The sequence below is a fragment of the Perca flavescens genome, chromosome 23 (genome assembly GCF_004354835.1).
Source record: "Perca flavescens isolate YP-PL-M2 chromosome 23, PFLA_1.0, whole genome shotgun sequence".
In the NCBI taxonomy this organism is placed as follows: Eukaryota; Metazoa; Chordata; class Actinopteri; order Perciformes; family Percidae; genus Perca; species Perca flavescens.
In genome coordinates, this window is record NC_041353.1 from 24,153,324 (window position 1) to 24,225,054 (window position 71,731).

Sequence of the window (71,731 nt, forward strand, 5' to 3'; positions counted from 1 at the left end):
GGATTATAAATTATCTATAAAGCTTAGTAAGTGATATATTAAGCATTATTAAAGCCATGAGGGTTGTGACTAACTTAGAAACAAGCAAGCCTTTAGCATTGTCACAGCGCAGGGCCAGGCTAAATCATTCTGCAGACCCAACTGATATCATAAAATGTCTGATTCAGTTAAAAAAAAATAAAGATTGACCAATAAGATTATGAAATAATATTAAAACTCCAAGTAAAAAAAAAATATATAGGCAACTACAGCTGAGGAAACTGAAGGTTAAAACACCACTTACCTCGGTCTGTGTGGACCCATGTCTGCCTGTGTCCGCCGCCTGTCTGTCTCTTTGCGGAGGAGTGTGTAGCAGTGCCCAGAGCGGTGTGGGGCCGCGGGCCGATGACCAGGTGTCCCAGTCCAGGGTGAAGAGGCAGCAGCTCGGCCATACTGGGTGAAACTGGTGTGTGTGAGTATGTGTGTGTGTGTGTGTGTGTGTGTGTGTGTGTGTGTGTGTGTGTGGAGAGAGGCAGGACGAAGACAGGAGGGTGATAAATGACACTGGTTAGTGACTGCGGTTGCTAGTTGACACATGAACATGATCTCTCTCCCTCTCTCCCTCTGTGTGTGTGTGTGTGTGTGTGTGTGTGTGTGTGTGTGATGAATCAGCAGTTGGCACTTCTGAGCACAACCCACTGTATTCAACCATTCAGTCTAGTTTTGTTGCCACAGCTCGCTATTGTCAAATCTGTCACCATGGATGCAACAAAAAAAACAAAGTATTTTTCTTCTAAATGTTAAACGGCAAGACATTCTATGGGCAAGACAGATATTGAATAAAGTTGTGGAAAGAAACTAAAGTACATATACTAAAGCACTAGCCTATACTTACTAGTACTGAGTATTTTCATGTGTATATTACTTAATACTTCTACTCCACTACATTGATTAGACAGCTATAGTTAGCTATCACTTACCTTGTTAAGAGTTACGATTTTGATTATGAGCATATCCAATAAAATCCAAGGCTGTCCAGTGTCACTTTAATGCACCAGTAATGATAATCCATAGTATAATATAATCATATAACACTGACATGGTCTATTCTCCTGCACAACAACTTTTAGTTTAGACAGGCTACTTTGAGTGCATGTTGCTGATAATACTTTTTGTACAACTTAATGTATAATAGCTATATAATAACTTAATCTATAATAGCTACAGTATATATCAGTGTTTAATAGTAACAACGAGCCTGAATGTGAAAGGTGTTGCTCTAGTGACAAACCCAGAGATAGAGTTTAGATTCTCTGCCCGAGCCCGAGCCCAGCCGGACCCTTGATCAAGCATTTGTGTTTCTTTAATCATTACTTTGGCCTAATTGGGTGGGGAGAAAGCTATGCCATAATCAGAACTATTATCTATTTAGGCCAAAGTAACAAACGTGTCCAAAAAGTTACACAAGTTGGACTACATTTACAAAATGTGTCTCCTCCTCTCGCACGCATCACACCGGGGCTGCGGGCTGTATTGTGGAGCTTAAGTGCAACATGGAGCTTGAGGATGTAAAGAAAAAAAGAAAAACGGGAGAATTACCTTTGAGCAAGTTTGGAGGAAAGTCGGAGGTATGGAACCATTTTAAACAGCGCAGTTTACATGTTTCGCTCCTGTTGCATTATTCATTAAGATCATTTTAAACAGATTTTTGCAGTTCAAACAACTCTGAATTGTAGTTGAGAACGTCAGTTATAACGGCCCACGGATTAAAGAAGTGTCGGGTTGAAATCGGGCACAGGCTCATAATTCCAGTTAATGTGTCGGGCCGGGCCGGGCTCGGACACAACGTGCACGGGCTCGGGCTGGGTCGGGCTTGATTTTTTGGGCCCGAACGAAGCTCTACCCAGAGATAATTCTCCCCACCTAGCTAGCTGCAGTTCCGTTCAGCTCTATGGAGATTTTAGCATCTTCCTGTTCATTGTTTTAGTTTTAGAGCCACTACTTTTTTGGTTCCCTTTAACCGCTTATGAACCTCGTTTTCAGCCGGAGCAGGCACCTGATTTCAGAGGGGGAAAAAAGCCTCTAAAGGCCACTACAACCTGCTCAGAAACGGACAGACAGACAGATAGTTTACTCAAAACCAAAAACAGAACTAAGACAGACTGAATATTGGACTTACATTACATTCCTTAGGTAGATACAAACACGACTTCAATGCTAATGTTTCTGCTGGATGTTTAAAAGGGCAGCTGTTAGCTAACAAGTCAGCATAGACAGTATATAAGTAGCCATACCAATTAAAAAGGTGATTGACATATATAAAAGGATAGGCTATGTCAGTGTGTGTGTGTGTGTGTGTGTGTGTGTGTGTGTGTGTGTGTGTGTGTGTGTGTGTGTGTGTGTGTATGCCTTGTTACCGCCGCCAAGTGGCCACATCGGTTATTGCAGGCCGTTTTTTTTTTTTTTGCTATTTTGACTTACAAAATATGTTACTTTTACACAGCTACCACTGTGGCCACATGACAATTACAAGATAATTATAAATGCTTAAACATCAGTAGCACTAGAGAGAGGAGACATAATTTAGCACACTGACTCAGTAGCCTAGTGCCACTTTCACAGTAGCCTACTGTGTCCACGTTTGGACACTTTTTGGCTAACGTTCTATCAAAATATCTATATAAATACGAATATAATTTTTTTTGGGTTAATTTAATGGTGTAAAATTAAAGTGTAACTTCTTACCTTTCTAACGGTATATCGTTTTTACTTTAGCTTTTACTTTACAAGAGCCTGCTAAAGTAGACTTCCAGTGAGTTAGCCGTGCGCTACCCTTAGACCCGCCCTTCAATAGCATTCACAAACTAATTGGCCAGGCCATGCTTACGCATGGTAACGTAACTCGATTTGTACAGGTCCTATCCACTGACTAGAGCTTCGTTCGGGCCCAAAAAAATCAAGCCCGACCCAGCCCGAGCCCGTGCACGTTGTGTCCGAGCCCGGCCCGGCCCGACACATTAACTGGAATTATGAGCCTGAGCCCGATTTCAACCCGACACTTTTTTAATCCGTGGGCCGTTATAACTGACGTTCTCAACTACAATTCAGAGTTGTTTGAACTGCAAAAATCTGTTTAAAATGATCTTAATGAAACAGGAGCGAAGCATGTAAACTGCGCTGTTTGTTTATTCAGAATGGAACGGATCGCAAATGGATCTGAATGAAGAAAAGTAAAAACCTCAACGTATTTCTCTGTGAGGGCTTGCCCGCTTGCCTCGCCCTCAGGGGGAGCCTACGCTTGGAGAAGTAACAAAAGAGGAGGTTGAAGGCTGACTATCATCTTTTCTGCCACGGCGAGCCTGCTTCATGTGTCTGTTCATCATCCACGTCCCCGTTTTATTTGCTGTCATAGGCGAACAGCGGCCGCACTTAATGCACTCAACAAAGCCGACACATGTTGTCTCTTACCACGACTTGTTTAAAATGGTTCCATACCTCCGACTTTCCTCCAAACTTGCTCAAGGGTAATTCTCCCGTTTTTCTTTTTTTCTTTACATCCTCAAGCTCCACGTTGCACTTAAACTCCACAATACATCCCGCAGCCCCGGTGTGATGCTGTGAGAGGAGACTCCGCGCATGACACATGTTGCATTTTGTAACTGTAGTCCAACTTGCTTTCTCCCCACCCAATTAGGCCAAAGTAATGATTAAAAAAACACAAATGCTTGATCAAGGGTCCGGCCCGGCCCGGCCCGACCCGGCCAGAGGATAGTGGCGGAAAATAACGGCCCGGCCGGGCCCGAAGTCCGGCCGGGCTCGGGATTACAAAATAACATTATACATAATGTTATTTAGGGTTTTGACAAACGCTGTCAGCGTTAGACCAATCCCACACACAATATCACAAGAAAAGACATTACAGAAAAAGGCTTTATATCAAATTCTTCATTTAAGCCGTTTGTTGAGGTAATAAATCCAAAAAGTTTCTCTCTGTGGAAGCCTTCTATCATGATCGCCCCCTCTTGGAGGGATCTTAACACATTCCACCCCAACATATCATGTGCTAACATTGCGACCAGCTCGCTTAAAGTGGGCAGCTACTGGACTGAGCTCGTCACCCGTTCTAATGCAGCTCCTATGTTCAGTAGCAGAGTGCGGGCATCTCATTCTTTTAAGTTGGATCAATTCTGCTAAAATTTTTGGTGATGATCGGAAACGTAAAGTACCACAAAAAGAACGGAAAGTGCGTCAGGTCGGAAGTGTCCAAATATGGCCAATAGGCTATTGTTTATACCAGAACAAGGCTGTAGCAGCAAAGCCCCCTGGGTGTATTCAGTATAGAGTGCTTTAGTCCTGTCCATGGGGAATAAACAAAGTTGGAGTTTTTTTGGTCTTAAAGTGTTAATATTATGCTTTGGGGCTTTTCCTCTTTCCTTTATTGTGTTGTATATCTTTTTTGTGCACGTTATAGGTTTACAAAGTGAAAAAGCCCAAAGTCCCCCCCCAAAGGGACTTACCATCTCCAACAGAAAACACTGTTCACCAACTGCTCCAAACAGCTCTATTGTAGTCCAGCCTTTACTTCAGAGACAAACGTGGTCACTTTGGAACACACGTTATAATGCTCACCTAGCTGCTAGCATGGCACGCCCTCATACTCTGCTTCTGACTGGCTAGTAGTCCTTACCTAGGTACTGTCAGGGCACGCCCTCATACTCTGCTTCTGACTGGCTAGTAGTCCTTACCTAGGTACTGTCAGGGCACGCCCTCATACTCTGCTTCTGACTGGCTAGTAGTGCTAACCTAGGTACTGCACATGTGCAACTCCCAACAAAGATGGAACAGAAGTGAGATGTCTCACTCTGTAGCTAAAACAGAGAGCTCAACACACAGGGTGAAAAGAGGAGCTGCAGCAATGTGCAGTACAACAAAAATATGGTGTTTTTTGAAAATGAAACCATGTAAACCTATCCTGATATAAGCTCTAAATACAATTATGAACCTGAAAATGAGCGTAATATGAGCACTTTAATAAATATCATGGATGTTCGTGTGCAACCTGATGATTGCCTATACCCTACATCACAGCCCTGTATGTTCTCAATTTGAACTGTATTTCATGGCAGTAACAATCCTCATTCAATTGACTCTCATTTTCCATTAGCGGAACTTTGAGAGCGCTAGACACATGCAGCTACAGGACAGGACTTTTGGACACTGAAGAGTTCAAAGAAAGAGAACACAGTCATCAAATATTGCCTGAAGACACAACTTTATTAATAAACCAGCAAGCAAAAGCATGTCAAACAAAACGTAAGATGCCCAGGAAACAGAGACAGGCATGTATAAAATACCCAAACAAACCATAAAAGCGGAGATGGGCAGCTGAAGCCTTGCCAACGGCTGTAAACAGAGCGACGGAGACAAAAAAGGAACAATGAAAGGAAAGAATGAGCAGCTGTAAAAGAGGCGGCGTGACGACGTGTGTGCTGAGGTTGTCATTTACATCCGCACAATAAAGACATTCACAAGTGTCTGGTAGAGCGCAGGGACTGGTCTGCTGGACTGGAAACTACTGTGGCAACAGAGGCAAGAGGTGCTGGACTGCTCGTAAGTGATGCCTCAGGTTAATAGTCTGACTTGAGATACTGTTGCTGTTGTGACACTACACTGAGTAGCAGAATACAAAACACTGATAATGCTGGTTATGGTATTACTCTGCTCCCTCAGGCTCTCTTGCAGCCAATAGCTGGCATTTCTGAGAGAACGGAGAGAAAGAGAGAGAAAGGACACTGTTCACCCATCAGCGGTAACATGTAGCATGGTTTCACACAGATATAGTGTTTGGATTATCTGATCCAGTGGTGTAGTCTGTATTGTAGTGGGTATACTGTACTGTATATGTATGGGCCAGGATGGGGGGCCATATCATAGTGGGGGGTCTGGGTGTCCTGGGTGTGAACATTTTGAGTGTCAATGACTTTATTTCCTGCATTCTTACACACTTTTATGAACCAATTTACAGTGGAAATACCTTTAATCAGCCTACGCGAAGAAGAAAAAACAGATGACAATTCAAAATATATCAAAATAATAATGCAAAGTGTGTTGTTACATGTCATTTGGCATTTTTAAGTGGGTATATGGAAATCCTGGAGCTTTCTTAATGGGTATACTGCGTATTCCTGCGTATCACGTAGACTACACCGCTGATCTGATCCACTGCTAAAAAGCATCTCAGAAGCATTAGAGAAGGACTGACGTCCCACTGCCAAACGACCTTGGGACGTTTGAGATGTTTAATAGGTGTGAATACATCCATCTCTCTAATATGCATGCTCAATCTTTATTCTTCCCAAGTGCAACTGTACGTCAGTAAATGGTCTGTTGAAATTGCCTTTACAGGATCTGCCCCCCATGGTAACGACAGCTGACGTGACACTGTTATTACGCTGAAATAACGCTGTTGTTCTAGCAAAGTGACAGGGAGAAAATAGCTTTTTCTTTAAATATTTTTTGGGGGCATTTTAGGCCTTTATTTATACAGGACAGCTGAAGACATGAAAGGGGAGAGAGAGGGGGGAATGACATTCAGCAAATGGCCTCAGGGCAGAGTCGAACCTGTGGCTGCCACGTCGAAGAGTAAATCTCTCTATATATGGGAGCCTGCTCTACCAGGTGAGCTACCCAGGCGCTCCGACTCCATCAATTTCAACACATACAGACAGTAGCATGCTGCTGATTAGTACAACCTCTTAATGATGAGTCAGAGTCAGGGGCCCTGTTTTGGCCCTGGCAATTCCGTTCCTTACCGGCCCAATTTCAGACGGGGACATTATTCACTTCATAATTGCATAAACCAGGCCCACCTGAGATTATGGCACCAGCAGCATGAGGCGCACTTACAGGCTTTCAAAATTACATAATACACACACTGAAGCAATTCGTAACACCGTCAAATAAACTACCATGGCACCATCTGAGAATGGAATGGAGATGAATCCATATTTGAAACGTATTATAACATACTTAAACACCCAAAACACAAAAGTACGAAGATGTAGCGGACCAGACGCAAGCTTTTATTTTGAAAAGTAGAAGCCCGACGGCACCAGACGGGCGGCTCCAGGCTGCAGCCGTACAGTCTTGCATATTTTTGTCAAACTAGCGCGATACGCCAGTGTTGCCGCATTTTTTTCCTTTTTTTCCAAGGGCCCAAATCGGCCCTTCTGGCATTCGCCAGATTTGCCAGATTGCCAGTCCACCTATGGTCAGAGTCAGTCTATGCACACGTTATTAGCTACCTAGTTAAACTGTTGTTGTAACTAAATAAAGAGCACAAGTCATTCTTGTTTCAGTGTTTTTTAGCTGTTACCGTCAGGGTTATTATAACAAAATAAGCAGTGAAAAAATATGTTTAGTAAACTGTAACTAAATAAAAACAAAAAACCTTCAAAAAAACTGAAACTAAAGTGAAACTGTATTGCCAGGTTAAAAATGGAATGCAAATCAAATAAAAATGAGAGCAAATCATTTCAGTAATAGTTTTTTTACAGAAATTAAACCGAGTTGACATTCCAGCAGATGGCGTTTGCAACTGCTTCACATCGGGCACTTATGGCGCTGACACACCAACCCGATAATCGGCCATTGGACAGTCTGGCGAGGTCGGTGACTCGAGTCTGTTCGGTGTGTCCCGTGCCGTCGTCAGTCGGAGGAGCCGTCGGCGTTCATTTTGACCGACCTGACTTGCTGGGTCGCAGGGCGGGCAGTCGGACTCGATGGCCAATCTGATTGGCCGACTTATTGGGACTTTAGCTTATTCACCGTATCCCAAGCAGTTGCTACTTCTGCTACTTGGGCAGAGTGATTTGCTGGGCTTTTCAGGTGCTGCAAGCAAATCACTCCGCCCAACTAGCAGAAGTAGCAGTGCTTCGCCCTTTCTGAGAATATAGTTCCCAGTATGTATACAGTTAGAAGACGGCTGTGTGTCATGTGACCTTGTTATTTGTACGCGCTGTGACTATACAAATCACAACACGTAAATAGGAAAATGTTGGCGTTACTTTGTCACTTATTGGGAGCAGTAGGCTAGATGGAGCCGGTTACCTCCAGCATCTGTGCTAAGCTAGGCTAGATGGAGCCGGTTACCTCCAGGATCTGTGCTAAGCTAGGCTAGATGGAGCCGGTTACCTCCAGCATCTGTGCTAAGCTAGGCTAGATGGAGCCGGTTACCTCCAGGATCTGTGCTAAGCTAGGCTAGATGGAGCCGGTTACCTCCAGGATCTGTGCTAAGCTAGGCTAGATGGTACGGAGATGAGAAGGGTATGTGTGGACTTATCTAACTCTGGGGGATACGGGGAATAAGACAAAGTCCCAAGAAGTTGGGGTGTTCCTTTAAACATCATGGCTATTCCTATACAGCTCTCCAACCATGTGTTTTTTTTTCTGTATATATAGCTACATACTTCTGAGACATTATACCTGCCCCTGACAAACTAAACTCCCTGTATGACTAAAACTAAATATATAAAAAATAAAACAAAGTCATTCTGAAAAACTGAAACTAAACTAAAACTAGCAAACCCACTCTGAAAACTAACTAAAACTAAACTAAAATGAAATTGAAAACCCAAAACTATAATAACCTTGGTTACAATACAGCTTCAGGTGCATTACCACCAACCTGTGGACTATAGTGCCGTCGCTAATTGGCATGTAGCCCGGAAAATGGAGATTGTAATCAGATCTGTGATCTGGCTAACGGAGATTCGTAGCCTAAATGTACAGTAACTAAGTGAAAACAAAAGTGTAATTAATCAGGATAGGACACACTTGAAATGACAGGTGTAAAAAGGGGGAAATCCTGTGTTTGTTTGACCCATACACCGCCCCAGCTTGCCTCCTGATATGGAATTTGGCGCTCATATACTCCCTGCTTTGATCCCGTCATAATTACTACGGCAACTAGAGTGCGGTGCCACCTGCAGTAACAATAAAACGTAAATATGGGGGAGGGTCTCGTCAGATCTTACCACTGTGTTATTGTTGATTTCATCACTGAGGGGCTGCAACGTTACACATTTTTTTATTCTACACTTAGGCTATGTTCACACCGCAAGTCTTAAGGATAAATTCGGATTTTTTTGCTCAGATCCGATTTTTTGTTTGGCTGTTCACATGACCTTTTAAAATGTGGCCTGTTGCACTAAAGTTATGGAGGTTATGGAGGAAGTCAGCATTTTCGCTTTTATTTCAAAATGTTTGTGTAATGGCAGCCGTAACATTAATGTGCAGGTGCTGAGGAGGAGGAGAATGAAGAGAAAGAGAGCCAAATTGAATATTCATTTTACTGTCCGTGTCTATGCCGGCGCATAATTGTGACAAATGTTGACGTAGATTGACGTAAAAGTCGCATTAAATCCGCCTTGGTTGTTCAAACTGCAGCCGCACTAAAAAAAAAAATCAGACCTGGGTCTGATTCAGGACCACATATGGAAGTGGTCTAAATCTGATTTGAAAAAACTCAGATCTGGGCCAAATTTGAGTGTTCACACTACTTCTGAAGAAGTCTGACCTGGTCACAACCCCCCAAAAAAAATCTGATTTGGGCCACTTTTGCCTGCAGTCTGAACGTAGCCATATAGTGGGTGTTAAAGATCATTGATGAATCCCTGAATTTAATGGCTAAGTCGGTCTTCAAACCCTGATGCATTCTGGTTGCATAACTAAGCACTGACAAGCCAAAACTCCCTCTCTCTCGTTCTCTTTCTCTTTTTCTCTCGCTAACACACACTCACCTAAATCCATACACGCACATAAAGCTCATACATAGGTGGCGATCAGTGATGGAGGCTGAAAACCCTGCAGCACTTAGAGCAAAAAAAAAACAATGATCACACACACAACACGGCAATCTCCTGTGTTGTGACACTGAGCTGCTGGATCGGTTGAGGCGTGATTGGCTTCTTCTCTACAGGTTTGGTTTCACCTCTTACAGTTACCTTCCATGCGTCTACCTGGCGTGAAACCACTGCTGCGTCATGACAACAGCTAATGCACTCAGTTTGAGGGTTGGACTGATATACCGGTTTGACAGATTCATGGGCAGATACAGTATTAGTGTTGCGTGGAAACCCTGTGATTCTATTTGAGCAGTTGGTTCAGTTATAATATAATCACCATATATGCTAGGCAAGTCAATTCCTCACTTACAGGCAGTATTCCACTTTAGTTTCCTCACCAATAAATAGGTGTGCGTGTGTGGCCTGACCTATGGAGCTACTGACCTCCGATAAAACATTTTGAGCCCCCCTGCAGAGGTCTAGTGTTTGATGGTGGTGTAAATGTTTCTGAGGGTTTATCCACCCGACAACCACAAACATCGGACTCAATCACTGAGGCTATGTACAGATATGTGTGGCTGATCAACGCTGCAAATAACAAGTCAGAGTGATATGTCTGATGATATGGTGAACTCGAGCAGACTAATGCCGCATTTCCGCTGCATGGTGTGGCACAGCTCTATTCAACTCGACTTGTTCTGTTGTTGTTTTTTTCCATTGGCAAAAGTTGTGGATAGTACCTACTTTTTTTTGGGGGGGGGGGTATGCTAACCATGGCACTGTGTGCTGTGGCACAAATGCTTGCTTGTGGGAAATTGTTAGGTCTTTGTAAATTATGGAGTGTGGTCTAGACCTACTCTATCTGTAAAGTGTCCTGAGATAACTCCTGCTGTGATTTGACACTATTAATACAACTGAATTGAAATGGAACTGTGTACATTAAAATAGACCTGAACTTGTTTTTTTGGTGTTGTCCATGTCTTCATGTTAAACTTGACCCTTTCACTGTGTGTTTTCACTTCCGTCAAAGTTCACTGGGACATTTTGGTTGCCTAAATATGTCTCGTTCAGCGTTCTGCCAGCCAAATTAGCTAGCATTCATTCCTTTCTAGCATACCCTGACCTTAATGGATCAACAAAAGAAATAGAGAGCAATCCTGCCTAGAAGAGGGACAGCCATCAAATAAAAACATTGCATGGCTGAACTGGCTGTTTTTCTCTGTTCACATATATATGTGTGTGATTTTCTCTGTATTTCAGTCACAGATATCTGCACGTAGCTTGAATCCCTGTTATGAACGCGGTCATATTGTGGGAGATTTTGAAAAGAAATGTTGACCTGAATACTTCAGCTCAAAAGTATTGATATCGGCCTTCAAAAAACCCTATATCAGTCGAACCCTGGTTACTATATACACATATACATACACAGCAGTGGGGACATACTGTGGAGGTTAGGGGTTGAGGGAGGTTTGGTTTAACTATCGGCTGAGAAATTTCAAAAAATTCCCAATAAAATCTGGATTGGTTTTAATCAGTCCACAAAGGTGGAATTTTGGATGTCTTGTTGACTTGAGACAGATTGCATTCTGGGAAAAGTCTTGGAGTGAAATCCCACTGTCAGACTGTACCATTGGACTTCAGACATATTGACTGAATGGAAGCGTACAGTAGGAGCGTGGGTTTGGTCAACTGTACTGGAGCCGATCCGTGAGGGTAGAGAGTGGCGTCAGGTGCTCCTCACAGGCAGAAGTCAAAGGTCAGGTCGGACTTGCCCATCTTCTGTCTATAAACAGCGTCAAAGTTTTCATTCATAGACACAGTGAAGACATCCTTCCACAGACCTGCACGACCTGCAGGCAGGATACACAGGGACAGGGAAGAATTTTCGTTAACTTAGAACAGCTCACCGAAAAAGTGTCCATCTGACAAGTGTGATTTCCACTGGATCAGAGTTCTGTCACTTGGCTGCCTGTTCTGCCAATCTTCCCAGCACTTGTCACATAACCAATTCATGTTTCCATGGTGACTACCCAAAATTCTGATACCATGGAACCAGCACTGGAATAGTTTTATTTAAAAAAGTGTGAGCTTATAGAAAATGTGTATTGTATATGGATATACAATTTGTTTAAATTGAAAACAAGTTAAATGAATAATTAATGTGATGTTTTATTTAGCAGAATTACATTATGTTGTTCTATTCTATCCAATATTTCCTATATTTCTTTCAAGATAATCTTTTGGGCATTTTAGGCCTTTATTTATATGAGACAGCTGAAAACATGAAAGGGAAGAGAGTGGGGAATGACATGCAGCAAAGGGCCGCAGGGAGTGGAACCTGCGGCGTCGAGGAGTAAACCTCTATATATACCCAGTTGCCCATGTTTCCTATTTTTTTTATCTATATCTGGTTTCATTTGAATTACACTTCCATGCTGAAATGACTCTGTTTTTAAAAGAAATATACCAGCACGTCTTAATTATTTGTTATGGAAGCCACTAGAACTACCATCCATGCACTAACTACTAAAACTAGTGGTAACTTAACAGACACTTTTTCCCTTTCTTTTATTGTGTTATATATCTTTTTGTGCATGTTATAGGTTTACAAAGCGAAAAAGTGACAAACGTGGTCACTCTGTAACACACGTTATAATGCTCACCTAGCTGCTAGCATGGCACGCCCTCATACTCTGCTTCTGACTGGCTAGTAGTCCTTACCTAGGTACTGTCAGGACACGCCCTCATACTCTGCTTCTGACTGGTTAGTAGTCCTTACCTAGCTACTGAGCATGTGCGACTCCCAACAAAGATGGAACAGAAGTTAGAGGCCTCACGCTGTAGCTAAAACAGAGAGCTCAACACACAGGGTGAAAAGAGGAGCTGCAGCAATGTGCAGTGCAACAAAAATATGGTGTTTTTTGAAAATTAAACCATGTAAACCTATTCTAATATAACCTCTAAATACAATTATGAACCTGAAAAAGAGCAGAATATGAGCACTTTAAGCTTACCTGTATCTGTGGATGGCTACCAAAGTGGCTACCGTACCTACAGGCCAGTAAGCCTATCATCGATGTTGTTGAGGTCGTTGGTTGTTTTTTACGAATAGACCGATTTATCTTTGCTAAATATGTGTATATTTTGAATTCATGTTAATATATGTTTTCAGAAACAACAAAAATGTCGCGGACCCCCTGCAATGACTCTGAGGACCCCTGTTGAAGATCTCTGCTCTAACTGCTGTTTGAACATCTTTGCAGTTGGCCTTAAGGCTTTTCATTTTGCTTCGGTCTTCATGTAGCTCAGGTACTGCTCAGGTGTTACGGCCTTGTTACTTACTATTATTCTGCATGATGAATGGAATGTAAAGCCCATGTGAATTCTGACGATTCATCTGACCGTTTCAGCTGCAAAAGTGAAAGCAGCCTGCCGCGGCTCGGACTCACCTGCTGTGGCGTGTGTAAGACGGATCAGACTGACAGCTGTCAGCTGTGTGTTAAGCCTATAGCACATCAGACACCAGACTTCCATGCACTAAAAGAAAAAGAATTAGATGGGGGAGGGAAAAAATAAAATAACACATGACAGAAACCATAAGTAAACCAAAATCCAAATAGGAATGGAAACATGAAACAAACTGAATAATTACAAAAAATTTGGGAATAAAAATGAAAGAGGTCTACATGAAACTCAAAGAGGGTTATATCATAGTGGGCTGGGCCTGCAGGTGGAAATCAACAAGCAATCTGGGTAGTAGATGCAACATGTAGCCACATGGTGGTGGTAGAATCATCTCAACCTATCCATGTACACAACCTGAAGATCACATGACCTATTTGGATAATGGAAGCTTAAAGTGCTCAATATTAAATACATTTTTTTTTTAAAAAAGGACATTATGAAATAAATGATCATATGTATAAATAGTGTTTGGGGTTTTTATTTTATTATTAATTACTTTTTTAATTTCATTGTGGCATTTTTCACGGACACTTTCATTTTATAACTTCACCCTTCATGACATCGGTGACCTGTGAGCCAATCAAAATGCCCAGTGTCTTTTACAGTAATGTTAGACATGGCTGTCGCTCTAGCTAACAGGAGCTAACTGCCTGAATCTGGTAGCAGTTGATTGTTTTGAGCTTGTTTGCTTACGGCAGGAGGCAGGTGATTGGCTGAAAGGTGAGATTATGAAATGACAGTAACATGTGATAGCATTATCATGAAATGATGAATAAGCAAATATGACTGACTGACTGACTCATTGATTGATTGATTTAATTTAATGATAAAAGCACATATAAGCCTGCACCCCAATCATTACATACACTCTCTGCTACATGGTATACTATTAGAGTAACTGCACCACTTAACCCTTGTGTAGTTTTTTAAAATCAGAAATATGGGTTTCTTTCAACCAAATTACCCACAAATAACATGGATGTATGTCTCTATATTGTAGAGAACCCATAGAATGTTCTTCACAGGTGAAATAAATGATTACTTTCATTGAATTGTGGACTAAACTTTCACATAAACCTGTCTGTGGTCCACTCAACATCCTCTGATCTTAACTCTTAGTCAAAATAAATCATAATTTCTGCTTTTTTAACTAAAAAACCATGAAGAAAGAAAGCTTTGAAAAAAGTGACATAAATGTCGAAAAAACAAGTTAACAAGTTAAAACAACAAGTTAATGGTCGATGGGAAGACAACAGCAGGGTTAAGGGTTATATATAGCGAGATCAACGATGGTGCGTGCCTGTGTGTGTGCGTGCGTCCGTGCTTGTGTGTGTTCTGTCTGTTATCCAGCGTAACGGGGGCACTGATCTCGAAAGAGAAGTTGCAGTCAATTTTTTTTTTTTTTGTCAATGTCAAAACTGCATAGACATAAGGAAGATTTTGTTCTTGTTATTTGGGTGAACTTAGTCTTTAAAGCCCACGATCTATCCAGGTTATTGACCTAAGATAACTTCCCATTCAACAATCGTATTGATCCCTACAGCTTCCCATCACAGCAGATTCCAAAAACAGAAGAAGATATGTAGTTATATGATTTCTTTCTTTTCCTCTCCTTCCCTGGTCTTTAAATAGCTTTCACTCTGGTAGCTCAGAGGATATCATGAGATCATTAGATCATCAGAAGAACATTAACCACATTATGCTTTCTCTCCTCTCAGTGTCTTCCTCTTCTGGCTGTATGGTTCTTTCTCCCAAATACTGTATATCCAAAACTCGTGGCATTACCACAGTGCTGCTTTCATTCATTTTTCTACCAGGAACTGCATTTGTTGAACTCATTCATGGAAATAATGAAATAATGAGAGGAAGTAAACTAAATAATGACATGTTTCTTTGCTTTTCTGTTCTAACAGATGCACATAGACACTTACAATATATTTACTTGTATGCAATTTGAGAGTAGTCAACTAGTCTACTAGTCTTTTAAACATTTTCCCCACACTGTTTGGAATTCACAAAAAATATGATATCACTTAGGCTAACTGAAGACATTGGATACACCCATACATGCAGCCATGGGACACCAACTGTAAAATCACAAGCTGATGGAGCCAAAAAGAAGAATGTCAGGTGCAGAGAAGGTGTAATAAAAATAGTTTAAAGACACATTTGGTTGATCTTGCGCTTGTAAATCTGTGCTAGAGATACTCTTCCACACAGACCTCTTAGTAAGTCAGGCCTGAGGGGAACCAGAAACACAGAACTCTGCCTATACAGACAAGAGGAAGTGAGCAGTGTTTTCCCTCTTCCATTTCCTCTCCCACTCACCCCTGCAGATGGACAGCGCCTCCGAGTTGCAGCACTGCTCAATGAGCTGGTTGCAGCTCTCCACCATGCCCTCCAGCTGAGCCTTGTCACAGGAAACACCCAGGAACCGGGCTAATTGTTCCACCAATGGCCCCAGATCCTGGAAACCAGAGGAGAGGAGAGGAGAGGAGAGGAGAGGAGAGGAAAGGAGAGGAGAGGAGAGGAGAGGAGAGGAGAGGAGAAAAATGGGGGCGTATAAAAATGGGAAATCTATGAAAGCAATATCACACACAAATACAGAGAAAACCTGCCTCCCTCTTGAATTCTAAAAGCTTTGGTGCCAATGTGCTAACATGCTCACAATGACAAAGCTAACATGCTAATGTTTAGCAGTTATAATTACATATCACTAAACACAAAGTAAAGTTGATGGAAATATCATTGTTTTTACATTTCGGTTAAACAAGATATAATGTGTAAATCAGTTAGCCCTGGAGAAGCTGGTAGGCCGATTTTGTTAACTTTGGACAGAGCCAAGCTAGACTTATCCCCCTATTTCCAGGCCCCCAGGAAGGGCGCTCAGTCTTGCAGCCAATATTTTTCAGTGGCCACTTTTTTACAAAGAAAAACTGCAAACAAGGTTGATTATCACTCTTTCTACTATACATTTTTTATCAATGGACTTTTTGTAATCGAAAAACTTGATATGATAACACCTGACATCACCACAATGTAAAGTCTATTGGCCAAGAGGGAACTCAGCGGGAGAAATACTACTGCACATATTCAGTGGGCCGCATTCACCGAAGTAAACCAGGAAGCTTAGAAACTTTCGGCATATGCGCCAAGCAAGCAACTCCATTGAGCTAAATAGGCCCAATTTTAGATCAGGTATCCAGTTATTATTATACATCCATGCCTATTTCAGTCTTTAAGCTAAGCTAAGCTAACTGTCTGCCTGACTGTAGCTGCTTCCTATTTAGCGATCTTCTCATCTAACTCTTGGCATGAAAACAAAAAAGTGCATTTGCCAAAATGTGACGCCTGATGGTTCAGTCTCCCAGAGTAGTAACTTGACCGACCAGATTCAGTTTATCTCTTTGTCTTAGATTAGGTTTTGATTACTCCCTCCCCCCTCCAAACTCGTAAAAAATACAGACGCTTGGGCAGTGGCTGTCAGCGTCCGATACAACGCCAAAAGCACCCTTCATCGTGTGTGTAGAACGCACCGGGTAGAGCAGCAGCTACGCGGCGCTGGAAGATAACGTTGTCATGGTTGTGTATGTTTTATGTTTCAGTTTCCTGTTTAATTTTACAGTCTGTTTTCTCCATTGTCATGTCATGTTTTACTTCCTGCCTTGTGTTTTCCCACCTTTGTGATTGCCTGCCCCTCCCTGATGTGTTTCACCTGTTCCTGAGCCCTTGTGTCACCTGTCCCTTGTTTCACCCTCGTCACCTTGTGTATTTAGTCTCTGCGTTGTCCGTTGTCTGTTGTCAGCTCATTGTATTGTGTTGTGTTAGCGTGTGCGTAAGTCTACCCAGTTTTTGTGATTCCTGTTCTTTCGGCTTCCTCAACATATATATATATATATATATATATATATAACATGTATTTTTGCTTGCTGTCTTAAGGACTCCTTTTTTTTTTGTAATTTTATTAAATCCTCAAGCTCACCACTGCCCTGCTGTCTCTGCATTTCTGGCTCCGCCATTTCCCTAAACACTAACAGACATAGCATTAAGAGCGACAACGGTAGCGAGTAGTATGAAAGCCCGAAATTCCGCTTAGGGAGGCTGGTTGAGGTGGTGGATGATGTCAGGGCACGCCCTCATACTCTGATTCTGACTGGCTAGTAGTCCTTAACTAGGTACTGAGCATGTGCGACTCCCAACAAAGATGGAACAGAAGTGAGATGTCTCACTCTGTAGCTAAAACAGAGAGCTCAACACACAGGGTGAAAAGAGGAGCTGCAGCAATGTGCAGTACAACAAAAATATGGTGTTTTCTGAAAATGAAACCACATAAACCTATAGCGGTACAACCTCTAAATACAATTACGAACCTGAAAATGAGCATTATATGAGCACTTAAAGTTGCATGTGGATCTGTTTGTCTCTAGCTTCAAAAACAATTACATTAATTTCTAATAAGCAGGCACATTTTCATGCAGTTTAATGAGTTAAAAAGGAACAATTTTAAATTAGCTCTCAGATCTGAGGCAGTCTCTGTAAGTACCTGCTTCACTTAATGTATATCAAGTAGAGGATAAATAGCCCCAAGAGTAATAGAGAATCGCAAACAGTATGTTTCAAATGGCATACAATAAAGAGTGGAAGGTTTCTTTATTCATACACTAGGCATCGATAAAATGAAGCTATGTTATTTTAACAATTCCAAAAGCAACGTGAAATGTTAGATCAGTTGTTGTTGTTGTTGCTGTTCTCTATCAGTTGTTGTGTCTTCTCCCTTCCGTTCTAAAAGAATCTATTCTAAGAAAAGCCTATCTGCAAAAGAGAGGACATGTCTGAGCCTGAGCCTCGTAAACATGATAGCCCAAGATAAGGTAAAAAGGGACCTTTGGTAAAGCAAAGGGCAAATATTGATTTGGCATATTATGTTCTTTTTCTGGAGAGTTTTACACAAGAATGGTATCTAAAGATAGGCATTGCAGAATAATCTTTAAACTAACTTGGTATTTACTAAAATGTGTCACTCTATTATCCCACTTCCGATATGTTTTATTGTAGCCTATATTGCACTCTCTTTATCTTATTTTAATGTTGGGTGTTTTATTTTCTGTACTACATTGGTAAAGAGCATGCATGTTCAGAAAGTCCCTTCACAGTATAAATACAGGTTTAAAAGTAACTTCCCACCAAAGAGCTGCACAGTACAGTACAGTCATTTATCAGTGCAGCAGCTCCACTGTAAACGTGTTCTGACTCACTTTCTACAGTATATGATACCAAACAGTTAGAAGAGTCAAATGCTCACAAAGGTCAGACTAGTGGGTGATGACGTGGAGTTAAATGATGTCAAAATAAGAGTTATTCAATTCAATTCAATATATACCCAAATATTTGGGATATTTTTTGTCCTTTCCTTTTATTTATGTGAATACATGCGAGAATGGATGTAGGTGTGCGTATGTATAGTATATATATTCCTACTTCCTACCCCCTTACTTTCAGCGCTGTCGATTGGGCCACACCCTATCTTTGAAGTCAGCCTTCTTTTTGATTGCAACTACACACTTGTAAAGTTTTGTGACTGTATCTTACACAGTTATTACGCCATCACTGTGACAAAATCTGGCCACAAACAGACAGAAATAGGGCATCCCATGAGTTGGCCCGGGAGGTGCAACTTCACTGTTTTGGCCACTATGTTCATTTTGCTCCAAAGCCCGGGCACGTTTCTTGGGGGCCCAGTATTTGTAGGTACTAACAATCTCAACTGTGTTATCTGGTATGACAGTCTCAGATGGAGTGGGTGCTTTTTTTTTCAAAAAATCCATCAGCATGTCCTTTGTTTTGCTCGTATCGATCTTTAGGCGAGAAGATTAAAGATTAATAGCGATAAAAAAGCTAGCAGACAATGGCTAAAAAGAAAAGAAGCACAACAGTGAGGATGTTACCTTGTACATGTCTTCATATTTCAAGAAGAGGACATTAGAGTCATTACGATGTTCCCAAAATTCCTGAACATGTTCAAACCAGGAACCATATCCCACTTTGAGAGAGAGAGAGAGAGAGAGAGAGAGAGAGAGAGAGAGAGAGAGAGAGAAAAATACAGCTGGATGAACTTAACAGTAGTCTGGAAACAAAACAGTACAGGAGTTCACTGACTTGGAACCAGATAGGTCACAGTGTCCCAGTCCTCCTACATACGTACGCTTGTCATGCATGAAGCGCCGGCAGAACTCCTGGAAGGTTCCCCGGTAGCTCATGGTCCTGAGAGAGCGGTGGAACTGGTAGTAAGACACCACCAGGTCCTTAGGGTTACGAGCCATGTAGATCACCTAGGAGAGAACCACAGCGTACATAATGTGGGTTAGGGTTAGGGTTAGGTCCTAATGTAAGGCTGTTGTTGGAGTACAGTACAGTCCTGTGGAATTTGGTTATTGGAGCTGATCAATTATGTCGTCTTCAGACATTGCATATTAAAAACTTTTTGTTTGTTTGCATCATATCTCCATTGGTTTTTTAAAAACAAATATTGCATTTCTTTATTTTTATCTTTATCATTTATTATATATATATATGCTATATTATATTTACATTACATCTATATATACTGTATATATTACATATACATAGGTTATTTCTTTTGGGGTGGCAGTAGCTCAGTCAGTAGGGAATGGGTTGGGAATTGGAGGGTTGCTGGCTCAAGTCCCCATACGGACCAAAGTATGGTGGTGGACTGGTAGCTGGAGAGGTGCCAGTTCACCTCCTGTGCACTGCTCAGACCCCCAACTGCTCAGTGCTCCTTTCCCCCTCACTCTGACATCTCTCCATTAGTGCATGTAGAGGTACTGAGCATGTGTGTGTAATGTGTGTAACAACAGAGTGAAAAAACTGTAATTTTCCCTTGCGGGATTAATAAAGTATACATTGTTATTTACAGAAAAGGGGAGAGAGAGGGGGAACGACATTCAGCAAAGGGCCACGGGTCGGATTTGAACCTCATGTGGGGCGCACACTGTGCTGGGTGAGCTCGATGCCGCCCCTATTTTTATCTATTTATTGTGATTTTATTTTAGACTTTATTCCATATTACTATAGATTCTTTTTTACAGTATACAAATGCATTACTGTGCCACTTTACTCAGAAGCTATTACACTATTGCACTATTGGTAACAATCAGTTTTTTTGCACATATTGTGTGTAGACTGGCTGGTTATTGCTCTGTAAACAGCTTTCTAATTTCAATGTATTGTTTCGCTGGTCTACTTATTCTTTGCTCTCCTCTTTATTTGCGTGTAGACGGTGCTGATGCGTTGGCATCAACTCTACCCTAAAATATAGCTACCAAATCTGAGGACGTCTAAATAAGCATCTTAATGCAATGGAAAGTCATGGCTAGTGTCCAGTCTTGGTGGACTGACCTTGGCCTCTCCGTTGTGCATGGCCGTGGGGAGGAATCGATAGGGGAGATGGCTTTTGATCAGACGAGGGGATGTCAGCTCCTGTGGAAACACAAAGCAAAGTCATTGCTTATTACTAAAGCATGTGCAGAGGCTAAGCCCAAGCGTTAAGCCCTTAGCTTTTTGATCAAGGGTGATCAAGTCCAAGTCATATTTGCAGCTAAAACAATTGGTTCCATTTATTTCCATCTCATTTTCTTTGGCTTCCCAGACAAATTACTGCTTGTGTGTTTGTGTGTGTGTGTGTGTGTGTGTGTGTGTGTGTGTGTGTGTGTGTGTGTGTGTGTGTGTGTGTGTGTGGCGTGTGTGTGTGTGTGTGTGTGTGTGTGTGTGTGTGCGTCGTCAAAAACTGTATGTGCTTTGAAGATTGGTTCCTATTAACGGCATTAATTGGCTCTTACAGCATGTAAACCTGTTCTAGTAAAAAGCCAAAATACAAGTATTAACCAGAAAATGAGCAGAATAGGTCACCTTTAATAAGAAAAACAGCACCATATACATTCCGTGCAAGTTCAGGCTTTCTGTTAAAAATATGTGAAGTAGCCCAAGCTGAGATAACATCCTCAGGGACATTGTTTTTCAGGCTTTGGAAGATGTAGATGTAGATGCAGACTGCAGAGCCACAGAAGACATGATTTCACATTCCCCCATTAGGCCTATGAGTCATCTGCCCTTTAAGTGCAGAACCAGTCTTGTAAGGAAGGTTAATGGGGTTAGTTGGGTGTTTACAAGTTTACAGCTACAATAGCAACACTAGCCATTCAGCTTGCTGTTTGGACAGACAGTGCATGTGATTGCAAGCAAGGCTTCCCTTGTTTTATTTGTGCTGGTGTTTGAGACTAGCATCCTCATCCACGTGTTGTCGTGATGCTGCTACACCCAGCAGAAAGCACACCCACAACAATGCATAGTCGTTCAGTCATTATTTTTCCAGCCAGCAAATCTTAACCTAAAAGCCGCCACAGACCCAGAACTCCTGCAGTCCTGAAATGAAGAACTGAATGAGTGCTAACCTGATTTCATCCACATTACCTGTATGATGTCCAGGCCAGGTTGGGGGTACTCTAAGACGGGCAGCTGTTCATCGATGTTCATGAGGCCGATCTCATCTGGGTCTGCTCCCTGACTCACTAGATACACCACCTCCTGAAGTAGACTAGTGCCTACGAGGAGAGAGAGAAGAAAGCCAGAGGACAGTCAGTCCTGGGACGTCAAGAGAACAAGGAAGGAGGTTGTCAGTGGTGGAATGTAACTAAAAACTAGATATATTCTGTCTGGTATTCTGGTTCCAGATTTTCTAGGCAGATTCATTTGTATTGTGCCTTTCACCGAAGCAATTAAAAATGCTTTACGTAAGAAATACAAAGGCATGTGAAAGAAACACAAAGCAGAATAAAATGACAGATAAAAGGATTAAGAAGAATATAAATTAGAAGCAGTGGTGAAATGTAACTAAGTACATTTACTCAAGTATTGAACTTAAGTACAAATTTGAGGTACTTTACTTGAGTCTTTTCTTATCATGTCACTTTCTACTTCTACTCTGCTACATTTCAGAGAGAAACATTGGACATTTTCCTGATGATATTTTCAAACTTTTATTTAGGTAACATTTTCAATTCAGGACTTCTACTTGTAACAGAGCACTTTTACAGTGTGGTATTAGTACTTTTACTTGAGTAAAGGATAGGAAGGAATTCTTCTTCCACCACTGGTGGTTGTACACAGGGGATGAACTTAGTAAAAATAAGACAAGAATAAAAGCCAAACCAGCTGTTATAATGTTAGATGAAAGAGTGTTTGCAAAACTGGTGTGATCACTTTAGATTATTAAAGAGAAGAATCTGTTACAAAGTGGAAAGTCTAGCTGCACAGGACACTAACCCCCATGTACAATCCAATGGGAGGAAAAAAAAAGCTAAAAGGAGAGTGAATGTTGGACTTGCTTTCCTCCATGTGTTGTGTTTTTAGCTTGATCTGTCCCCAAGTCACCCAAAAAAAATACAAATTCATGGAGCTTTGAAAAGCTACTCCATTGATTTAGCATTGCACATTTGCACGGACTCACAATGGATAGTTTAAATGAAGAAAATCAATTGACGAAATCAATGCAGCAGAACCAGATATCGTCCTTCATATTCCATGGATTCTTCGTCCTTGTCAAAACCATAGACAGTGAACAAAATGGATACAGCAACCCCATCGTTAGCCTATTTTTACAAAAACGTCTGCTACGGGGCCATAACGTGAGATCCAAGGTAATGGAGCCTTTTATACATTGTCGTGTTTCTTTAGAAATAAAATACGGACAAATAGAGTCTTGTGGCCTTGACCAATTGCCACTTTGCTTGTTTGTCTTTCTCATGGGGGGCCAAATTCTCTGGGCGGGCAAAGCAGAGAAAGGGGAGGTAACCTTGCTCCTTATGATGTCATAAAGGGAAGATTCCAGATCGGCCCATCTGAGCTTTCATTTTCTCAAAGGCAGAGCAGGATACCCAGGGCTCAGTTTACACCTATCACCATTTCTAGCCACTGGGGGACCATAGGCAGGCTGGGGGAACGCATATTAATGTTGAAAAACCTCATAAAGTGACATTTTCATGCCATGGGAGCTTTAAAACAGTCTTTTTCATCATGAGACTAGTTAATCTTTGTGTGCAGATATGCTCAAATGTACTAGTCCAATGTGACTATTCTTTTGAGTTTAAAACTGCAGGCTGGAGGCTGCTATCAGATCCCTCCGTTTTTTTTATCAGAGAATGATCAAATTGGAATCAATAGTTTTTTAATAAGCTATGACAGAAGCGACTGTTCTCAGAAGAAGATGACGTGTAGGCCACAGTATCTGTGTTGCCTCAGGCTGGCCACATGCTGGCTGTGGAACCAAATAAACCACGTCACCAAGATATTTGTCAGTTTCCCTAAAAAAAAAAGCTCTCTCGCTCGAAAAGAAAACCTTTATTTATCATTTGAGCCAGTTGCATGTATCGCTGTACTGCATGCACGGAAGGCTCCAGATTCATTCATCAAAATTCTTAGAAATGTTTGAAACCATCTGTTTCTTGATTTCGGACAGAAGCAAACAAAAGCAGCTTCTCATTTCTAGCCGGTAGCCTATGCAGTTGTTTTCAGCTCAGATGACAACTGCTGCTTCTAGATTTGATCACTTATAGCTAGCTAGCCTATCAGGTTACCTACATGAGTTGGTTAACCACAGATTCCAGCTGATTTTTTTATGTTACCAGCTGATATCCCGTATAAAGAGGTCTTAAATATGCACTTCACTGCTGCATACACATGTAGCAAAAGACAGAGATTAAAGCTGCATGTCTCAGGCAAAAAGTCAAATGTCAATGTAGAAGAAATGTAAGCAAACAGAAAAATTGTAGTTGTGTAGCCGTTATTAACCTAAATTCTTTTTTGTTGGTTGTACGCTGAAATGTACGCTGAATTGTCTATTCTACAAACATGAGTTGGGCTTTATATGGTTGACATTGGACAGACGCTCATTAGGATTGTGAGATCAGCTTGCCAGTAGTCTGGATTAACAGAATTAAATTACCAGCATAATTGCCTGACATGATGTCCCTCATCTTCAGCTCTCTGTGTTGCCATTCTCAAACTCTGTTCACTTTGGGACACAACAACAAACTTCGAGCTACAAGCTACCTGCAGAAAATGGCACGTTTTGAAGAGACTTTGCATCGTGCAACAAGGCAGGTCTCTTTGGTTCTTTCAGGGAGTGATGAAGATTTACAAAGAATATGTTTATGGCATTTACTATCTAACTGGGACGTTTTGGGACCGATTGGTGGAGATTGCTATGGACGAAGTACACACAACGATAAGTCCTTCCCGAGACCATTTTGCAGAGCCCCCATCACTGTGTTCAGAGCTTAGCGCCGCTTAAGTCCATTGTGATTGAAGAAATGCAAACAACCCAGACCATTTTCTTTTTTTATCCTAGACCTTACTCCACAGGGTTGTGGAGATAGGTCTGGCAATACGAGACTAACTTCTCAGTCTCCTGCCGACCCTGCTAACCTCCTGCCGGTTCTGCTAGCCTGGCCTAGCTAGCTGGCTGGTCAAAAGATAAGCTCAAGTTAGCAAGATCATTTCTGTGGCTATCTCATGACTACGAGTCACTCATCAGCATTGGCGATTTTAGACCTTTTTTATGGGGGCTCAAGCCCCCCTAAATTTCATCTCAGCCCACCTAAAAATTATAATATTTAAAAACATAAAAAAAAAAAAAAAAAAATGGATTATATCAATTTTAAAATCAATTTTAGTGCTTCAAGTGAGAGTTTGCGAACTTGTCTGTTAGTGACAGAGGACAAACAATTACAGGTTCAAAGGTTTTGAAACAGGTTTAATATCCTGTGTGGCTGTCTCCGATGCTATGCACCTGTAACCCAGTCCAGGAAAGGGTTAACAGAAACATAGTGTTGGCCAATCAGAGGAGGTTGTGCCAGACTCCCACCTTTGGCTGAGTCTCTATCTGATCTGTCAGAGGGAGAGCAGCAGACGGCTGTGAAGTTTAACGTTGGTAGTCCCCAGAGAAGAAGTTGGTCAGTTCATGGTGCAGATTAGAACCCAAATGTCGAATTGGTCGTTATTACTGTGACTTATAAAGTTCCAGGTGTAGTTCCATCAAGTGTCAAAAAAGGTTAGCTGACGTTTTGCTTCAGTAGCTAGCTCAGAGATCATCGGTTATCGGTTAGCCCTTTTGCAAGGCCCTGTAGCCGTGTCACATTCTCAACAGGAGGCTGAGCCCCCCTGAAGGTCTGATATTAGAATTGCCCCTGCTCATCAGGATAGAAAAAACTCAACTCAGCAGTCTGCTGACTCTGCTAGTCTGGTCAAAGTTTTCAAATTACATCAGAGTATACACAGAGAAGAAAGATGGAGAAGACAAGCTCAAGCTAGCAAGACCATGTCTGCGGCCATCTCGTGACTATAAGAGTCGCTCATCATGATAAGGAAATCAACTCACCAAGAGTCTGCCGACTCTGCTGGCATGGCTGTCCAAAGTTTTCAATTGACATTAGAGTATACACAGAGGAAAAGTTGAAGATGGCTGTCAGCTGCGACTTGATATTATTTAGAGAATTGCACTTTTCTTTCCACAGTCAGCATGAGAGCCACTGAGTTCCATCTTAACAAGCCGAAGGTCACCATGCAAGCATCGGCTAGGGTCGCACACCACCTTTGGACTCAGGGAAATGTGTCTGTAGAGACATATAACACTATACTTTCTGGCAGTCTGATGGACAGATCTGGGTTTGGTGGATGCCAATAGAATGCTAACTGCCTGAAGGCATAAGTTAAAATTGTGGATTTCATTAGCTAAATTTTTCCAAAATGTATATTTACATTTCCCTGTCCTTGTTAAGTGTAAGCATTAATCTTAGTTGCTAACTCTGCTCTTACTTTCACTTTCATTTTCTGGGGTTCCAGTGTAGCACGCTGCACGCAGATATACGAATAACAGATATCCAGGCTAAGACTTCCTCTTCCATGCGCTGTTCATAGTTTGCAATCCGAGTCAATACTTTTTGTAGGTGTTTTAGGTCCAGACGACATTTAGGCTAATTTCTATAAACGGATATCTGCATTTTGAATGCAGATACTTTTTTTTTTAAAGCTTTACGATAGCCGATTGGTTCCGAGATTGCATATCGGCAAATGCATTCTGCCACTTTTGCTCATGGACTGTTTACCTGCGTGCAACCAAAGCAAACATGATTGGTCAATACTACTTTGACTACAAACTGAAACCAGAAGATTTCACTTGCCAAGATATTGCTGCCTACAGATTCTGCATTTATGCAGATATCAGTTTATAGAGACTGGGGAACGTTAGCGTTGCATCTTCATAAAACTGGAGATATCGCGAGAGACAGATTACATAAACAGGGATGGTCCAACTTGATGCAGCAAAGATTGAGATATTCTGGTTTGTAGTCTTCAAGGGTTGAGCTCCAAAAGACTATGCATCCTACACTTCCCTTTATGCAATTAGCATTAGTTAGCAGAGCAGCAGCTACTGCAGTAGCTTGTAGATGACGTAGTATTAAGAGCGACAACGGTAGTGAGTACTATGAAAGCCCGAAAATCCGCATAGGGAGGTTGGTTGGGGGGTTGGATGGGTCAAACAACACAGGACTTTCACCCAGGAGACCGGGTTTCTTGTCCCGCGTGTCACGTTTCCTAAACCCAACTGTCCCGTTCTTCTTTTCTTAAACCCAACTGTCCCGTTCTTCTTTTCCTAAACCCAACTGTCCCGTTCTTCTTTTCCTAAACCCAACTGTCCCGTTCTTATTTACCTAAACCCAACTGTACCATTCTTGTCCTGTGTGTCACATAAATGTACCTTTTATAATCCCACCCATGATCTTGTCCTAAAACTAACTAAGAGCCCCAACCCAGCGCGTTTAGATAAAGCGTGTTTAGATCTGACGCTAAAGGAGACTTTTAGCGTCAGTAACAACGCCAAAGAGGCACCTGACCAAGCGTCTGTATTTTACGCGATGGGAGATAGAATGTGTTGTCATTTCTGCAAATTGAGTGCCTCTTTAAATTGCATCTTTTTTTTATTTTGCAATCCTCTTTGCACAGCAATGCACAGCATGCAGCCAGCGATGAGGGTGTCCTCTCCTCAATGTCGCTGCTTCTGTTTGTACTTGCCCTGTGGTTTGTGCGTGTGTGTTTGTGAGTGTGTGTGTTTGTGAGCGTGTGTGTGTGTGTGTGTTTGTGTGTGTGTGTTTGCAGTGCAGAGGTGGGTTGCCTGCAGGGAGACATGATTGAGCATATGGCTGATCTTAAAACAGTCATAAATGCACTGCCATCGTAAACTGTAGCGCAACCCCACACTCTCACCCACACTCTCACCCATCCCGGTTTAAAGACTCTTGCAAATCCCATTGGCCAAGACTGTCACATTTCTGCGGCATCCCAACCATGTGGCCTGCTATGTGCTTTCTTTCCCTTTGCACCACAAGAGGACTGATACACCAAAGGAGGGGGGGGGATAGATTCTTGATTTCTCATGTGCACAACAAACAGTAGAGTTCTTTGGATGTAAATGAATGCATAACTGTTTTCACTCCACAGTGTCATCATGTTGAATTGAGACCAACTGTTTACAGCTTGGAGGACATGCATGTATTTGTGTATGTCTTTTTAAAGGTTCTCAGCCGAGACATGTTTGTCTCCATCCACAACATTTAAATGTGGAAGATTCAGATCACAATAACATAGAAGGAATACCATTTTTTTGTTGTTTTTTTTTTTTTACAATTATTTGATATAATTTCGGAATTGCACTTTTGTTTCCACAGTCAGCATGAGAGGTGCTGAGCTCCAGGAGAGTCTAAATGAATGATGAAGAGTATAGCACAAGGCCTCTCTGAGTGGAATGGAAGGCTGCAACACAAATCTATGCTCGCAGGGTAAAAACCTAAACAGGAAGCTGTTACACACGGGAGAGTTTGGCTCTGCTGCTTTCTCTCACGGTATCATGTAACAGAGTGTGTATGCAGCAGTATTAGTTTGTACGTTTGTACTTTGTAGTAGTAGATTTAAGCTTTAGTCAGACTACATTCTAGGAAACGTACTCTCTGTTTATAGATGGAGATGCGTTCTTTTTTGTAAGACTGACATAATGTTGTATAAGGTTGTACAAGATTGTATATATTATCATATATGTATGTCAAATGATTTAATTGATTGTTTATTTTTTTTATCAATCAAGGTTTCTTGATATATTGACGATCACTAACTGGGCATTGTTGACTTTCTTCTGTTGGCCTATCCCATACAGGACAGGTGTTCCTATGATAGATACGATTAAAAAATATTTTTTTTATTTCATTGGGGTCAAAAAGCTACGGAAAAAGTAATGAGTGATAAATAAAAATGACACAAGATGAAAACAAGACACAAATAGGCTACAAATAAAATTAAAGCTATCTATAATAAACTTTATTTGTATAGCACCTTTCAAAACACAGTTACAACGTGCTTTAAAACAGATTAAAAACACAGGGAATAACAGCAACTAAAAACCTAAAATACACAAAGAGCCAAATTAAAAAGACATACAAAAAATAAAAACCCAATAAAAGAAACAGGCAGTTCATAAAATCAGAATATGTTTTCTCAGATGACACTTAACACTTGTGTTGTCCTCCCGGCTAAAGAAATGTTTCAAAAAAAGTTTCCCCTAGGCTTCCGGCACTTTTTGTTGATGTTTTTTTTCCACTTACTGTCGCATTTTTTATTTATTTTTTAAGTTGTTGTTTTTTCAATGTTATTGTTTCTTTTTTGACATTGTCTTCCTTTTTTGCAACGTTTTATTTCTAAGTTTTTGACCCTTTTTTCGACATTTTTCTCATTTTTACGTATGCCGCTTTTTCCCCCCACCACTACCAACTCATACAGTGGGTTTTACACTTATTCTTGGAATTCATGGACACTAAACCTACTTTTTGAGTTTAAAAAGCAGAAATATGCTATAAATTTGAATAAAACACCCAAAATTCAGTGACATTAGTGAACTGATCCTTCATTTTACTTGAGAAGAGCGTTAAATGGAACCATCCATGTTCATTTTTTTTTTTTGCAATTTGGTTGAAAGTAACCCAAATTTCTGATATAGGCATTTTTTTGAAAATGGGTCAAATTTGACCCGAGGACAACAGGAGGGTTAAAAGAAGACAGTGACTCAGACGGCCCAGTTTCCTCAGTCAGATTGCAAAAGCCCTGCTTAAAGCTCTGTTCAGCCTCAGGGACTCTGGAAGAGCAGGAAGCCCACTGGATCTCAAAGTGCACCAAGGTCCATAAGGGATTAAAAGGTCTAATATATCATCTGGAGCCAGGTCATGGCTCCAGATGTAATAAAACATGCTACTGAGATGCTAAACCAGAACAAGAAATATAATTCCCACGATAATAGTAGGCTAAACTATAGCCCTTCTGCATCACTGACAGCCGAGATCCAGCTGCCCAGAAGCCATCACATGACCGAGGGGGGACCCACCCAGCGCACAGCAGGGCACCGCGCACGGCAGCCCGGCCTGCAGCAGCGCTGCGCAACGGCACTCCGAAGCTGGATGTAAACACCAACTTCCATCCGTGTCTGATAGCGCGTGGGATTATGTTGGCAGGCAGGTGCACAGGCCAGTTTAACTGACGCAGGCATTACTCGATGCATTTGGACATCTGATTAGAATAGCCTATACTGGGATAGATCCTGGTTGTAAAAGCTTGGTAAGATGTAGTTCCGCTGCACCGGCGCAACCTAAACGAGATATTAGATAACTGCAGATGACTGTGACCCGCCCAGTGCTGTTAAATAGGAAAAGACGACCTGATTTGCAACTTAAATGGTCAGTGTTGCCTGCGTGTTGTGCAAAATTATCCCTCCCTATGTCTGATAAAAGCTCACATAAGAGATAAGATGAGGCTTTATTGTCTCCTAGAGGAGAAATTCATATTGGGCATTCGAGAGAAACCAAATGGCGACACATCGCGCATAAAAACACACAATAAACATACAGGTAACCTACATAGAAACATACTCTTACATTATCTCATCCAATGCCATAACACCATACCCCCCCTTTCCTCACAGTCCCAGAAGAACAGGAGAGAACCCACCACACATCCTCCCCCTCGTATTGCACTTCATTTTGATCATGAGTGGTCAATAACTTCTGTATTGCACAATGCCCAATTGCATAATACCATATCAAATATAACATAGCATATCTATTTATAACAATATTGCACCAGTACCCTATCAGGCATTGCACATAGGTTGTAAATGCACTCGCTCTGTGCTATTATTTCTATTTCTATCAAACTTTGATGATCACAAGGGGAAGCCTGCCGCTGCAGCACGGAGCAGCAGACCGCCGAGGCATGTGAGAGAGCACCGGGCCGAAGGGTGACGCAGAGAGAGGCTTGTTTACCTGACTTCGGGTAGGTGACGATCCATATGTCGCTACTTCTGAGCGAGAAGTTGGCGATCTCCTCCATCTTCCCTCTGCAGAAGGGTGGCAGCCGCACTCCATCAAACTCGAAGTATTTGCTGTCAAACTCAATGGGCGTGCTTGGCGTGTCTACCTCGCTCTCAGCCATCCTCGAAACGAGCCGCCAGTGCAAGAAAAAGAAAACGCGCACACCCACGCGAACGTTTTTTGGGTTGTTGTTGTTGTATTCAATCAAAACGTGAGGATGATGGTGGTGATGAGGTTGATTTGAAACGGTGCTGCTGTGGATGCTGCGCGGCAGGCGGATGGGTTGACCTACAGCCAATCACGCAGGAGAGTAGTGATGTAATGCGCGCGCACGAGTCCCCAGCATCAGGACCACTCGCGCCGAGCCCGAGGATGCGCGCGACCGCAGAGGAAAGATGCTTCGCAACACATTAAATACTCAAGTAAAAACTATTACCATAAGGCTGCTGTAATAATACATAATGTTATAATCCTATTATAGGACTACGTAATACAGCCTACTCAATTACCATGTTATACATAAATCATAAATACATAAATGAGTATTATAATGTCAGTCTTATAGGCTTTTATAGTGTTTTTTTATAGTGATTTTAACTGTGTTAATTGTGTGCAGTCCTTATAATATACAATCAAGATAATACTTTAATAGATATTAGGTCTATGTAATAAACAGTGAGTAAAAGTAAAACTTGGCAAATTTACCAGCTGTCCCAAATCTATAACTTGCTATATAGGCCCTATTCTCGTGTGCGCACACACACACAGCAGTGAAAAGGACAGTGTTCTATCACCATTATAAATCATGTCTGTGGTCACCATAGAAACAGCTATGATAAATCCGCTAACAACTGCTGTAGGCAAAGAAATAAACAGAAGTAGATTAGAGGGTTAGTGCGTTTAATTTTCTTCCCATTTTTTTAAAGGGAGCTGTGACGTCACCGCGTGTTGTCTATCGAACTTGCTGTTGATTGGCTCTTGTGTAGGAAAATTAATTGATAGACGTGCGTTGATCCAATCAGGCTCTTAGTAAAATATGATGCCTTTACTGTTCCTCGTAAATCTCAGTTTATAAATAACCCGCGACAGGCACATTTAGTACCCATCATATTCCGGTTCATGCCGGTTATGGTTATAAGTCTATATAGCCTCTGTTTTAATAGCCGCTTTTCGGTAAAAGTAATTGTAGCCTTAATTTCCTGATAGACGCACCACTGGTCACTGACATTGGTGTTCTTATAGTTCTGACAGCATCTGAAGGCATCTTTAGAAGTGCGTCCTCCCTGCACTTTCCTCTAAAGAGCCAGTTGTTGACCTGTTGAGTAATATGTGCTCTGCTTTTCTCCGCTGAGCAGGACTGCTAACCGTGTGACTGCTTCCCGCTGTCCGCTCTCAGGTCTGCCCTGCCATGGTCGACCTAAACGGCGGCTGGAACCTGTCTTTCGCCGGGTGCGGGTTTCTGGGAATTTACCACATCGGAGTTGCTAGCTGCTTGCAGGAGAAAGCGCCCTACCTCATCGAAGGGGCCACCAAGTTGTACGGTGCCTCTGCCGGCGCTCTGACCGCCTCGGTGCTCGCTAGCCAGGCGTCCCTAGGTAAGACAGACCGCTATGGCTCGTTAGCCTGAGCTTTATGCACACTCGAGGCAGTATATGGAGGACACAGGAAGTCCTGTATTATTGTTATTGTTATTATTATATATTTATAATAACACATGTATATGTGGTCTGTTGTATAGACCTAGTTGTTCTTATATAGCCTATATTGAACTACACCTTAATGCTAAATATAATGTATGTTCATATAGGCTAGTTGAACAATGTATCTTTGAAATGTAGCTCTTAACATTTTTCAGTTCACTTGGTGGCGTGAGAAAACTGGTTGAATTTGAGTAGATTTTAGTTATCGTCTCGACAAAACTTCCCCAAACATGTATTTTTCTGCATATAGAAATACCCAAATATATCATGAATGTACTTTTGAGATTTTATTTTTTCATATACAGTATGAAACATAGTATTGAAACAACAAAATTCAGTTTCCCAGTGTCCAAAACGTACTTCATCTCAATGTTATTACCATGTAGGCTTACAAATACATTAATATACATTAAAATGTACTTGCGATATATAAATGGCACCACTGGATCATAAGAGAAGTGTTTGTTGGCTGTGGACAGTGTGTCAAAGGCGCCCTTTCGCTTTCTCTCCCATGAATAAGCAGTGGAAAGGGCTGAGTGTATCGACCAACAAGAAGCTGCATTGAACTCAGCATAGGGCTGGGCGATCTGGAGAAAATCAGATATCACGATATTCTTGACCAAATACCTCGATATCAATGTTGCGGCGATATTCTAGGGTTGACAATTGGTGCTCTAACAAAATATCTTTACACTTAGATTTTAGATAAATAATCATCAGTAATGTGGACATAATGTCTAAGTGGGGAAAAAGATAAATAATATAACAGTTAGAACAGTCTGGTAAGTTCAGAAAAGTACATCACTTTACTGTAATGCAGCCTTTAAAACCAGGAAAAGATAACACTTGTGTCATATCACGATATTACCATATCCAAAATCTAAGACGATATCTAGTCTCATATCACGATATCGATATAATATCAATATATTGCCCAGCCCTAACTGAGCATCTAGGTTATGTCATCGGAAGACCTCGCACAGGCCACTGTTGGTCACCGACTCCTTAGTGAATATTGACCCAGTCACAGGTTGACACTTGGAAATGTTTTTGTCTGCAGAACCTCAAATCCTTTTTTCTTTCTCATTTTTAGCCCAATGTTGTGAAGATGTGATCCAGGTGGCAAAAGAGGCCAGGAAGAGGAACCTGGGCCCCCTTCACCCCAACTTCAACCTGGTCAAGGTGTTAAAGTCTGGCCTGAATCGGGACCTGCCCGCTGATGCACATGTCCTGGCCTCGGGGCGGCTGTGCGTCTCGCTAACCCGAGTGTCTGACGGGCAGAATGAGCTGGTGTCGGAGTTCAACAGCAAAGAGGAACTCGTCGAGGTGCGGGGAGTTTGTGACATTGTTTTTTTTTTCAATTTTGAGAAGCCTCTACGGCAGCGGTGTCAAACTCAATGTCACTAAGGGCCACGCCGGAAAATGAGAATCATATCAAGGGCCAGACATGTAGAGTTTATTGACATGCTTTTATTTAAAGATAAAGTCAAATATTGTTTCAAGCAGCATGTTTCATAAAGCCTTCTCATTTACTGTTTGGTCCACATAAACCCCCCAAAAAAGTTCCTTAGCCATCACAGAATTGAACAAATCAAGCAAAACAATGATTACATTTCGTCACCTTCCTAAATTAATTGCCTAAGTCATTTTTTCAGGTTTTTCAGAAAACACAAAAACCTAAACGGCCTAAGTCACACGCTTGACATAGGCCATTATATGAAAGGTGTAGAATCACATGACCTGTTCAACTGAGGATGTAGGCAATTTTACCAGAGGTAAAGGCCAGCACCATGAGGAGATGATTTAGGCAAAGAAATATTTTTTGTTAAAAAATGACATAGGCCATTATTTTAGGAAGGTGACGATTTTTAAAAGCAGGCTACCACACAGCCGACTCACGGCAACCCTTTTCCACAGCCTGAACATGAAAACTCTCTGCTTCCGTGGGAGTTTCTGAGTCTCAAAGTCGACAAATCTGACAAAATTCTGCTTTAAGTGTGGCGTATTTGCATTTTGAAAAACACACGTTCCCGTCTTTTTGGTTTGGTGCTTAAAAGACGGGAAATAGGCAGGCCAAAATCTATTGAGAAACTAAAGTTGATATGCGGGCTGGATCAAAATTTGCGAGGGGCCGGGTTCGGCCTGCGGGCCTTGATTTTGACACACGTGCTCTACGGCTTCCATCATAATAATGCAGGCCACAGGAAATCAATTTGCTGTGGTTTAACTCTGTCCACAGGCGCTGATCTGTAGCAGTTTCATTCCCATCTACTGCGGGTTGATTCCTCCATCCTTCAGAGGAGTGGTAGGTGTCTTTGGTTGAATTGCTACTCATCAAGGTTTAGCTTTGGTTTCCCCTTTTGCAGTGTGGGGCAGGTCTGTCCAAACCACATGAGCTAACAGAACCCATAAGTTGAACGTTGTCCAATTAGAACGGACCCACGGCGGTGACCTTTTTGGTGGAGCTGTTGGTTTAATAGGCGACTCGGAAGAAAGCGAACGTTTTAACGATAAACTCCATCAACACAACAGTATGTGGAGTTAAACTGGTTGTTAAATTGCAATGTGAGCGGCAAGATCATTTAAAAGGCAACCGTGACTACATTGTGCGTCTGCCCTATTTCTATACCGTGGCGGCAGAAATTTTGCCATGGCGGGCCGCCACTACAAAATCAACATAGACTGCCTTTTGGGATGCAAAATTATTTGTACAAAATTGTATTTCATTATTTTATTTTTTCTCCTAAAATAGTCACATTGTTTGCCTAGTACATTACAGACCATTCATTGTGAACCATGTACTTATGTGACAAAAAAATAAAGTTACAAAAGGAGAAGGGAGTTTCAGTGGCAAAGAAAGGTCTTATTTTAAGAAAAATGTAGCAACAAGCAGGTTGAAAAGGGAAATGAGAGAGGGAAATCTGAATGTTTTATTAAAAGTAAAAGCATGGTCTGTATTTCAAAGATAATTTGAATTGCCTTTTGGTGAAGCTGTAATCCAAAAACATATAGAATACTGCGCTGAAGATATCGTTCTAGGTACAAGGCAGTTATCATTAGAACAGAGATCATTTTGTTTTCATTACAAAAAATCAGGAGGAGTCGTTTGCATGTTTCGAAAGAGTGCTGTGATAATCATTTTAGCTGCGAGTCCTAGTTTCTTATACCACTGTCGCCTCTACATTGACTTATCAGCTGCTTTTGGACTTTGACAGTGATCTTATTGGGATTGACAGAGCTATGGTTACTGTGTGTGTGTGTGTGTGTGTGTGTGTGTGTTTTGTGTTTTTGTGTGTGTGTGTGTGTGTGTGTGTGTGTGTGTGTGTGTTCAGATGACGTTATATAGTAGTACAGTAGTTTGTCGCAATGAACACTGATAAAAAAGAAATCAACCAGATGACATGAAATATAATCTACAAAAAATACAAAGCATAATCATGCGATGAATGAAGAAGTGTAGTTAACAAAACAGGTTCCGTATTGAAAATGTAAGCACGTGATATCAGTCGGAAGCTTATCACTGCATTGACGCAACATTTCACATGAAGTGAAACTGTTTACAACTGTTAAAATGTAAAAATTCAAAGGTCAGACAACAATCACGACAGAGAAAAGTCGGAATTCAACCGGATGACATCAGGTATAGTAGGAGCATAGGAGAACTGTGCAGTTCCGGGTTCATTGAATGAGTGTAATTATTCAATTGAGTAGTTTACAGTAGGGCTGCAACTAACGATCAATTTCAGAGTCAATTAATCTGTTGATTAATTTCCCAATTAATCGATAAGTTTGGTCTATAAAATGTCAGAAAATGGTGAGAAATGTGGATCAGTGTTTCCCAAAAAGCCCAAGACAACGTCCTCAAATGTCTTGTTTTGTCCACAACCCAAAGATATACAATTTACTGTCACAGAGGAGAGAAGAAACTAGAAAATAGAAGAATCAGAGAATTCAAAATAGTTGGCGATAATTTTAATAGTTGACAGCTAGTCGATTAATCTTCGCAGCTCTAATTTAGCGCATATATAAATCAATTAAAATGCCACCATACGTTTTTTTTCATACAGGGAAGCTCCAGTCACAAAGTAAATCACTGTGGAAATACAGGACATCCCGAACAAAAAAACTATCTTTGTGGACACATCAGCGCATTTCACTCTGAATAGTGTGCCAAAGTTCACTGTCAAGTATTCTGTCTGTGGATTCTGTACATTGTGTACTTTCTGCTGCCTGCGGCCTCAGAGCCCAGTTTAGTGTGACTCACCAACTCCATGTGCATTGACCTGAGGTATGACACACTCTGCAAAATAGCCCCAGGAAGGAACTTGTTTTGGTGTACACATTTGGTGTACGTTCAAAAGTAGTTTTAGTCATGCAACAGAAAACTCAGATTGGACAGATAGTCTAGCTAGCTGTCTGGATTTACCTTGCAGAGATCTGAGGAGCAGTTAACCATAGTCCTCACAAATCCACCGAGGCACGGAGGCTAGAACGCCAACACAAAGTCAAGTCAAGTCAGCTTTATTGTCAGATGTGCTATAGATGCATGACATACGGCACAAATTAAATTTCAGTCCTCTCGGACCCACGGTGCAAAATGCAATAAAAAAATAAGTGTTCTATAAATAGAAAAGACATAGAAAGGAAGGAAGGTAACGGACTTCGTCGAAAATACATGCATCCGGCGCAATTTAGTAGTTGAACGTCGAGGATATAAACTGGAATTGAATGGAGTTTCAAAATCTCATTTTCCAGGCTTAGAAAAGTCATGGAATTAGTAAAATCCTTGAAAGTTTTGGGGAAGTCATGGGATTTTGTTGGGTTTAAAAAATGTCAAACAAATTTAATAACACTTAACGCGTTCCCATAGCTTCCTTATAATTTCCTTAAAAAGGGAACTGAAATGTAAAAACGTTCTAAGAAAGTTCTTTGAAAGGACTATGTTATCTGGTACTTATATTAGGAAAAATGGACACAGTGTTTAATTGCTTTTAATTAGAGAAAAATAAAGGGAAATAAAAGATTTAGAGAAGAATTTGGTATTTGCTTGGGTTGAAATTTCCTTAGATTAGATTAGCATTTTATCAGTTGTTCCTCAAGCAAACAACAGCTACTATGTATCAAATATATAAATCCCTGGTTCTTCTCCAGAGCTCAAATTAGTTGGTACTTGCAGTCTTATGCCAACTTTCATAGTTATCTCAGAGGAAACATCCGAGGGATATTGTTATGAATTACAGGACCCATAAAATATAGTGTTACCAGCAGTTCTTCACCAGCTAAAGCCCGAGTAATACTGGATTTTTGACACAGCTATATTGACTTTTTAAAGGTGCTCTAAGCGATGTCACGCGTTTTTTAGGCTTCAGCATTTTTTGTTACATACAAACATCTCCTCACTATCCGCTAGCTGCCTGTCCCCTGAACACACTGTAAAAAAACATCTCCTCACTATCCGCTAGCTGCCTGTCCCCTGAACACACTGTAAAAAAACACGGTCTCTGTAGACAGCCCAGGGTCCACAAACGCCAACAAAAACAAAGTGGTCCAACCTGCACCACCAAACATAACAAACAGTGTTCCAGCCAATAACCGACAAGAAGGAGTTGGGGGTGGGGGTTGGGGGGTTAGTGTGCGGAAGGGAAGGGAGGGGATGGGATGAGGAGGAGGGAGGGGCGAGCTAGCCTCGTTTTGTTTGACAATACTTTGAACTTCAACAAGAAGTGACGTCACCCGACATCGCTTAGAGCACCTTTTAAAGGGGTGATAGAATGCAAAACTGATTTCACCCTGTCATAGTTGAATAACGATGTTATGGGACGTTCGGTGGGTAAATAGGACATACATAGAAGCTCAAAGTCCCACTGACACCCCTTTACTATGAAAATCTCATATTTTGAAACTGCCGCTGAAAACGGGCGAATCTCAACAAAGCTGGAAGTTGACGTCAACCTCCCAAAAACCGGAACCTTTGTCAGCCCATGGGTGTATTAAGAGAACGTTCACGCCCCAACATTTACATAGGCTACACAACTGACCTGAGATCAGGTAGTCTTCTGAATCTAGCTAGGTCACGCAGATCTCTGATATTCCATTACAAAATTCACTTCTTTTTTATGCGAGAAATCAACTATGTAAAGCTCAAATATGGGCCGCTTTACGAAAATGGATGGCTGATTGCAAATTTTGTCCGACTGTGTGTCGGAGTTCAGCGCCGGTGCTGCCTGTGTTGTTGCCTTGCCGCCCAGCCTGCCTTCCTTCACAGACCCCGGTCTGCTATGAGGTACTTGGAGCTCCGTCACGACTGGCAGCCCACAGCACTCCATACCCGCGCAAAGTCACCGTGTCTTGGGGTAATAGACAACTAAATGCCCCTGCTCTGACAGAGCTCCAGGTCCTGTAACTCCCCTCTTCCTGCTAGCTAAATGCCCGGTGTATGTGAGTGAGAGCACGGTCAGCAAGCTTGTTACACCAGCAATCTCTTACCACAGGTTTCAGTTAATCTTTTAATGTGTGTAATTATAATGTGTTGAGTTATTTAAACAAACGACTGTATAAAATACACGCCTCTTGTCCGCGAGTCTCATTGATAGAGCCTGCGGCTGGATGGAGCTAGCTAGCCTCCTCTTAGAATTCCTCTGGAATTCACAAACATTCATTAACTTGAAATCGGACTACGTTGTTAGCTTTATGACATTTAGTTAGATGTGGTATAACTGGCGTGACGAAATTCAAACTGTAAATATACTCGGAATTACGCTGAAAATGAAGCTAACTATCCGTGATTTGTAGCTACACACAGCTAGGATTGAAGGGACAGTCGCAGCTAACGAAACCATTACAGCTCACAAATATTCATTAACTTGAAATTGGACACAGTTGTTAGCTTTATAAAACATTTAGTTAGATGTTGTATAAGTGGCGTGATGAAATTCAAACTGTAAATATACTCGAATTACGACCAAAAATGAAGCTAACTAGCCGCAATGTTGTACACATAGCTAGGATTGTAGGGACAGTCGCAGCTAACGAAACCCTTACAGCTCACAAATATTCATTAACTTGAAATCGGACACCGTTGTTAGCTTTATAAGACATTTAGTTAGATGTTGTGTAAGTGGCGTGACGAAATTCAAACTGTAAATATACTCGAATTACGACCAAAAATGAAGCTAACTATCCGTGATTTGTAGCTACACATAGATAGGATTGAAGTGACAGTCGCAGTTAACGAAACACCTAGCTAAACTTCACAAATATTAACTTGAAATCGGACACCGTTGTTAGCTTTATAAGACATTTAGATGTTGTATAGCTAAGTGGCGTGACATTGTGTGTAACATGTGGTAAGAGATTGCTGGTGTAACAACCGCGCTCTCACTCTCACACAACGGGCCATTTAGCTAGCAGGAAGAGGGGAGTTGCAGGCCCCTGGAGCTCTGTCAGGGCTGTCAGCCTAACGGAGCTCACAGCAGGCCGGGGTCTGTGAAGGAAGGCTGGGCGGGCGGCGAGGCAGCAGCACCGCCGCTGAAGTCCGACACTTACCATACGTCTTACCATATTTGCAATTAGCTATCAATTTTGGTAAAATGGCTCATATTTGAGCTTTATGTAGTTGATTTCTCACATAAAAAAGTCTCAGAAGTGAATTTGGTAATGAAACATTGCAGTGTCTGGAATATGAGATTCTGTCGCTTCTCTAATGTGTGTATTGGGGATTCGCTCAACCAATCAGCGCGCATCTCTAATATCTGCGTATGGCAATTCGCTCAACCAATCAGCGCGCAGCTCATCTAAATATTTACGAGCATACCATATTTGGAAGAAAAGCTCTTGTTACAAATAGGGCCAAAACACAGGGATGCATAAGGGCCAATAAAATATCAACCAGGCCATTTTCAGCCCAACCAATGTTACATACCCCATTAGGAGACCATAAGGAACAGTGTGAAATACTCTATATAATCATTCTATCACCCCTTTAAGGTATTGTGACAAAGATATGTATGAATCAAGACTAAGAGTCTACAGCCATGATGGCAGTGCTTTGAGCTAAGTGCTAACCTCATGCATGTCTGTACTTTTATTACAGCCAGTGAGATTAAAATAGGCCCAATACTAATGCAGTAAATCTGATATTACAGTAAGAAGTTCAATAATGTAGGTTTTCTTTCATCAAAATACACATTTCCATACCCTATATGCACATTAAGGGATCCTGAGCTCCATTTCCTTACTGACCTACATTCAGTCACGCTGGCAGACACAGATGCTACATTTTTCACACGCTCTGTCCGATGGCAGCAGCTCTGCCAAGCTGAATGGGATTTTACAGTTAACACTTGGAATAAGGTTAATCCCTTCTCCTCTATGGACATGTTAAGCCCTTCTTCTCTATCTAAAATGGAACTGGAGCATTTCATTACATAAATAAATGGGTAAAGTCTCTAAAAAAATGATGTCACCGGTACATCCAAAAATGTAAGAGCAATGTGACTGACAAGGGGAATTGGCTTCTTGTTTTGGTACAGAGCGGTTGACTTTTTAGTAGGCTGAAGTGTCTTTAGGTTATAATGTCAGAGTGATCGCAGGCTCAAAGTACCATAATCATGGACAGTATCCCAGATAGACATAGTGCAGTGATTGAACATATTGTTACTAACTACTTTTTCAAAAAAGTTTTAACTACTTCAACTTTTGAATGGAAGTAGGTACTTACATAGGGCTGAGTAAAAACAATTGATACCGGTTCCTAAACGATAATTTTTCCGATACCAATTTTATAAAACAAAAATAGGCAGCTAGCTAGACTATCTGTCCAATCTGAGTTTTCTGTTGCACGACTAAAACAACTTTTGATACACATACACATGTTCCACCAAAACAAGTTCCTTCCCGAGGCTATTTAGCAGCGGCACCGTTGATCTGTATGGCGCTTAGCCCCGCCCAAGACAATTGTGATTGGTTTAAAGAAATGCCAATAAACCAGAGCACGTTTTTCTCTCATCCCGGAAAGCTGTGTGGATTCACAAGATTCCGCAGCGCAGCAGTGGAGGAAGGTCTGGCATAGCGAGACCACTCCTTAAGTATTGTAATTGGGTATGGAATGACGAGGCATTTTTCGATACTCAATGCTTTAGAGGCAATGTCAGTGCCTAAAAAGTATTGAATTTGGTACCCAGCCCTACATATACAGTACATTATTTCTTTCTCTTTTTTTGTGTCTTTAGCGTTACGTGGATGGCGGGATCAGCAACAACCTGCCGCAGTCTGATCTGAAGAACACCATCACCATCTCTCCCTTCTCTGGCGAGTCTGACATCTGTCCCAGAGACGACTCCACCAGCTTCCACGAGCTGCGCTTCACCAACACCAGCATCCAGATGAACCTGGGCAACATGTACCGCCTCAGCAGGGCCCTGTTTCCCCCGGAAACCAAGGTAGGCCATGCTTCCGCCTCAGAGGGACGCCCTGTTGCAGTTGATAATGTTGATTAAAAAAAAATCTAGAACAAGACAATAACAAAAAATTATGCAAAATGGTGGTGCACTTTTTGGAGATAATTTAAACGTTGGGTGTGGTTTACTCGGCTGACCGTGCTTAAACTGCCATCTAAAGATCAAGTTTTTGAATCAGAGTAATTTAATGACTGAGAGATAAAGCTGCACCAATCAATTTTCTTATATCAACAATGGTTCCAATTACTGTGTGTAACATGAGAGGAATCATTGTATTGAACCCACAGAGAATTCATCCAAATCTGCAATCCGGCTCGGCTCTAACCTTTTACATTGCAACCTCTTTTAGCTGATAATTTTGGTTTTTAGTAGGGCTGAACAATTAATTGTTTTCACATCGAAATTGCGAAGTAGAGTTTTTCCTGCCTGCCTCAACGGCGTGTAACGTTGGACAGCCAATCACAAACATTAGTAGGTCTTTGTAAAAGTGTGCTGCATTCTTATTGGCTAACTGACTCTATATCCTCAATATTCCACTTCCGGGATTGCTCCGTTGCCCACGGCAATTCCGCCGGATTTCACTCATTTAGACCTGGATTAGGGCTGGGCGATATGGACCAAAAGTCATATCCCGATATATTTTGGCTGAATATCGATATACGATATATATACCGATATTTTTTTCCGCAAAGTGAGAGCAAATGTTCAGTCAAAGCCAAAATCAAATATGACATGTCACAAGTAGTTTCATAGAAACAGTTGCAAAATCAAATAAATAATAAACCGGTTTCTTCACCTGGTTCATGATTAAATGCTCAGCTGTTCAAATAACAATAAAATGTAAACCTAAATACTGTATAACAGGAGTACCTTTTTTGAAATCAAAGCTCCATATTTGTGATTCGTTCCAAAGGTCAATTAAGCTTTTGATATTAATATAATCTACTTTGTTCAAAATGTAATGCCTCATGCCTGTAAGCCTAGGTTTATAGTCCCATTCTTCCACTTGATACTGCTTCTACTTAAGTAAACTAAAAGATGAACTATCGACTACAAAACAAAGAAACTAATTAATGTGTTAATACAAAGAATATTTATTATGATCGGTTCACAGATCTGAGTCCAAACGGAAACTTCACCCTTCTGAACTAAGAGTTTCTGCTTCAAGGTGAAGTTTAAAACAGACTGAAATGTCCAGGCTCATTCCTCCACTATCTATTTCTGTATGTATTTATGCGTTACATGTCATTTTAACGGGCACTGAGCTCCAGATCCTGCAGCTGCAGACGGTCTCTGCTGCCCCGCTGTAGCTTCTCTCCGTCCGCCTGCCGCCGGCAAACTTAGTGGAACTTTCCGCCGATATCGACATACAGGTCGTCCTGGACTACGTGTAAGATCCTACCGATCACCACTCTGTCTTTGGCTGGTCCGATCTGGATCAGCGGGGACCCATGCGCAGCAGCGAGGCAAAGCTGTGTTTTTACCGGGGAAGAGACGCTGCGGCCGGCCACGGAGCTCTCCGCCTCCCGCTGCCGCGGAGCTCAGGTTGCTGGTCGAAGGCGGCATACATAATCATAAAACACATTGTCACCTGTTAAATGTTATTCATTGCTGTTTGTTCTTTTCATTTCCTCTATCGAACATAATTAAGCAGTACAAAAGTCCGGCATCTTTAGCGTTGATCTGAATGCTTCGGACCTCTGTTCCAAGATGGCGGCGGTTTTGACGTATGTTTAGAACCTCAAGGCGACATCTGTGTATATATCTATGGGAGCAAGGATCACATTTGAACTATATCGATATATGCGATATGGTCTAATTCCATATCTCATTTAAAAATATATCGATATATTTTTAATATCGATATATCGCCCAGCCCTAACCTGGATGTCTGTTGGCTTGGGCTTCCTTTGTGGACTATGGTCCTCCACACATTAAAAGAATGTGATTACTGTAGATAAACTTGAAGATGAATTGAATGTGAAATATTTAGTTGAATGTTTGGTGGACCATTTGATTTAACATTTTGTATTCCTCATAATTATTATATTCACTGTTTTTTAAGCTACATGATGGAATAATTGTTTAAAGAAATCCTATTTTCAGTGGATTTCTCACTTATTTTTTATTACTTTATTTAACACGATCGTAGAATGTGCAATATGTAGCTAAAAATAAAATCGTAAATCAAATCATAATTGCAATATCTGGCAGACAAATTGCAATGTTTTTATTTTTTACCAAATCATTCAGCCCCAGTTTTTAGACCCAAAACACTCATGACTCACTCAATGAACAGTATGCCAGTATTAATAAAAGTAATTCCACACTCTGACACTGTAGTGGATTGCTGACTATTATAAGACGTATGCCTCACTGTCACAAGTGGATAAAGTCCCTTGAAGACACACATGAGAGCTGGAATGGACAAAGTGCAATGGCTTATTATTGCTATGATTCATACGGCTTGAGATATATCTTCTTAATCTTTCTCAGTTCCCTTTACCTATCACTGACAGAAGAAAGTATCCAGATGTGCCCTGCCCTGTGCTTTGGTTTTCACCTCCTTTCACTCTCCTTTATCCCATGTTTTCTCTTGTTATTCCCTGGCCCTGTGATTAATGTCAGGTAACTTTTAAAATGGGGTGAGCTTTAGGGTAGAGCTGTGTTGTTGTTACACAGCCTGGCTCCTCACCGCTCCCGGCACAGCCGTCTGGTTGCACAAATCTGTGTGATAGGGGTGGTGTTGCTGTTACCACATTTCTAGAGGCAGGAATTATCTCTCTGTACCATAACACATGAAACAAAAACAAGTCTACCCATACACGCTTGAGGCAGTAACTCTATGTCAACTTGTTACTTCACACATATTGACAGGTGCTGTATTGACATGCACAGGAAAACAGAATTTGAATGTCAAATAAAAGAGATAACTATTCTGACCCACTAACCCCTGTCCCGATCATGCCAGCCACGGGATTGGCTGTGAGCGCCTCTGCTGATGCTAGAGCTCTCTTATAGAAGCTCTCAGAGTACTTGCCAAGTCTTTATTAAATGAATGGGGGTGTTTTTTGGAACTAAGTTTATTCGCTTTTTTTAAGAGTTAGATGAGAGGTGTAATACCACTCTTATGTGTGTACATTTAGTATTCCACGGAAGATTTAAAAAGCCGAGATAAAAATCAACTAAAGAAATAGATTAAAATACAATACACATTGCTATATGAATTTACTTATTTTTTGTATATTTAAAAATTATATTTAAAATTTCCATAGACCTCTGCTGGACAGCACTGAAATGCAATACACTTTCCAAATAATTTTCCTTTTTACTATTTCAATTTTTTAATTTTATTTTTGACACATACATTACATTACATAAAAGGAAATACACATTACAGTGTGTATTGTATTTCACTTTATTGTTTTCTGTTCTTATTTAGGCATCTAAAATAGTGATGCACCGATAACCGATATTAATATTGCTGTTATGGCCGATATTGATATTTACCGATGTCGATATCTCTGTATAGAACACATTTTTTATGATAATCAAATAAGGAACTATTTTCCAAAAGCCATTTTTTTTACTTTTGTGATTTATTTTTTAGAAATCACTGATATTGGGCACCTTTACCTGTGTGCAAAATATGACTGTCATCAGATCTTCAGAAGAAAAAATAAATATTTATATAAAAAATCTTTTTAAAAGGATACAAGTGTGTCCTGAATTCACACTATGAATAAGCCAACCCTGAGTATTCACAATAAACATCTAACTCACTTGAGACCAAGTCACTGTATTCTGTGAACATTGTACAACAGTTCAGAACTTTAAAGTACAGTAGTAGGCCTTAAATGGCCAAAGCCAAAAGTATTGAAAGACGTAAAATGTGAAAATGGAGCCAGAACAAACTGGACTGAACAGACACTGGCTTTTGCAGTCTGAACTGGAAGTACAGTAACTTCCAAGTACTTAAAGGTTAGGCCTAACCCTTGAAATTATAGAAATTGGTGCCTTCTAGGCCGAAATAAGCCAGAAAATGTGTTTTTTGCTCATATGGATGAAAGACACCAAATCCCAGAATGCACTTGCTTCGCTGCTACTCCCAAGCCACATCCACCTACAGACCGGCAGTGAGGCAGCATTCAACTCAACCCAAATGTGTTTTATTGTCATTTCAACCATATACACGAAACAACATTTCACCGTGGCTCTAATGGTTACGCATTTAAAATATATAAAAACGACAACCAAGCGCTAATGCTAGTATGCTTTAGCTGAACTTTACGTGTGTGCAATAGCTAAATGTAGCAGATTATAAACAGTTGTAAATTTGCGTGAAATGTAAAATGGTCGGCATTTACTAGTCACAAACTTCCCCAGCAGTTAGCATTTAGTTGTATACAAGCAGCTAATTTCGTGTCCGTGTTAACAAAATCTCCACTCTTACCCGGCGACATGTTTCCACAACAAGAAAAACACAGTAGTCTCTGAACTCGCGATGGGAGTTTCATTTAAATTGGATGTACTCCAGTTTGTTGTCTAATGAGCAGACACTTGCAACCGAGATTGATGGAACAGGTGGCTGGCTAGCGTTAGCTTTCCACCTAGCTAGGTTAGCTATACTCCAGCCCCCGTTTCACCGCTGAGAATGTCCCCCCATGATTGCGGCTGCTGCCCACTCCGGCCGCAGCTGCTGCCCACTCCAGCCGACGCTGCTGCCTACTGGTCAAACTAACCTGTACGGCGGGCATAAAAACAAAGTGTGTGATTTTTAAACTTCTGTTTGTGTAGTGTTTAAACCAACATGATACGGTTAATTAGTGGGCTTTAATTATGTTGGTTGCTAATTTTGAACTTTGAACCTGCTTCCAGTTTTTATGCCAAGCTAGGCTAACCATGTCCTGACTCCCACTCCGTACTAAATACACAGACTTGAACAAGGTATCGAAATTCTCATTTTACCGAATATGCGTGTAATCCAAAATGTCTGAGTATTCCTTTAAAATCTCCATACATTTTTCAGTGTCATATATGTTTTTGTATGCTCTGTTCATTCCTGTTCTGTGTAACACAAATCGTTTACCTTTTCCATTGAGAAAGTCAATAATAAGAAATTTGAACATTGAATAAGATGTTCGAAAATTTCTGTTTTTTGTCGTTATTAGTGAGTTATCTTTATGAAAAATAGCTTACCGGTGTAAGGAATTTGTTCTAATGAGGCCTTAAGGCCTGTCAAATCTGACTCCAATTTATTAATTCCCGCGCCTTCTTTAATCGGAATTAAGTTTCCCAGAACACAAGGATCAATCTGAGACAAAGAGTTCAGTTAAGCAAAGGTTACTGAGTCCAGCATAATAGTTACAACACAATTGTGGGTTCACAAACAGCATCTAAGTTTCCCCGGCAACAGACATTAAATCAGAGCTGGTCCACTGAGACCTCTGATCTGTTCTCTCCCTTCAGCTTTTATGCTCCCCTCACAGGGGGGTGTCTTCTCGTTTCTAGGCAAAAACTGTTATCTTTCTTTTCACACACACACATAAACTGGGCTGCCTTTCTCAATCAGTGACATCATTAATTGAGGAATTCAGGAATATGAGTGAGCCGTTTTTAGGCAGTTGAGAAAATGACAGATATTTCCTGAATATAAGATAAACTCTTTTGCTCTCCACAGGTAATGGCTGACATGTGTCAGAGCGGTTATAAGGATGCTCTACGCTTCCTTGAAGAAAACAGTGAGTATCCTCCTACTGTTTTGCTATGGTGACCCTCAGATAAGCTCACCTAGTTATGATGCATCCATATCAGCCGCTAGCTTAACCTTCGGACTGTCAACTGATGTCATGTTTTGTGGTGCCAGACCTGCTGATGCTCGATCGTCCAACCTCGGGCCCCGCCATGCCAGAGAGCCCGCCCACCACCTGCTGCTGCAAGCCTACAGAAACCACACAAGAGTGGGTGCTTCGGAGGCTCCGCCTACTGCGAAAACAGCACTGGTGGCTAGATGAGCAGATTGATCTGCCCACGCCCATCAAGAAAGGTGTGGTGTCGTCCCAGATTTTGTGGTGCCTCTGTAAAGTATGTTGACATGCTGTGTGGTTGACTGGTCCCCTTCTCTGTGTGTCTGTCAGTGTTCTGTGAGGCGTGCCAAGACAAATCCGGCCTGTATACCAAGGTGTCCGAGATGCTGCCAGTCAGAGTGGCCTCCTACATGCTCATGCCATACACACTTCCTGTACAGTCGGCCTACTCAGTAGCCCAGAGGTGAGTACACTGTAGATATAAACCATAGACTGTAATAAAAAAAAAAAAAAAAAAAAAAAAACGTGACCTAGCAACAGTGACATCACCCATTTGTTTGGGGATTACCGTTTTGATGCCTCACTTCTGTATTGGCAGAAGTGCCACTATTGCTTCTATTCATTGGCATTACAGTCTATGATGATCCATGTCTGCCCTTTTAAGCAAAAGAGTTCTGCACTGAAAACTCATTCGGTCAGGTCCATGACCAAGTTGCTTGTTTCCGTGTTAAACATCAGTTCAGTGCCTGTTTGTCTAATATGATTTCTGCTCTGCCCCAGGTTTGTGGAGTGGATCCCAGAGGTGCCAGCGGATATGCGCTGGCTGTGTGGGGTGGCAGGTGACATGTACCAACAGGCCTGGAAAGGAGCACCGGCTAGCTCTATTGGGTAACAGATGGTTTTCCATACAGTGCAACATTCAGTCATACAGTTATCCACCCACACATTATAAACCAAGAAGGTTGTATATAAATGAAAATAGCAGAAAATTACATAACAATACAAAGAACAAAAGACTATGGCTAGGTACCGAATGCTTTTATAAAATTTGCATCCAAAAAAGTATCATTTAAGAACCGGTATCGAAGTCACGGTACCGGTATCGGAAAGTTTTGAACAATACCCAGCCCTACAAAAAACTAGGGGTGTCACGATTCTCCAAATCCTCAATTCAATTACATTTTCGATTCTAAGGTCACGGTTCATTCGAGTCTCAATTTTTACGTTTTTATTTTTTTTAAAGCACAGGTTGCTATGCCATTTTTAGACTAGACTTTTATGCAATATAATATCTCACCTTTGTTCGCAATGTGCCACACTACATTATCAAATTTAAAACATTTATTAACAACATAATATAACAATTACTTATATCTTCAGTCAACTGGAAACTTGACAATTTGTCAATGAAGTAAAAACATTTACAGACAATGCTGAGGGCAGACGCTTCGCAGCCATATGCTATGTTCGCAATAAAGTGGTCTTAGCAGCTGAGCAGACAGAGAGCAGAGAGGGCGACTCGGCAGTCCGCTAACTTGTTGCTCTCTCTAATATCACCAATATAAGCTGCTCTGTTTAGGCTACAAAACGTGCATGCAGGCTGAAATTCAACCGTGCGGTTTGTTGGGATTAAGCAGAAGGAAACTCCGCTAGCTGCTAGGCTAATGTGCAATGGTAAACACACAGAATATGGTACACGCATATAGCAGAGCTTGCAAACTGTGGCTTTTTTTAGTCAACAACGCAAACGTTGTCAACATAACTCACTGGAAATCCCAAATACTTCCACACCGGTGACTTCAGTAAAAAAGGAGGGGGCTCAAGCTCTGTCGAAGGGTCTCCTGCATCTGCAGTTGCCATGCTATCTTTTGACTGGCTCTAGCTAAGTTACAGGAGGTTGACTCGCAGCACTTTAACACGTGTGTGTTTTTTCCACTTGGCAAGCCGACCGGACGTGACATTCCATTTTTTTATTCAAAGTTCGAGATTGTGACACAATTTTCGGTCGATTTCGAAATCGTGACACCCTTACAAAAGACATATATATATATATAGGGCCGTCAATCAATTAAAAAGATTAATCACGTTTAATCGCATGAGTGTCCTAGTTAACTTGCGCTCAATCGCAAATTAATCGCAAATCGTTAAGTTCAAACCTCTACAAATGTGATCTGTATGGATAATCGCTTAAAATCAATCTGAAATTGGTTTTTTTTCAATTGTAAGGAAGGCCCAAAATCATCTTAATTTATCTAATGAGTTTGATGCATTAAGCATATTAGAGAAAGTGTCTTCATTTTCAGAATAGGCTATCTGCAGATGCTGTTTGTTTTAAAGATATAGTGTGTGTGTGTGTGTGTGTGTGGCCCTCTGGCCTGTTTACATTTGATCTTTAAAGAAGACGATCCTGGAACACCACATTCCCTTGTCAGGCTTCTCACTCAACTCTAGAGACACATGTAGATTTATGCATGCCACCTGGGCAGGCTTAGTGAGGAAGTATGTCCAAATAGATCTTCTCAATCCCTAACCTGTGACCTGGGCAGGCATGGATTGGCCGTCGGGAGTACCGGGAGATTTCCCGGTGGTCCGGTCTATTTGTGTGGGCTGAATGGGCTGCACTCCGGTCAAAAACCTTTTTTTTTTGATCGGTCCATAGAGAGAAGAGAGATCACATGACTGGCCCACTGGTTTGTCTCGCATCTGAACACTGGCCAATCACATCTCACTATGGCCCACTTCCATCCTAGCATAGAGAGAGAGCGCATTTAAGTCCCGCCCCCACCGGTAGTGAACTCCACAAAGTGCCAGTAGCTAGCTAAAAAACATGAGATTTAAGCATGTCAAATTATGATTTTAGCACCTTTGTCTACCAGAGAGAGTTACTAAGCTAATGCTAGTTATGTTTTAGCAAGGTGAGGCACTTGCAAACATAGTAGTCAGTCCCTCAGAAAAACGTGATTATGCGATCGCATAATTCAATGCATAATCAGCCAGCGCAAGTGCAAGGATGGATGGTTGGTGTCCAGCCGATTGTGGTGGGCTGGTCTGGGTGTCAAGAGTCTAGGGCTGATTTTTTTACCCCAGTCCAGCCCTGGACCTGGGAGGGACCTCTCTTATTTTAAGTTTCCCCCTTATCTAATCTTAACATTTACGTTGTGTTTCTGGAATTTCCAACACAAAAATCTAAATCTAATTGCTTTCAGAACAGATCTCCGCGGCGCATAGGCACCACTTGTAGCTGACCTGTAAGTATGCTTCAAATGACCAAGGTTGTACGAACACGTCGTCTGACTATATCTAAAAAAAAAATAAAGGACGGAAGTATCACTAATCCGTCCATTTCCATGTGTAGAACCGTTACCACTGTGAATGTTTTCGAGGAGTAATGGTCTGTTGCCTACATTCATGCCATCCATCACATTGAAAGCATTCACAGTGGTAACCCTCAGTTATACACATGAAAAAGGACGGATTAGTGATACTTCCGTCATTTGTTTTTTAAGATACAGACAGAAGACCTTGGTCATTTGAAGTATACTTCCGGGTCGGCTACATTGCAGCGTAACAAATGCGGAGCGGATGCTCCAACACTACGCTTCCACTATAATCAATGAAACCGGCTACACCGGACACGAGAGCAGCGCGTAAGTGGTGCGTATGCTCCGCGGAGAGCCGCTCTGCATGCGCGAGGTGTGTGCGGCCCTTTTACACAGAAATAGATCATATAATGTCTATATTTGTTTAAAATGAAACCACCGATATGCAGTAAAATGAATGTCAGTGAGCGTATTACCAATTTTGTTTTGAGAGTTTCCGTTTTAATTTCTTGTTTCCCCTTGACGTTTTCACAGCGCTGTGCGGGCTCCAAAAAACTGAACCAACAACAACAATCCCAAAGCAATAGCTCTCCGTCTCGCCTATGAATCACACAATCCTACTCCGCGAACGGTCCGCATATACGTTACGTGTGCATTGTAGCCAAACGATAAAAATGAAACTTGGAGCTCTCGGTGGCCCAGGAGTTCTGGTAACGAAGAACCTTTGAACTTTGTTGCATTTTGCTTCTATTCATAAATGTGTTTTTTTTGTGTGAAATAAACTCTTAAACATCTGTGTATTTCACTTTACAGTGAGAAAGGCCTGAGGAAATGTCTGAGTGCGCCGCCTCTACCTACAGAGTGTGAGAAACCAATGCAGAGAGACAACCTGCCTGCTCTTTCCTCCATAGACTTCCACGGCAACTCCTGGGAGAACGCCAAATCTACCTCCTCCTCGTCCCAAAATCATTCTCGCATCATCCCCTCCTCTCCGCAACAAGTCTGCTTCTATGTCGGCTCACAGGGTGATCAGCAGTAAAATGATTCAGGACCAGAACTTTAACAACTATTTGGTCAAATGTCCACTTTCTGTGAGGAGCTGGTGGATTGATGGACTGGTTAAATATTGAACCAATGGTGCGTAAATGTTTTAAGGAAACACACATTTGTCTCTGACTCTGAACACTCCAGGCAGCACCGATATTTCACTGGGTGCTCTGGGAGACAGTGTCACAACTCACCCAGGATCATGGATGTGTTTTATTATCTGTTTTAATGCGCAGCACAGAAATGTGTCTAGTTTCACAGTCTCACTACAACCCTACCTACCTGTTTGTTTAAAATATACTCAAACATAACAGTCATTCCTCATTCCAGTTAGAGATGGTCCGATACCATTTTTTGCTGTATACTAATATCTCTGTATGGATGTGATATTATTTCTATGTTTGTTGTCGGTCTGGCTCAGGTTAAACTCTTTGTGAAACATGAACAAACACAAACAATGAATGCCGTAGAACTTTCTTTTATTCTCCAGTTTGACAGTCAGTTATAACGGAAAAAGAACCTAAATAAACTACTTTAATACTGGTATACTTTGATACTGGTATCGGTATCGGAACATCTCTAATTCCAGTACAGCTTATTGAATCAAGAGCAGGGTTCCCACACATTTGTCATGGACAACATTTCAAAACTTTTCCATGACTTTTCAAGGACCCGTATTAAGATTTCAATGGGCATTTACCACGTGTCACACGAACATAACTGTATACTACACTTTACTCCAAATGTTAATTATTGTATGAAAAGCTTTTTTCAATCTCTAAATGTTAATAGTAGTTGAAGTACTTCAAACTACAGGCACAGTCATTCCACTTCCTTTATTATATCAGGCTGGAACTGGCTTTCCAGCATGAGGAGAAACCAGACCAATTGTACTGTCAGTACATTTTTTATGCATTTGATTGTAAAATCATTTTGGGATGCAAAAACAATGCATACATATTACATAATATTTCATAGCTCTCTATTCAGTTCAATTCAATTGTATTTATAGTATCAAATCACAGCAGGAGTTATCTCAAGACACTTTACAGATAGAGTAGGTCTAGTGGCAATAATAGTCACAATAAAGATAATGGCACTATAACTAGAAATAATAGTTGTTCAGGGCGTAGTAGGGCGTAATAGGGCATAGAAGGGCGTAGCAGGGCATAGCAGGGAGTAGCAGGGAGTAGCAGGTTATAGTAGGGCGTAGCAGGGCATAGCAGGGAGTAGCAGGGCATAGCAGGGAGTAGCAGGTTATAGTAGGGCGTAGCAGGGCATAGCAGGGCATAGAAGGGCTGCTCGCAGATACAAATTACAGCGGTCATTAGAGAGCCATGAAATATTAAATGTACACCTCCCCGGCATCATTCAAACATATCAGATTCAAACATAATTTCAGCTAGCTGGAGGGTTAGACGGAACGCAGGGAGATAACGATAAAACGTACTGTACGTGATGGTAAACAAAACGTCACACATCAACGCAGATTAGAGCTACATCACGTCTACAGCTTCAGTCAAATAATACATGGAGGGTTATCCATGAAAGATTGCTCTAACAGCTAATTACATTTAACACAACAAAATCCCTTGACTTTTCCAGGCCTGGAAAATGAGATTTTAATATTCCATGACTTTTCCAGTTTTTCCTCGACCGTGTGAAGTGTCTCTATATATCTGTCTGTTTAGGTCATGTCTGCTTTTACAGTTGTGATGTCTCCAGGCACCGTATGACGACTTCTAGGGTACACGATGCAACTTCTGGCAGCCTTATTGGAGGACTGTCCTCTTTACTAATTTAAAGATCCCCTCCTTCTAAAAAAAGTGTTTTTCTTATGTTTATGTCCCCTAAAATAAGATATCTTGACTATACTGACTTGTAGGGGTGTGACGAGAGGCTTACTCCACGAGACGAGACACATCACGAGATTGGGTTCACGAGAACGAGACGAGATTTCTCGTCGAGGTGAAAAGTTGTCTCGTGAGGCGATGTGATGTCAGCGTGATGGAGCGGGGAATTACTATTGAAGATCCCCCTGCCACTTTTAAATCATTTGTGTGGCAACATTTTGGTTTTCCTGCGGAAATAATAAATGGCGAAAGAGTGACAGACAAGACGAACACAATATGTAAAGGTTTCACCTCGACGAGAAATCTCGTCACGTTTTAGTCTCACGAGATCTCGTCACACCCCTACTGACTTGTATCTGTGAAGGTTTGTCACTAAAGAGGTGTTTTCACCTTCCTCTCCTGAAGAGGGCGACGTCTGCGTACTTCTCCGAATATCTGAGATTCAAACATATCCCGGGCAAGCTTGATTAGGTACGTCATTAATCCGTAAACCAATTGCTGTCCAATATGCAAAAGCCAGCAAAGAATCCAGATCCTGTATTTCTCGATGAGAGAGAAAAAAGATGCTAGCTACACTTACTTCTGATACGTCTTCTAGTCGATGGTTTTTATTGCACAACAGACTCCTCATCTGAGTCTAGATCTGACTGCCGCCGGGTTCAGGACACCAGAACTATCGCCGCAGACCGCCAGCCGGCTGTGGAGCTCTGGCTGAGTTCCCGGCACTTTGGGCGCTTCCGCCTTTTGTCTGAACTCGGGCTGAGGCTCAAACATATGGCTGAATATCTCCATATTTCCTCTAGCCAACTTGATGCACACCATCTTTTATCGGTACTGTAGTGCAAGCAGCGGTGGTGGGTGGGCCGCGAGGCCAGATCAGAGAATTTCTCGATAAAAGCGAAAGAGTTTTTAGGTGAAAAAACCATGTCAAACAATAAGTATTTTAATTAGTATTTTTACATAATTCAAAGTATATCTTTAATACCACCTTCAATGGCTAATCTAATCTAATTTTTCATCAAATCTGACCAGTTTGGTTTTTGACAGTGTTCCCTCAGTGGCCGTGGCTGCAGCTGGAGCTCGGCCCTGCTGATTACTTTGGTGATGAGATGCTAATCATGACCGATAGAAATGATGGCCAAAGCTACTAAAGTGTCCTTCAACTGAGATGTTGTCAAAGACCGTTTACTGGGTCACAGAACTATAAATATTGAGATAAATCTCCCAAATAAGACACCGATCATAGACATTGCTGACCAATACTTGACGTTTAATGCAATTTTCTAAAGCCAGCAACAACGCTCCACGATTGTGTCAGGTGGCTGCTGGGAAATTTAAAAAGCCTTTGTAGAGGTCACTGTTATGACTTAATTTGTCAAAATGAAAACACTGATGCTGACTGTGCTGATTAAGAGAGTGCCACCGGTGTTGTAATGTCTGTGTTATCAGTGGAGATATATATATATATATATCCCACCTTCAAGTTGTAAATCTGTTCCTACATCTCTTGTGACTTGAATGTAAAGGTATGTTATTGCACTGTGATATTCTCTGAAGATTAAACTATTTTAAATCCATTGTTTCATTTATTAAAAAAAAAACAAATTAGAGTAAAACTAAAGCTCCAGGAAGGGGTGATACTGGCTGACTGTCTTAATTACTTTACTGACCTTGTTTTGCGGTTTATTTTGCAGGTTAGCCTGTTGAACTTTAGTGTTAGCATGTTGCACGGCTAATGTGTCTAGCTTTGTTTACCCAGAGTTCCATTACCAGTGGACACAACTTCACTATACAAGAAACACTTTGTTTTGCTGGACAAACTGAGCTGGAGAGTTTACATATACCTTATGGCTTTGCTACTTGTTGCATTATGTATGCACATTAATTAATATTTCCATTTAAAGCTATAGTGCGTAGTTTCTGTCGCCCCCATGAGGAATTCGAAGTAATGACAACAACACTGTCGGCGTGTCCACATGATACAAGCCTTTAGTGATCACGCTAGTATTTGTTGTTTATTTCATTTTAATATGTTAATGTATGCTCCAGCAAGTCAAATTCCTTGTGTGTTACTTACTTGGCAATAATAATTAACACTATACTTTATTAACACACAGGCCTGAATTACACACACATGCTCAGTACCTCTATGCACTAATAAGAGAGATGTCAGAGTGAGGGGGCCACCCATGGAAAGGCGCCCCGAGCAGTTGGGGGTTCGGTGCCTTGCTCAAGAGCACCTTGGCAGTGCTCAACTGGCACCTCTCCAGCTACCAGTCCACCACCATACTTGGGTCCGTATGGGGACTTGAACCAGCGACCCTCCAGTTCCCAACTGACTGAGCTACTGCCACCCCAATAAATCCTTTTCTGATTCTGAATTCTGTCGGAGAAGCGCTCCACATTTGTGAAGCCAGTCATATATTTCCAAAGGGATTTTCTGTGCCATTTTCTCGGCACATTTTCTCGTGGTTCAGCATACTTGTTTCTGTTGTTTAAAATAATTCAGTGATAGAATAAGTGATAGTAAATAGACTACAATGTATTTCGTTGTGCAACCCTGTTGTATAACGTCAGTGACTACAAATTAACCTTGAATTCCAACTTCAAAGAAGAGACGTCTAAAATTGCTTTTTATTATTATAGTTTGCTTGCCTTCACCATTATCTGACTTTGTACTATTTACATTCTTAATAAAGTTCTTAAAAAAATAGTTTCCCTACATTGTCAGCACATCTAGTGGATGTATTCATTTTAGCTTAATGTGCTTTTCTGAAAAATATTTCAACATCTGTTCATGGATGTATAACAAAAAAACTACCATAACATCTGCTGGGTGATGGGAACCCTCTGCGCATGCGTGCTGGCTCACCACCAACCTCATCACTCAGCAGAAGAGTAAAAGGATGGCGGAGGACGGGAGGGATGAGTTGGTGGCCACTGACGATGAGTCCGACCACACAGCTGCAGACGGGAGCAGCAGCCTAAACAACACGGTAAAACGGCAGCTTCCCCTAGGTTGTAACGTTACAATTGCTCTCACTATGGCAGTGGAATAAAGGCTGTGTGTTCACGTTACAGTGTATTGTTTGCTAACAGTTAAAAGCTCAGGGCAGAGCTAGCTTAACGTTACGCCATATAGACAAGCTAGCCGAAAAGCTAGTTGAATTGAATTAGACACAATTCATTTAACATGTTCGCCATTAAAATTGCTTTCGACTCCAATGTAATGGAGCTATGGCTCAACCAGACTACTGTTATTTTCATGCTTAAAGTTACACTAGCTTGCTTAATAAATACGTTTTTATATTTGATATGGACAGCTGTTAGCTAACAGCCTATTTCATATGGACAGCTGTTATATGGACAGCTGTTAGCTAACAGCCTATTTCATATGGACAGCTGTTGTATGGACAGCTGTTAGCTAACAGCCTATATATATATATATATATATATATATATATATATATATATATATATATATATATATATTATAATTCTAAAATTTCCCTCGGGATGAATAAAGTATCTATCTATCTATCTCTCTATCTATCTATCTATCTATCTATCTAATTCCCTAAAACGTCTTGCAAAGATCTGTTTTCAGAGGCTGTTAATGATACTGTGTGACGGTGTACTTTAGGTGGTGGAAGAGGGCTCCACTCTCGTGCGCAGAATGGAGATCTGTGTTGCTGAGGCCGAGAAAAGGAGTGGTAAAAACGCAGTGAACATGCAGGAAACGTTCACTGTGTACCTCATCGAAACACGGTGAGAACTGCAGCCTTTAACAGTCATTTAAAAGGAAGTGCTATAGGTTGAGCTGAGATGTTTTGCAATCGGCATTTCCTCTTATTTAAGCTCTGCCGTGCATGCATTTACTTCTGCCTTTTGTCCACAGTGCAAAAACAACTAAACAAAATTGTCATGTGACTCAATCTTTAAAGGCCCATGGATGCAGTCACGGAAGGTCGTAACCCAGCCCCTGACTCTCTGTGGAGGAGATACAGTGAATTTGAACTGCTGCGTAACTACCTGTTAGTTACCTATCCATACATCGTGGTCCCCCCTTTGCCTGAGAAGAGGGTGAGTTCAGTGTGGCTCTGCTTTCCAAACCCTGTTCAGTGATACTGTCCTTTAAGACACGTCTAGTAGCAGTTACACACCAACCAGACGGCCGACCGTCGGCAGAAAAGCAAGTCGGACTGATCAGTCGGGTCCCCGAGGTCCAAAAAACTGCCTCAGAACACACATTTTAAGCGAGAAATATTCCATGCAGTTGCTGAATCTGTCTTCATTTCAGATCAACAAAGGTCAGTTTAAAAGATTTTCGAGACTCTAGTCACGCTCATTCCGCTCGCCATTTCCGGGTGAGGCCCGACTGCCCTGCCTCCGACTGAACAAGTCAGGTCGGCCAAAATATTGGCCGACAGCCCCCCAGACTGACGACGGCACGGGACACACCGAACAGACTCGAGTCACTGACCTCGCCAGACTGTCCAATGGCCAATTATCGGGTTGGTTTGTCAGCGCCCTAAGGCTACATACACACCACCACGTTTTGGTTTAAAAACAAATATATTTTGCTATGTTTCTTTACGCCTCATGTTCACACTACTCCTGCGTTTCCGAACCCCTAAAATGGAGAAATTCGGAAATACTGCTGCCCCCATTTTGGTTTGAAAACTCCCAGGTTGCTTTGTCGTCAAGACAGGCACAAACAGAGAGCTTTGGGAACGACAATGCATGGCAGGCTTAAAGTGCTCATATTATGCTTTTACTTTTCCGGAATAAAGGCACAAAACATGAACATAATGTACATGTAAACATAGTCAATGATGACAAAACAACTAATACACGTGGTGTAGGTTGCTACGACAACACACACACACACACACACACACACACATATGATGGAGCAATGTCCCCTATTTGGACCAAACCCAGCCAAAAAGAACGTCTGAACCAGGATGTAAAGATAATACAATTTAGGTAAATAAATAACATAGAAGCAATTATGGGAAATTCTGATGGATAGATGACAAACAAGCACACTCATTAAGCTACAAAGCCACAATTTTTAGTTTCCTGTACCTTTAAAAAAACAAAAGAGAAGTTAGGGAGGTCCTGGTGGTGTACAAGTTAAAGACATTTTGGTAACACTTTACTTGAAGGCATCTAGATACCTTCAAGTAAAGTGTAACCGACATTTTTTACATTTGTCATCCCCTCTCTCTCTCTCTCTCTCTCTCCTCATTTCTTGTCAGCTCTCTACAATAAAATATTGAACATAGGCATAAACTGCACGAAAAACACTTCAAAAAGAAAACGTGTGTTATCTTGTAGAAAAGTGCTTGGATAATTTTTGTACTAAAATAACTTTTATGAAGCTGAAGGTGGCTGTATCACACATAAATGAGGTCACCAAAATAACATCAGCAAAATTCAACAGTTACCACTTTCTGTCACATTTCATTTGTTTAGCAGTCAACATCTTGGGGATTTGCCATTTTAATTACTTCTAATTGAATGAATTATTATTTTTGTGTGGTACAACCCATTTTTTAGCAAACATATAGTACACACTTGAACCCGCAGAAGTGAGGCATTAAATGTAGGCCGTTTCTTTGCTCTCTGGCATTGCAGGCGGAGTTTGTGTGGCACAAGCTGTCTGCCGACAACATGGACCCAGACTTTGTGGAGCGGCGCAGGATCGGGCTGGAGAACTTTCTGCTTCGCGTGGCATCACACCCAGTCCTCTCCAATGACAAGATCCTCCACCACTTTCTCACTGAGGTACACGCTACAGCTCTGGGTCAGTTAAGTGACGATCAATAGGTCAGCGGCTCAGTGAATAACTTTTTGTTCACTGCTGTGTGTGGCAGGAACATGGCTGGAAGGAAGTGGTGTATGAGACAGGATTTCAGGCAAAGGTACTTTGTGGAACGTCTATCTCTTCATTCGCAAAGGCAATGCTCACACATATGTTCAGTGTTCACAAAGCGTGACCACCTTCTGATGCTCCTGTTTCAGGCAGATTCCAGGATCAGGGCTCTCAGTGCCACCTTCAGGGTGAGAAATCCAGATAAGTAAGTAAGTGTTTCCTCAAACACAATGTAAGGTTTCAATTGGATTGAAAAAATTGCTAAAAGTTAGTTATTAAGAGTTCTTTTTATTTTTTATTGGAGCTGTATGTTTACCAGAGCTAACCTGATGTTATTATTGATATATAATAAGATGTTAGCTTAACTTTTTAGAAATAGGAGTAGGTTTTTACAATCTTTAAATGATCAATTTCCAAAGCAATTGTATGATTGCAGAATATTGTTGTGCTCCACCCAACGTGTGGATTCATCAATTAAACATGTATTTATTTTTATCGGTTAATGTGTTCATCATTTGGTTCTATCAAACATCAGAAAACCCAGCGCATGGCACAAGCCAGAGCACAAGATGACATCATTAAATGTCTTGTTTTGTCCAACCAAATTCTTACATTTGAGAACATGGAGACATCAAATGTTTGGCATTTCTGTTTGAAAAATTACTTAAATTGTTAATTGATAATCAAAATAATAATAGAATATTAAAAATCGAAAGAATTTGTACATTGTCTCTTACTCAGACGCTTCATGGAGATGAAACATTACAGCGATCAGCTGCAGTCTCACACATCTCAGCTGCTCCGAGCACGGGCAGTAAGTCGCTCCCCACACACACACACACACACACACACAGATTGAATTCATGTTTGTGTATAATCTTTGAATAAATTGCTTTATGCTTTAATTCTTGTGTGGGGTTTGGGTCCGTGGGACCCATTTTCAATGTTTGCTAAAAGAAAAATTATGCTATTTATTATTTATTCTAACTCAAACTCATTGGCCTTGGCTCATTTTCTGTGAAGAACATAAAAAATAACTTATTTTCAATGACTGCACACGCTACACATTCCCCCCTACACATAACTATTACACATGAGGTGTTCGGGTCTACTGTACCCGAGTGTATTTAATTGTAGGTGCTATGAAACTATGTTGTCTTTCTGCACCTGCTATTCCCATACAAAGTTACATAATTCAAGCACTTTCACCTGTTCTGATTAAGTTTAAGAAATAACCAGTAAAATGCCCAAACAAAACATTGAGCTGAAATTTTTTTCACATTGTAATTTGATACTTGTAAATACTTGTAAATATGAACTCTAGGGACTTAAATAAATGTCAGTGCTTATGGCTGGCGCTGAACTCAGTAAGTCTCAGAAGAAAAAAACAAAATAATTTGATACTGAGATTGAAAGTTCATTCTCACAGCAGTAACCATTCAGTAGCTAACTGACCAGAGTAGACTTGACATTTTATCACCTCAGTTCTTGCCGTTTAAGTGTACACTGATTATGTGTGTATGTAAATACACTAGCTCGGGCGTTAGACTGGAAATCTGAATTTCATGAAGAAATATTTCCTATATTTTAAATTGGTCCACCACTTACTTTCATGTATTTCCTGTGTCTCTTTTAGAGGGTTGCAGATCGACTCTATGGTGTTTACAAGGTCCATGGGAACTATGGGAGAGTCTTCAGGTTTGACAACAAGCATGTGATAATGTATCTGCTCATGACTAAAAAGGACAAGAATTGCTGATGAACATGTTGTTTCTATTGTCCCTTTGTCATGTCAAATCAACTTAACTCCAAAATCACACTACACAACTTTAACTTAAAGCTTTAGTCCTTAACATTTTGATATTAATGAACGTCCGTTACATTCCAGCTATTACCAAATGAGTTGCAACAAAGCTAATTAATCAGCTCCACACAACTCTCTCTGGATTTTCGCAGAAACTCGAGTGAAGATAATGACCTCTTCTGAAGAGTCCATCATGTTTTTTTAATCCTCCGTGTCCTCCTTGGCTACTAGCAACTGCGTGGAGGAAGGGTGGGGGAAGGACCCGCCAACAGTTTTTTACTTAGAATTCCTCATGGAGGAGACAGAAACTACGCACTATAGCTTTAAAGGTCTTTACAATCTGTACAGCATGCAGCACCCTCTATCCTTAGACCCTCAAATTGAAATAAGGGAAAAAAAATAAAAAATAGCCACCTGATTCCAACAAAAAACTTTGAAATAAAAGATTATGAATTATAATTCTATTACAGTAATGATGTTGCTGCAGCCTCAGAATGGGACTAGTAGGCCTAGGACTTTTTCGCCCGCAGGATTGCACCTAAATGAAATAGATTATAGGTTCAATACCATTTCACCAGTAATATTATGATTAAATATGAAATTAATACACTATATTGGAACTTACGTATTTACTCTTGCAGCAATTTTCCTCCACGCAAATTCTCTCTCTTCTGCAGCAGCCGCTGTGTTGCTTTTTTAACGAAATACATGTTCAAACTCGCTGTATGTGCCATGAGTATTTCCGCCGACCAGTTTGTTTGTGGTTGTTACCATGGTGAATCGTAGTATCATGGCTCCATTCATGCTGCCTTTTTTTGTGGTGGTGCACGCGCGCAACTCTGAGTGAACCTACTCTGAGTTGATTGAACCAACTCAAATCAGCTGTTCTGGAACCAAAAACTCAGAGTTTCCCATCTCAGGGTAAATCAACTCAGAGATCAGGGTTAGACTCAGAGTTTGGTAAACCTCCTTCCTGAAACGGACCCCGGTACTACGAATCTAGATCAACATGCCTTGGATTGATTTCCGTTGCCCGGCTTCACCTAACCTAACAACCGCAGTCCCGCATAAGCTGTGTCCCGATGGTGGTTAACAACTAGTTCAGTCAACCCAGGGTTTCCCAATGCAGCAACGCGCACGTTCACATAAAAGAGACGGTGTTTGCACAGCCCGACCAACCGCAAACGTCTACCAAAGCCGCATATTCTACATAAGAAGAGAAAACTATAATTCTACATAAATTACTAAGAACACAGACACAGTTTTACAGAGAAAATGCAATACAGTCGCTGCTTCCTAAAACAGGAGGAAAGCTGAAAAAAAATGCCATGGCTGTAAATGCGTAAATCACAACGCTTATCAACAGGGGCGGTTCTAGGATCAGACCTTTAGGGGGGCTCAGCCCCGTGATGAGAATGCGACACGGATACAGTGCCATGCAAAAGTGTTAACCCCCTCTGCTAAATCAGTAATTTCACTGGATAACAATGAATATATGTATGTATTATTATAACAGAGGATAAATGCAAAATATTGAACATGTGAAAAAAAACTACAAAAGTCCCTTTATGGACTACCAGAATCAAATGAAATAATAATAAACAAATAAAAAATATAACTTTCCTTGACTGGGCTACAGGTGTATAGCATTGGCGACAGCGACACAGGATATTACACCTGGCTTGAGCCCCCCCTAAAAAGGGTCTAAAATTGCCACTGCTTATCAATATCTCTTTCTCTCTCTCTCTCTCTCTCTCTCTCTCTCTCTCTCTCTCTCTCTCTCTCTCTCTCTCTCTCTCTCTCTCTGCGCACCGAGCTCCGCCTGATCTTCTAAGAATGGTGACGCCATTGATACACTGTTTACACTGGTTGATCTCTGATCTCCAACTTAACCTGCTCCCGAGCAGGTTAGGTGTTCAGCATAAGTTACCACGGCGATTTAACCCGGTAACAAGTGATCCACCGTCGTGATACCCAAAACCCTGAGTTGAACCTGAAGTTACCTCGTTAACGCCAAATCTTGCATTGTAGTACAGGCCTCTGGTGCTACCTTTGAAAAATGTTATTCAGTCCCAAAATTCAGGAGCATTTAAAGGCATACTATGTAACTTTTCCCTCTTTGGTCCCCCTACAGGTTGTCTTTTTGGAACTACAGCTCGCTGTTATTACTACAGATGAGAATGATTAACACTGCATAGCTTTCATCATGGAAAAAAACCTCAGACATTTTACAAGTTGATAATTTCTCAAAAGTAGCGTGTGTGTGTCATAGAATCGCCTCACTAATTTGCAAATGTGTGTGTGTGTGTGTGTGTTTGCATCCATGTGTCCACTGCAGTGAGTGGAGCGCCATAGAAAAAGAGATGGGAGACGGACTGCAAAGTGCCGGTCATCACATGGATGCGTGAGTAATAAAGTCGAGACTCTCTGTTTGTTATAGTTTCATGCAATTCCTCGACAGCTATTATCTCTTTATGTAACAGTTACGTTTGTAACACACACGTAGGATCGTTGCTGCCTCATTACCCCAGCCCGTGTTGCTTGTGAAGACAGATGTTTTTTTGTCACTCACCTGTAGGTATGCCGCCTCAATAGATGATATCTTAGAAGAAGAGGAACATTATGCAGACCAACTAAAAGAATATCTCTTCTATGCTGAAGCTCTGAGGTAAGACAAGCAACATCTTCACACAATATTTTAAAGACATGGTGGCTCCATTAAACCGTATAATGTCCCCAGCTTAAGTCTGAGACAGTATTGGATTTGTACTTTTTTTTTTTAAAAGATCCTCTAAACAATGTAAATATTAATATCTGTCAACCTGAACTCCTGACATCAGTACCTGATTTGGTTCAATCCATTTTTTACATGAGCCCCACCTTTTTAGTCTCAATCCCACCAGTTTTTACACTTTTACGCTGTCACTGGTCATTCCATCAATACGTATCGGCATGAAACCAGAAGAAAAAGCTGGATTGAGATTAAAGGAACATGCCGATTTATTGGGACTTTAGCTTATTCCATACATACCCTTCTCATCTCCGTGCGTGTTGTAACTCTTCTGCTAGTTGGGCGGAGTGATTTGCTCGCAGAACTGTATTTGACTAATTAATTAATGCATTTGGCAAAATAATGAATTATCTCTGCATTACATTGAATATTCACATTTGCAACCCTAATCACGTGTGTTCACTGGATATTGGCTCTTTGTGTTACACTTTGCTTTGGCAGGGCAGTGTGCAGGAAACACGAGCTGACCCAGTTTGAGCTTGAGATGGCCTCCCAGGACCTCATCTCAAAGAAGCAGCAACACGAGGAGCTGGCTACAGGGGTACGCTCAACTTTAGCTTTGTCTGTTAAGGCCAGTTTATGCTCCTGCGTTAAATCGACGCCGCGGGTACGTACGTAGGTAGGTGGAGATGCGGGCCCTATGCCGTAGCCTGACGTGCATCTCTCAAAAAATGACAACCACATGTGACGGCGACGCAACAACAATTGTGATTGGTCCGCTTGGCCGTGTCTTGGTAGCGTTGCATTTCCCCCGACTCATTTCCTGGTTCTCCTTCTCCATAAACAACATGAAATAAGGGAGAGGGTTAACTTCTCCTGCTCCAGATTCCCCACCGTGGTCAGAAAGAACAGGGGAGACACTTTGGTTCTCTCACTATGACTCTAGAGTCACTACTCGCTCCAAACTAATCCCACCATCACTCTCTCACTCGCTCTACCACACACTCCCCCCCACACACACACATGCCGACCCTGCTATTCTCCTAAAGAGAAACGCTAGAACGTCGCAGACACCAGCAATCAAGTAGACCCAAGGCCACTTATGTAAGCTACGGCGAAAGCTCTGCGTAGAGCCCACGCAGAAGCATAAATCCGCCTTTATTCTTCAGCAGTGATCGCTGATTTTGTCATGTCAGACAGAGGGAAGACGGTTGAGCAGATGTTAACAACTTCCAAACTGAACTGTTTTCTCTGTTTATGCCGTCCTTAGATTGTGCGGACGTTCTCCTTCAAAGGCATGACCAACAAGCTTTTTGGCCAAGAGGCACCTGTGCAGAGGGAGGCCAGAATCAAGCTGCTGGAGGAGCTAATAGCAGAGGGGGAAGACACCGTCAAGGAGAAAACAGTCGAGTGCGAGTGAGTCATGGACAATGCTGAAAGATTACAGATTCAGTCCTTCCAGAAGAGTTTTTTTGTGATTGTTGCTGGCAAAAATCCTTGATTATGCGGCATGTTTTCTTGAAAAATGCGATGGAATATGCAGGATTTTTATGCAGTTTTTATGTGATGAAAATTGCAGGAACTTGCAAAAATTGCGGTTTGATGAAAAAGAGAAAAAACTGTGATTCCTACCCCATCACTCTGCTTTTCGATGAAGTTCACGTCACGTAATTACGTCACTTCATAATGTTCCCATGGCAACAGGGGAAAATGGCTGCTCTTGTGTGAAGAAAACGCAACATTTTTCAACTTTCTGCTAAGATATGTGACTTTTTTTTAAACGAAAATGCAGGGATTATGAAATCATGCAAGCCCTGCATATTTTGCGTGGAAATCGGCAATTTATGCAGCGAAAGTGCGGCGTATTTGAAAAAATGCGGTCCCCGCATCAATATGCGGACTGTAGCTGATTAAGCATTGAATCATCCGATCGCATGATCGCATTTTTCTGGAGGGACTGCAGATTGTGTGTGAAAGCAGCCTTAAAAATGTTTTCTGATGGAAAAAATGTTCCGTCCATGTCCATGATTATCCATAATATATTTGCCAATTTTTCCCTGTGTGCTTCATTGGATCTGTTTCGCTGCAGAGAGCATGTTGAAAGGGCGTGGGTGGATATGCAGCGCTTTAAGGAGCATAAAGACAAAGATCTGCGGGAAGCGCTCATCAACTATGCTGTCATGCAAATCAGCATGTGCAAAAAGGTACAGAAGAGCACATCATCTGTCTAAAACTTACAGGACAACTGGACTGGTCACGTTCATAAAAAAAAGTTTCTTTTTCCTTTCTCTCTCTCCCTGCAGGGAATACAAATGTGGAGCAATGCCAAAGAATGTTTCCTCAAGATGTAACAGTGAAGCCATATTCATTAACTGGGCGCAGTGGATATGACACATGCCTTTGGTGTGAGAGACCTGGGTTCAATTCTCACTGTGATACATCAACCAATGTGTTCCTGAGCAAGACACTTAACAACTAGTTACTCCAGAGGTGTGCGATCTCTGATATATATATAGCAATTGTAAATCGCTTTGAATAAAAAGTGTCAGCTAAATGACATGTAATGTAAAAACAAATGAAATTATGATATTGATAATTTCCGGGGCAATGATTTGAAAGACATGGCAATGAAAGTAGTGTATTTAGTTGAGTCAAATTTAACCTTCATTTACTGACTGACTGGTTTGTCTTACATCGTGGTTACATTTTTAATTTTAAATTTTTTTATTTCCTGTTTTGGACGCTTGCCAGCAATAAGCTTTGTGTGTGTGTGTGTGTGTGTGTGTGTGTGTGTGTGTGTGTATTTATGAAGTTTTCATAACTCCCATTTGTCCATACCTTTTTATATTTTAAATTTAAATCCTCAATTTGGATATATAGCTTTGGCTTGTTCTATTTATTTAAATAAAAAATGCGTTACACCACTGACTGTATTTGTATTTTGTTTTATTTGTGCATTTTAAAATACATGATGTTGATTTAGAAATATGCATTCATTTTTAGAATTTCACACACACACAAACACACACATTTTATAAAAATAGAGGCTACTAATGAGGTGGCTTCTAGCTCACCCAGTAAGAGCGTTTGCCCCACGTTGGCTGAGTCCTGCAACAGCCCGGGTTCAAATCTGACCTGCAGCCCTTTGCTGTGTGTCATTCCCTATCTCTCTTCCCCCTTTCATGTCTATCCACTGTCGCTATATTAAAGGGAAAATCCCCTAAAAATAGAGGCTATTAATACCAGACAAGATCTATCCAAAATGTACTTATTACATTTTGTAATATCAGAAATTATTAAAACGAAATGGTCACATTATGCAGAACAGCCTTCTTTCATAGTGTTTACATATATACACATATTTAAATCGTTGTTTTGAATACTGTATATCCCATATAAGGGTAATATCACCTATGCATTGAGCATTTAAATGTTGGTCAAGTTGGAGCTACAGCTATACGACTTTGTATATTATTTTATGAAAATCCATCTTACTAAGTACTTGTTTATTAGTTATTTAGTCTTAACTGTCTTTTATTTCCTTCAAATGAGTGAAAAAAGATCTGCCAGTCTAGTTAGATTACTTACCCCTGGATTCTAATTTCAAAAAATCAACTTGTTTCAAGAGCGCTGCTTTTGGATTAACCCTCTGGCGCATAGCGGTCACTACAGTGGACAGCTGTTTAAAAATCATTTTCTCCAAAATAGTTTCTATGGTGGAATTGCATATCAGTCGTTAGAATGTTCTCTGCTGCCCCCCTCCATTGAGGTTTATTCAGTGGTTAGTTGTTGTAACTACAAGTGAACCTCCAAGTCTGGAGTCACAGGACAGTGTCTGACTATCCCGGGACAGTCGTGGGAGTCACAGGACAGTGGCTGGGTGTCACAGGACAGTGTCTGACTATCCCGGGACAGTCATGGGAGTCACAGGACAGTGTCTTTGTGTCACAGGACAGTGTCTGACTATCCCGGGACAGTCGTGGGAGTCACAGGACAGTGTCTGGGTGTCACAGGACAGTCATGGGAGTCACAGGACAGGGTCTGACTGTCCCAGGACAGTCATGGGAGTCACAGGACAGTGTCTGCGTGTCAGAGGACAGTGTCTGGGAGTCACAGGACAGCGTCTGCGTGTCAGAGGACAGTGTCTGGGAGTCACAGGACAGTCATGGGAGTCACAAGACAGTGTCTGGGTGTCACAGGACAGTGTCTGACTGTCCCGGGACACTCCTCAGGAGTCAGGACACTATTAACAGGATAGGACAGTTTTTGCTGCCACTGCTGCTGCAATAGGGCTATAGAATGTTAAAAGTGTTTTTAAAAGTGTAACATTAAATAATTGTTCATGGATTTATGATACAACTCAATTTGATTCATTCTCCCTCTAAGTTTATACTGTTATGTATGTTGAGTGCTTAAGAGCATGTAGTCCAGTGTAGTGGACATGTCTGTAACTTTCTGAAAAAAAATCATGTTTGAAAAAAAAAGTGCACTTTTTTTTTCATGCCCTAAGAAGAGTAAAACACATTAAAAACTTTTTGTTTTGACTCAGGCTTTCATAATTCATGCATCACAGGGTTAAGACAAAAATGTTACATTGTTCTGTACACTCTATAAAACCAGCTGAAATGATCTCACACTTTTTTCTGTATTTGTTTTATGAAAATATGTATTTTAGCACTCAGTGCTTGACAAACAGATGTGTGCAGTGTGTGCAGTAGGGATGATCTAAAAAGTAACTCCTATAGTTACTTTACTTACATATAGAGAGGAAATAATAGTGAAAATACTCTAGTATAGGGCGCTTTAAAACTCTCCCACAATGCATTGCTGGCTCAGCTGTCAAACTTCTTCCGGGTGTGCTAAGTCTAATGAGTCCATCTACCTCCACGTGAGTGATATATCAGCTTATAGTAATGTCAACAAACAGTATAATGATAAATGGAGACGGGGACGAGGAGTTCACCGGCTTCGTGGCCCTACACGGCGGGGCCCTGCAGTCCTCAGGACTGCCCCCAGTCTACTGGAGGAGCCTCCATCACAAAATCACCAACGAGGTCTGTCTTCTGCTAACTTACCCTGCCAACAACATCTCACACGTGTTAACAAGTGGTACAGTGATTGAGTTTGCTTAAAAACAAGTGCCTTATCTCAAATAGCTGTATCCCATTCGTGGAATAAACAGCAGTTCAATTGGAAAAACAACTTTTTTGTCATACGTTTTTCTCGTTCGTATTTTCAACCGCTGTTGTCACTACGACAACCGCGTACGCTGGAAGTAAAGTCGCCTGTTAACCGGCTCGCTCGTTTAACGGTAACACAGGCAGCGCTGCTGAGCTACGCCACTTTGGATTAAAATAAGTGACGTTACTAGCAAGTTGTGACCATAGACAGACCGTTATGGTTATGACAAATGGCATGCCCTTAATTGACATAAGCACACCCGTTAGCTTATGCCACGACTCCATGCTCAATATCCCGGCTGGGTCCACGAATATAACGTAACGTTAGCTAGCTATAACTCCACTACGTCCCGCTCTGTCACGAGGGAGGGAACTAAGCCAAACTCGCATTCAAATCTAATGGTTTCAGTTTTGCTTTATTGTTTACAAACACCCACATCGGAAAAAATCAATGAGTAAAAGCATTTACCAAACGTATATTTTACCTCGGTGAATTCGGCATATAATTTAGGCACCAATCGGCGTGTTGTTTGTGTTGATCTGTATAAAATAGTTGGTTCACACGCCTATTTCGGGGTACTGTAATATATAACGTTAGCTACATGTACGGTGCGTCTAGTGTGAGAATCGGAGGGGAAGGAACTTTGAGAGTTAAATAAGCGCTGCGTGGTTTTTCTCAAATAGCTGCCGAGTTGAAGAGTGGAACTACAATATATTAAACGCAGCATTATTGACACCTGCTAAAGATGAGAAGCAAGCCAACTTTAAATTGACAAATTCTCCAATGGAGTCTGGTGGCGATGACATGATAAAATACAACATAATTTTGTATGCCATAGATTTATGATGCTGGGGAAGTTTTCGGAATCATGCAGTTTCAACAAGAAGACGACGACGAGGAGGAAACTGGGGGTAACGAGGAGAGGAAGAGGGACAATCGTGTAGCAGTGATGGGCAGTAAAGTGGTTGTGACCCGGGAGAGTGGACTGCAAGCCTCAGAGCCGTCCAGGTGAGGGCGCCACACACCAGTCAATCCCCTCGAAAGATGTGACTAACAATTTTGTTGAGGAAATTATTATGAATTGTTATTTAATCATTCATAATAGCTAAATTGTAATGTTTATTTTCATAAACATCTTATTTTTGCACTTTACCAGATAACACATTTCTTTTTAATTTCACAATAACAGCCCTCTCACCTTTTGCCTCTTTTTAAATAGCAAGATCAACTACTGCTACCAAATTTAGCTTGTTAGCTAGATCAACTAGGCCACTGCTGCGAATAAACATAGTACACAGATACAGTCCCTTCATCTCTTATCTTTTTAGATTTAGCTTAAAAATGCTGCTTATGCCAATTAGCTAGCTAGGTTAGCTGTGTGTTTATTTTTTGTGTATATTATTCTATTAGGAACATCTTTTGAACCAAGATGCTGCAGAGGAAACTCTGAATGACCTAGCTAGCTGCTGCCATTAACACCAGATTTCCTATTTTTTCAGCCTAGCCTGTTAGTCAGTTAGGTAGGGAATGTCACGTGTGAAGCTTTGTTAAGCTGAAAAAATAGAACTGTTTCCGTGTAGTGGGTTTTTATTTAGCAGCTGCCTAAATTTGACATTGCTGTTGCTCTAGCTTACAGGAGCTAACTGGCTAACTCCGGTAGCAATTGTTGAACCTGCTAGCCTAAAGCCGCCCACACATGATCCACGGTAAAACCTGGCGCAGCTCTCGAAATTGCCGCTGAGCGCTGCGCTCAGAGTTAAAAATATTTCAATTTTGACCTGGTTGCCACTGACCTATTGGAGGTGCAACCCAAGCCAGAACCTCCCGCCTTTACCTCCTTATATATGTAGACATGGGATCAGCTGAAACGTGTGAGGACAGTGCCATGAAGAAGTGGCAATTTGAAATAAAAATGAAGTCCTGTAATTATTGTGAAAATAGGGAGGAAATAACATTTTATGAGTTGAAAAATTTTGCAAAATAATTGTTTAGACAAGTAATCAAATTCATTCGTAGTCTAGATCAGCGACGGTTCATTTGCCAGATAGTTGTCTCTCAACTCCGGTAGATTCGAAGAGCAGCAGCGACCGGAGCCTAACGTTACACGCTAAAAAGTTTAGAAAAAAAATTTGGATCGTGCAGCAAGTCAGGTCTGCTTGGTTCTTTCGGGAATGATT

General features: G+C 41.3%; 5 protein-coding genes across 10 annotated transcripts in view; 3 read left to right on the forward strand and 2 right to left on the reverse strand.

Moving 5' to 3' along the window:
- Positions 1-2,811, reverse strand: part of LOC114549832 (EF-hand calcium-binding domain-containing protein 6) — a 67,693-nt gene extending 64,882 nt beyond the window's left edge. For 4 of the 6 annotated variants that reach the window (XR_003691586.1, XM_028570104.1, XM_028570101.1 and 1 more), the window contains exons 1-2: positions 2,159-2,308; positions 284-442 (exon numbers count right to left, since the gene is read on the reverse strand). Coding sequence is in view for 5 of the 6 variants with exons in the window: in XM_028570104.1 (XP_028425905.1) it covers positions 284-431 (148 nt within the window). In the remaining variant the exon portion in view is untranslated. Of the gene's footprint in view, positions 1-283; positions 443-959; positions 1,021-2,158; positions 2,309-2,724 lie in introns of those variants that run through there. The other 2 variants (XM_028570102.1, XM_028570103.1) reach the window with 2 other exon arrangements.
- Positions 2,812-11,425: 8,614 nt separating this feature from the next.
- sult4a1 (sulfotransferase family 4A, member 1) lies at positions 11,426-30,893 on the reverse strand. Its single transcript, XM_028571260.1, has 7 exons — positions 30,725-30,893; positions 21,780-21,910; positions 20,709-20,789; positions 19,495-19,621; positions 19,238-19,332; positions 15,621-15,759; positions 11,426-11,677 (listed from the first exon to the last, which is right to left on the reverse strand). Exons 1-7 carry the CDS (start codon positions 30,891-30,893, stop codon positions 11,565-11,567), a joined length of 855 nt encoding a protein of 284 aa, XP_028427061.1. The 3' UTR covers positions 11,426-11,564.
- A 1,193-nt stretch (positions 30,894-32,086) lies between these two features.
- On the forward strand, positions 32,087-52,509 carry pnpla3 (patatin-like phospholipase domain containing 3). The gene is made up of 9 exons (XM_028570893.1): positions 32,087-32,367; positions 33,566-33,798; positions 34,712-34,777; positions 41,703-41,912; positions 47,611-47,671; positions 47,797-47,976; positions 48,068-48,200; positions 48,518-48,625; positions 51,871-52,509. Exons 1-9 carry the CDS (start codon positions 32,181-32,183, stop codon positions 52,094-52,096), a joined length of 1,404 nt encoding a protein of 467 aa, XP_028426694.1. The 5' UTR covers positions 32,087-32,180; the 3' UTR covers positions 52,097-52,509.
- Positions 52,510-56,842: 4,333 nt separating this feature from the next.
- Positions 56,843-67,164, forward strand: LOC114550229 (sorting nexin-4). Its single transcript, XM_028570865.1, has 14 exons — positions 56,843-56,953; positions 57,601-57,725; positions 57,902-58,040; positions 59,601-59,750; positions 59,840-59,887; positions 59,988-60,043; positions 60,580-60,652; positions 61,475-61,536; positions 63,981-64,046; positions 64,221-64,310; positions 64,875-64,974; positions 65,644-65,789; positions 66,463-66,577; positions 66,677-67,164. The coding sequence occupies exons 1-14, from the start codon at positions 56,864-56,866 to the stop codon at positions 66,722-66,724; spliced, it is 1,308 nt and encodes a 435-aa protein (XP_028426666.1). The 5' UTR covers positions 56,843-56,863; the 3' UTR covers positions 66,725-67,164.
- Positions 67,165-69,200: 2,036 nt separating this feature from the next.
- ttll12 (tubulin tyrosine ligase-like family, member 12) overlaps positions 69,201-71,731 on the forward strand; it is a 63,097-nt gene continuing 60,566 nt past the window's right edge. The window contains exons 1-2 of the mRNA XM_028570388.1: positions 69,201-69,427; positions 70,393-70,562. Coding sequence (XP_028426189.1) covers positions 69,287-69,427; positions 70,393-70,562 — 311 coding nt within the window. The 5' untranslated portion in view covers positions 69,201-69,286. The remainder of the gene's footprint in view (positions 69,428-70,392; positions 70,563-71,731) is intronic.

Bases quoted from the DNA above. Each gene is read 5' to 3' on its own strand.
- sult4a1 (XM_028571260.1), bottom strand. From the start codon at position 30,893: ATGGCTGAGAGCGAGGTAGACACGCCAAGCACGCCCATTGAGTTTGAC. The intron at 19,333-19,494 runs GTACGTATGTAG...TCTCTCTCAAAG, and splicing joins GCGCTTCATGCATGACAAGC to TGGGATATGGTTCCTGGTTT. The intron at 11,678-15,620 runs GTGAGTGGGAGA...TCCTGCCTGCAG, and splicing joins GGCGCTGTCCATCTGCAGGG to GTCGTGCAGGTCTGTGGAAG.
- LOC114550229 (XM_028570865.1), top strand. From the start codon at position 56,864: ATGGCGGAGGACGGGAGGGATGAGTTGGTGGCCACTGACGATGAGTCC. The intron at 59,888-59,987 runs GTACTTTGTGGA...CTCCTGTTTCAG, and splicing joins AGACAGGATTTCAGGCAAAG to GCAGATTCCAGGATCAGGGC. The intron at 66,578-66,676 runs GTACAGAAGAGC...CTCTCCCTGCAG, and splicing joins AAATCAGCATGTGCAAAAAG to GGAATACAAATGTGGAGCAA.
- pnpla3 (XM_028570893.1), top strand. From the start codon at position 32,181: ATGGTCGACCTAAACGGCGGCTGGAACCTGTCTTTCGCCGGGTGCGGG. The intron at 32,368-33,565 runs GTAAGACAGACC...TCTCATTTTTAG, and splicing joins CGCTAGCCAGGCGTCCCTAG to CCCAATGTTGTGAAGATGTG. The intron at 41,913-47,610 runs GTAGGCCATGCT...TGCTCTCCACAG, and splicing joins TGTTTCCCCCGGAAACCAAG to GTAATGGCTGACATGTGTCA.